General features: G+C 31.9%; 1 protein-coding gene across 1 annotated transcript; it reads right to left on the reverse strand.

Annotated features, from left to right (window-relative positions):
- Positions 1–217: 217 nt before the first annotated feature.
- Positions 218–48,060, reverse strand: LOC143042457 (adhesion G protein-coupled receptor L4-like). The gene is made up of 25 exons (XM_076214753.1): positions 47,996–48,060; positions 39,683–39,939; positions 37,713–37,874; positions 34,866–34,906; positions 34,465–34,629; positions 30,068–30,238; positions 24,302–24,501; positions 23,189–23,377; positions 21,633–21,704; positions 21,073–21,181; positions 19,432–19,551; positions 18,485–18,557; positions 18,093–18,207; positions 17,635–17,681; positions 11,402–11,525; positions 9,663–9,766; positions 9,078–9,180; positions 7,784–7,934; positions 6,949–7,018; positions 6,051–6,117; positions 5,553–5,638; positions 2,726–2,852; positions 2,135–2,176; positions 1,348–1,431; positions 218–588 (listed from the first exon to the last, which is right to left on the reverse strand). The coding sequence occupies exons 2-25, from the start codon at positions 39,934–39,936 to the stop codon at positions 517–519; spliced, it is 2,748 nt and encodes a 915-aa protein (XP_076070868.1). The 5' UTR covers positions 39,937–39,939; positions 47,996–48,060; the 3' UTR covers positions 218–516.
- Positions 48,061–72,089: the final 24,029 nt, after the last annotated feature.

Genomic DNA, 72,089 nt, shown 5'->3' on the forward strand with positions numbered 1-72,089 from the left:
AATCATTTAATAAATACCAGATGTATGGGAGTCAGTCAGCTCCTTCACTGGTAGACGCATGTATGTCATGCATTCCATTATATTTTTATAAAATTCATATTAAAATAAGATAAAAATGCAATAAAGATTTAAAGGATAAATACAAGTAAAACTTTACAAATATGTGGTAAATATTTATAACGGAGGATATAACCCTTTGCGTACAAAAAAATGTATATAACGTACAGTTAATTAATATATTTTTAATACAAACATATGATCTCTGTCACTAGTCTATCTCTCTCTCTATATTTATATATCGGTATAGATGATATTACTACTACGCTAAATGAAAAGAAATGAAAATATTGAAAAATATAAAACAAACAACTAATAATGCTAGTTATGACAAACATGTGTCATGCATTCAATCGGTTATTTTCTAAGACCATCTGATTATCAACACATGGATCAGCTGAATTTGTGTACCAAGAATAAAAATATTTGATTGTACATTTAAGCTTTCTGGATGTATTGTTAAATTCCTTTGTTTCTTTCCTCTGTGTCGAGGTATTTTCTTTGGTGCGCTGTGATCTTTTTATTATTGTCCTATATAACACAAATAGAAGTAGAAGACGAATTATCAACTTATCCACTTATGATCAGACAAATACATAGCTATTGATTATAGAAAGACAGTTCAATACATGTAACTAAAATACTAAAGAAAACATACACGTAGTTTTGCATATAAAAAATGTCGGACCACTATTTCATATTAAATGCCCTCTGTATCTGATTGTGTACTTCAGCAAATATTTTAGCAATGCAATTTGATTCAAACAGTTATACTGATTTCTGTTAAGTGTCTTTGTTTTTTTTTTTCTATCTCTTATCCTATTTTGTAAATAGCATATTTCTACAAACAAATAGGGAGGCTGGATTACACTGGATTGGGTGGCTTACCATCAATATATAAAACCAATTTGAAATCAACAAAAGGTCGACATTCCATTGGTAACTGCATATATACATGCACATTATTATATCAAACTCTCAACTTTCCCCTAGCCATGACGAGTCCAATTCATTACATCGCAACGTCATGCATTAAAACACACATTCCAAATACTTTATCATATATGTTAAACGATGATGGAAGAAAATTGAATTTTCTTAATGTGCTAATGTTAAAATTTTTACTGCATATATAACTGACACTCCAATGATATTATGTAGATATCAAGCTGTTGTGTCATTAATGTATAATTCAACACGATAAATTTGAAATGTGTAGCCTTGTGGTATGAAAAAATTTCTTTTAACCTTTATTTTTGGCAATTATGATACATATGTATATGAACTCACATAATTGGTTAAATCGGAGGATAGTTTTGTATCCATGCGATTGGCTTTCCGACGTCTCTGAAAATGATGGTAGCCTTCCTTGACCTATACTCAATACGACATATAATATTATATATTAAATATGAATACAATGTACAAAATATTTCAATGAATCAATTTTAAAATGTCCAAATGTGAAAAATAAAATATAAAATACAGACAATTGACCTTAATAAACAAAAGATATATTTGGCATAAGTGCCATATTCTAAATACATGTTTCGTGAATGACATTCGCACATGTCGTGTTCAATGTCAAAAGGCAAGGAAATACGTCTATCATGATTAAACTGCAATGCAGCTCTTCTACTACATTAACCATAAAGCACTATATATTATATCAAATATAAAATGTTTGTTTTTGTAATTTTCAGCATTAGCTATGTAAATAATAGTTCCTTGGACATGCTCTGAAGTAATATTCAAATAGTGTTAGAATAAAAAGGATATGCCATTACAAAAAAAAATCCAACACTAAACATTGCTAGGAATAAGACAGTTTTCATAAACGGGTGTGTCAACATGGTCAATGGGACTTGAACAACGACATACGATAAACTAAGAATAGGATACAATTGTAATGCTAGTAAATTAACATGTTTTTTTTTGGCTGATGTGACACTCATGTTTTGTGTATTTTTGTAATATTAAAGAACATGAAGGGAGATTACCATAAAATGTTAAAAAATAGTCGATCATTTTTTTCTTCTATCGTATAATTGATTTCAATTGTTAAGATATAACTCACCTTCTTATTCAAGAAACAGTGAAACAAACAGATAAAAAGACCCTGTTTTAAGCATAAAAACATAGACTATTTAATCACTGTCAAAAATATTTACTTTGAACAATTAATTTTTCAGTTCGTTGAAAATGCAATATTTGCAAATGCAGAAACAGTTTTGAACAAAGAAGATTAAAACATACAGTTTAAAATTTAAATTTTGATTTAGAAAGAACAAGAGTGACATATCAATAACGGCATTCATTTACCAAATATTCTGTTTGAATATAAGACACTTTGATTAACATAAAACTTGCATGAAGTTTAACTTTGTCGTGTATACCTCATGCAGCATAGTGATACGTGCAATTTACGTTATTCACTGATTCATTGAACGTTTTGCTTAAACAATTTAGTATTGCATTATTCAAATGATGTTGATGTAACATTGAGATGTTTCCATTTTATACATGAATATAAACTGCTTTTAAAATCATTGTTTGACTGCAAAAACAGCCATATAAAAATTCTTTTCAAATAATAACACACATTTACGTTCTCATCCTTGTTGAACCTGCACTTGACTACATAGTACAGGTAAAAATATTGCAATACCTGTAGAGAGTTGAATATTGAAAATAAGTATTGGAAGATGACCAGATCCTCGTTCAAAGAAAATGCTCCTAGTACCCATGTTACTCCAAACAGCGGTAACATGACACAGATACTTGTTGAACCAATCCTATGGATAGACGACCAGAATATTTTTTTTTGATATAAGAAAATTGCAAACGAGTTAATGTGTTTGATTTTAACATGCATGTCTGTTACTTCATGTATGTTTCAGTAACACGTAAATTACACATGCATTTTTAACTAATCACTCAGAAATGTAATACGACAACCCACTAAATTAAAGCGTAAAGATGTTACAAAGAAAACACTAAGTGGAGATGTTCAATTGAATGTACATTCTAACGCAAACCGTATTACGACTTTTGTCCTTAGCAAAAACAAACAGTTCATACAAGTGCCGTAGCATTATCTACTCGACATTTTAAAGTTCAATCAAGATTTCGAGGTTGAGCTATCGACGAAACAAGCTTTAATCCACAATTTTCCAAATAAGAAAATGCCTGTACCAATTCAGAATGTGACAGTTGTTATAGATTCATTTGATGTGTTTGAGCTTTTGATTTTGCCATTTGATTCGGAATATTCTGTAATGAGATTTCCTTAGAGTTCGGTATTTTTGTGATTATACTGACTTGGTACAGGCATTTTTTTGTGATTATACTGACTTGGTACAGGCATTTTTTTGTGATTATACTGACTTGGTACAGGCATTTTCATATTTATATAGACAAAGCACATTAGCAAACATGAAAGACAAGAATACAAACATTTACCGTTACACATTAAAACAACGACTGGGTGTATCAGAACAGAGCCACGTCAAATGATATTGACCATATGTGGATTCTTAAAAATTCTAAAGAACTTCTAGACAATTTTAAATCTCGGTCTATATCGGAAATTAATTCCAACATAACCTTTTTTCAAACCTGTATACCACCATTTACAAAGTGAAATTCTAATTGTTTTGAATAAACATTGAACGACAAAATGTCTTTCTTTGTGACGTTTACATTTTCTGACGTCAGACACGCAAAGCAATGAATGGTTTTTTTTATTTGATAGATGCTTTTGTGTTTTTTGCAAATTAAATTTTGTTTTTAAGATTGTAACACAGTGATGACTGTTGTACCCATATTTTGACTTTTGTTCATACATTGTTGTAAATATAACGGTTTTTGATGCGATTGTCATATAAGTGAGACGTTTAGCGCTCTATAACCAGGTTCAATCAACAATTTTCTACATTTGAAAATGCCTCTACCAAGTCAGGAATATGACAGTTGTTGTCCATTCGATTGATGTGTTTTGTCATTTGATTTTGCCATTTGATTAGGGACTTTAAGATTGAATTTTCCTCGGAGTTCAGCATTTTTGTGATTTTACTTTTTGATATAACAAAAAATGGATTAAACTGTAAAATAAATATTCAAAAAGGCAAATAACACGTTATAAGGATAATAAACAACGTTGGTACACATAATCTTTACTTCAAGACCATCGTCTAGTTGTTATGGAATATTTATCAACATGTCTTAGTATCTCCCGATGATTTTTTTTTTAGAAAAAGGACGAAACGTTCTTTGACTTAAACCTGCTATTATCAATTTTCTGCTCAGAAACTGGTGACGTTTTACAAAGCTTAAGTAGTAACTGCCAACCCTTTATTACCAAAATTTCTTTAATTTATATTGTGAATAATGAATAAGTCAATCGACATATAAGTAATTACAACCTGTCTGTTTTATTGTATTTTAGTCAAATAAAGTTGTCAAATTGCCGAAGTAAATATACATTTCCAAGAGACTGTAACTGTGTGTTGACACGTTAATGATAACATTGTCTTTTTTTTCTTTCTTTATTTAAAATATTCCGATATTTCATATGTTTTCTGTGAGTAAAGAAACACTATGCATCATCATACTTTCTTATAGTTGTATTATTGAGAATGGAAATGGGGAATGTGTCAAAGAGACAACAACCCGACCATAGAACAGACAACAGCAGAAGGTTTCCAATGGGTCTTCAATGTAGCGAGAAACTACCGCACCCGGAGTCGTCCTTAAGCTGGCCCCTAAAGAAATATCGACACCAGCTCAGTGATAATGGACGTCATACTAAACTCCGAATTATACACAAGAAACTAAAATTAAAAGGCATACAAGACTAACAAAGGCAAGAGGCTCCTGACTTTGGACAGGCGCAAAAATGCGGCGGGGTCAAACATGTTTTTGAGATCTCAACCCTCCACCTATACCTCTAGCCAATGTTGAAAAACGCATATTAATACGCACAGTAGAACTCGATCAAGAGAAGTCCAAATCCGATGTAGGAAGAGGTAACAAAAGGAATGAAACAAAATGACAATAATAAATATATAACAACCAGACTACTAGCAGTTACTGACATGCCAGTTCCAGATCTCAATTTAACTGATTAAAAGATTGTCTTATTCATATGAAAATCAGGCACAGTCCCTCCCGTTAGGTGTTTAGTATTATACCATCATACAAAATATGAGAAGAACATAACCCGTGTCATGCCAACAACTGGTTTTAAAATAAATGTGTTTAATTCCGATGCAAAGACCATATACATTATATAAGTGAAGCAATATTAAAGCCAAAATAAGCAATCTTTAATGACCTGACAACAGTATCGTAACTATATCCCTTCTTAATAAGTCTGTTTAAAGGTTATGTTTGCTTCTGTGCACGTTTCTTTTCATTAATGTTTAATGAACTAAACTATTTTCAATTTTGTATTCATAACGGATAGAACTAAATAACCTTAATGACAAACTTACTTTGATTTCTCTTTTATTGTTTTCTTTGCTAACCCTTTACTGGTCATAATTTTAGATACCGTTATAATTATAATTACAAAATTAATCTGAAATAAAAAGTTCGAAAAATAATTCACAAATTTATAAAATGATATTATTCCCATTTTAATAACGAACAAATCAATAACGGTCTTAGGTGTTCCTAATGCTTACATAGACAATGTATCGTCCTTATGCAAAATATAAGGTAGAACTATTAGATATTGTTCCTCACTTTATCTATATTTCATACATTTTTCACGACACTATACAATTAGTAATTCTAGAAAAATATTGATCTCTAATTTTTTGTCACAGAAGTAACTAATAATTAAAATAAAAGACATTCAAATGGCACTTGTCAAGCATAATACATATTACGTGTCTACTCGTAGAGTCGAATTAACATTTACAAATAAGTATTTCATTATATTCTTCAGTTGAAAATAATATTGACCTTTCTCTGATATCAATACTTACCAAAATGACAAGTAATGCTGGCCCTATGAAGCCCCAGATGAGGTTTGATTCCAGAGTCAACCAACAACTGAAAATGAACAAAGCCTCCCTTTCTTTAGTGTTATTAAGTGCCTGTCGTTTGTTGTTATATATTTTCATTTGGATGTAAATCTTACATTTGGTTTTCTCAGTTGAATTGTTTTAAACTTTTTCATGCTTTCTGTGTTTTGAGTATTTTATAATTGCTATTTGGCATAAATTTTGCCAATTTTTGAAGGCGTTACGGTGATCCATAGTTTCTTACTTCTACATTATATTTCATCGGGGAAATTCGTATCATTGGTAATCATACTGACTGTTCTCATATGTTGATAATCTTTTAAAAAGTACATGTATACGGCAGCATATTTATTTGGCTTTCTATATTGAATATAGTCATATATATAAACCGGGCATTAATAAACTTGCATCTAACAGTCCCCTACTTTTATATTCCGGTCGGTGAAACACAATCATAAAAATAAAATTATTTGATTTCGGTTAAATTTTATAAAAAAGGTTTATATTTTGGGTTAAACATGTTGCATTATCACATTTCATATTGTGGAAAATCGAGCGTGTTCGTCTTTTTTTAGTTTTTTCTTTTATTAGTGTACCCCACATTTCGTTTAAGTTATATCTTAAGTACTAGTTTTCGGAACAATAACAAATTTCTACTATCTAACTTTTGTTCGGTGTCTTATGTTAATAACTCGTTATAAATACAAAGGTTTAACATTTGTTCGCCAGATGCGTGACATGTTTAGTCTATAAAAGATTGATCAGTGACCCTCAATTAAAAGATTTGACGAGTATTGAAGACCATAATTCCCAAAGGTTTTGCCAAACACAGCTAATGTAATACATGGTTAATACATACATCTTTTGGTTACCATAGCCTTTAAGTTTGGTCACACTTGCTGCAATTCCAACAATACCACCAGGAAGAACTAGGAATTAATAAAGAAGAAATTTTAAAACAAAATCGATATAAAAAATTATTATATTGATAACATATCCATTCAGCCACCTTACACTGCAAGTGATTGGAATCTCTAAATATTTCTAAATAATTTGAAATAAACACGCAAAAGTTATGGTAATAATTCCGGGCCTTGCAGAGTATTGTTTCTTACAACAAATGTAATAGTCTGACTCAAGTTCATGTATTCAAGCAATACAAAACTAAACAAAAAATCAATAAATCTTATGCATGATGAGGAATTTGAGTATTTTCAATGATGTCAGAATGCAGGTAAATCGATGCGTTTTTTAAGATGACTGATTTGTCATACTGGAATTGCCCACGAGTATCTCCTAAAAACGGAGTTGTTCTACCACAATTTATTATGTACCAAGCATTTGCATAACTATTTGAACACGAAAAATAGTAAATAGTTAAAGTAGACACTACTTTCTCTTTTATTCAAAACATTTTTTTATTACTTAAAGTGTACGTAGTCTTATTTTATCTGAAAATAAGTCATTTGTCCTTAAACAAGTTTTATTATATTAAAAGTCCGTTATTCTGATCTGATAAAAAAAGATTACTGTAAAATACTTTTATAAGAAAATGTTTTCATAACGTCATGACTATCAGAAACTATCATTTAAACAATTAATATCTTCGTTGGCTAATATGTTTCTCCGAATAAGAATTACAATTATTTTTTTATATCTGAAATTGATTGTTGTACAAGTGGTAATATACTTACCCCAACATGCAGGTAATAGCCACTGAATTATAGATTTTGACGGGAAAATAATAACAACCATCCTCACTAAATGAATTCCTTCAGCTAGCATCAGAGCAAAGTCTGTTAGGAATATGTAATGTAAAGCAACTGCGATTGCCGTACAGACTTCCTTTTAAAAAGCATCACAATAGATGATTATTTGGCAAAAAATCTAACATTACTATAAATATATTGACATTTGCTATCAAAACTGTACATACATCACTATTCCCTCCTCGATGATTTGTATAGTCAAATACAATATGCTGGAATTTTGATATGTTTTTACAAAAGAGATAATTTCAACTCCCCATTTCTATGTAGCAACATTCCAGCAGCGACAACATACGGAGTATATATCACCCAGTTGATATGATATTCCAGGGCTTCTATTTTATATCATGTTTTTAATGTCGTAATTACAATCCCGTCTCCTTTTCCCGAATATGACCTACCGAATTACACTTATTCCCGGGTTCGTACTAACATGAGAAACACGACGGTTGCTACTTGTGGAGCAGGATCTGCTTACGATTCCGGAGCACCTGCGATTAACTCCAGTTTTGGTAGGGTTTGTATTGGTCAGTATTTAGTTTTTTTATGTTGTTGTATGTGTACCATTGTTTGCCTGTTGGTCTTTTTTCTTTTTAAGCCATGGCTTTGTCAATTTATTTTCAACTTATGAGATTAAATGTCTCTTAGTATCTTTCGCATTTACTTTAATGAATTGAGAAGATACGTTAAACAATCGCTTTATGTTTATTTTTTATGTTTTAATTAAAAGGCAGTAATTCATTGATATATTCGTTACCTTAACATTCATGTATGAAGTTAATGCGCAGATATTTATTTTAAACATCAAGAACTGTATATTATCAAGCTTTCCTGCTTATTGGTACACAGTTATTCTGCTTCATCGTTTGGTATACATATGTTTAATATTTGTAATTCATAGATATAGGAAGGTGTGGTACGAGTGCCAATGAGACACTTCTCCATCCAAATAACAATTTATAAACGTTAACCATTATAGGTCAAGGTACGGCCCTCAACACGGAGCCTTGGCTCACAGCAAACAGCAAGCTATAAAATTTAGTAATGTAAAATCATTCAAACGGGAAAACCAACGGTATAATCTATATAAAAACGACAAGCATTGAATCTAAAATAAAATTACCTGTCGTATCAAACTCAATGATACAACATTTCCGATTAAAATCAGCAAATAACAAACATTTCATGCTTTTTTTTTATATATTTGTATGTATCTAACCTTATTATCTGTTCGTGTGATACCAGCTAGGAATATGACATACGACAGAATCAAAGCCACGCATAAGTTCATCAATATTTTTGTTCTATCATTTTTGACATACCTACAACAAACATCAATAGCAAAACATATTCCACAATCAAACTGTTGCGTGTCTGTTTATTGATTTAAAGTATTTCACCGTTTAAACAAAAAGTTTATGAGATGAGAAAGACGATGCCAAGGGTACGTTGTTAATGTAGACGTGTATTAATGCTTTCATATTCTTATGTTTGTGTTCATTTAGTTTAGTTCGGGTAATAAGGTATACTTGTTTGTGCATGCATTATATATATCTATATAATTAAATAATTTTTCATCGACTGTTTGCAGTAAGATTGGAAAAGGTCAATATTATAAATTAAAGTGAAAGTAGTGTAAAGAACTTGAAATTTAGTGAATCGGTGTGAAAGAGACCTGTTAAGAAAGCACAGTAATACTTAGAGATTTGAATGAACCCAAACCTTTGTCACAGTATTTATATCTTAAACGTTATAATAATGATAACAACAATGCGCACACTTTATGAAGAATATTTTAACTTACTTCCACAGTACACAATGCACGATAAGTGTAATGACGAGAAACACAATTGATATTCCACATCCTATGGCTGAAATCATGCTAAGTGGAAGGTGATGAGACATTGGCTTAAAAAAATGTTTATATAAATGTTATTTGTTTTCCATCTATACATATTCATACATCATCATTGAAACTAGCTACTTGTTTGCCGATGTTTTAATGTCAATCATCAACTTAGAGTATTAATTTAATGTTCTAGCGATCTATTCATTACCCTTGTAACTAATGTTGTATGGTAACACGATTTGATTACAAAATGTTTAATGAAGTAAGAGGTGTAGTGACCAGCCAGAATGAGTACTCCGCCAAGTTTATGATGGTTAAAGACATTTCGCATATTAATGTAAAATAGTATGAAATTGCTTTATCATTTGAGTGTCTTTCCAAAAAGAAAATAATCATATATCTCACTTTTCAAAACTGTCATTCAAAGCATTCACAAATATTCATAACAGTCATGTGCTAGAAAGTACATAATTATAAGTGATAATTATATTTTCTATAAAAGATATATATTGATGGAATTATTATTAACCTAGTTTATTGGGTTCCAGTCAAGAGAATATTAATAGAGAACGGAACGAATGATCATCAAAAACGACAGGTTGACACAATATGTATTTGAACACATGTTGGTCTTTTTAGTAAAACAGCAAATAAATATAGGAATAAATATATATATATGAATGATAAAGACTTAAAGAAAAGTTATGTGCCAGTTGCTGGGAAATGTCAATGAAAATGCAATCAGGAATAAAGTAGAACCTAATTATAAAAAGGTAGTTAAATAAGTCCTAATAAATCTCATCTACATAGTGATTATACATGTGGACATATATTTAGTGACCTTTTTAATGGTTGCATGCATATGCTTGCAAAAATACAAAAACTACAATTTGAACGTGAATGCAAATAAAGTTCAGGAGGAAAATATTTTCAACTTATCTTTTCTTTTTCATATCATGCATATAAGAATAAATATATGAGATGGCGAATAAAACAGCAAGCCTGTAAAATGTAGAGCTGCCAATACTTACAGCATTACTATCAGACATTGAATTATTTCTTTGTAAATTTGTCGCTAACTTTCTATAGTATGACTAGATGTATTCAATTGAGTTTAGAAAAATAAAACATGGACGCCTTTTTTAATAATAATTATGGATCGATTTCATGTTTTATTTATTTTATAATTCTGAAATATACAACACACATCAACGCTGTTAATTTCAGCCCTAACGTAGATTATATTTTCCCCATAATGCTGTGGGAACGTATTCGGTAATAATAGATACAACGGTTCTTGATATCTAGTATTCATTGTACACTTGTGTATTAGAGAGAGATACACTTAAAACTGATCTGACTCAGATCTAAATCATACAATGTATATCCGAGCTATTAACAATGATCTAACAATGTTTCGTTCTAGTTTCTTTGATAAAAACATTTAGAAGTCTTCTTGTTTTGTTTATATGATTCACAGTTTTATAGTTGAACTGTTATTAGCTCATATAATAATTACAACAACAGAAATTTATAAAAGCAGAGTCACATAGTCTGTATAGGAATAAGAATAACAAGCATGTAAATATACTTATATATATTTTCTATTAGCATAACATTTAAAAGATTTGTAAATAGAAAAGAGGAAATATTTTGAAACTTGTGCTAGATTGCATGTATCAAAATAAACATACTGTTAATCCTGGGCTCATAAGTACAGCAAAATTCGTTGTGTGATTATATTCACAGATGGTATAAGAATCTGTTGAATTCATAACTTGTGACCCAAAAGACGACCATGCTCCATTCACAGTATTGCTATAATATAATTTATATTAATTTGAAATAATTGTATTACGTAAAGACTATTTTGTTTGCAATAGACAAGAGCAAAATCATCGTTTTCGATAGCTATCAATAGTTTTATAATTTACAAAATAAATGAATACTCATTGTTGTACTTGCACTTAAGATACATATATATCATTTGTATTCAATATATTTTCAATACTCACTAAATGTATATGCGAGGAGATCTGTGTAGAATGATTAGCAGTGAGACAAATATCCATCAAAATTAAAATGAATTCCATATAATCAAGTTTAGACACTGTCGGGAATTTAGCGCGAATATATACATGTTAACGTTGCTACTTGACTTATGTATATTATGACGTTACTTATAGCAATGGCTAGACGTTAGAATAAACACGATCTATACACAACGCATTTTATCTACTTTACACAACATTTATGGTGCCGTGACTGTCGGAAACAATGGAATCGAAGTTAAAAGCAGACCAAATGAAGAGAGGGTTCATAGAGAAGGTAAACGACGAGAACGACGATGGTAAAAGCACTCACTATATACCACATCATGCCGTAAAAAAAGATTCGACAACAACACCAATTCGTATAGTGTACGACTGTAGCTGTAAAAAGTCTCCAGATCACGCAAGTTTGAATGACTGCCTAATGTCAACCCCGCCAAATTTGAACGACTTGACAAAAATATTAATGGGATTTAGAACCAAGAAGTACGCAATAAGCACGGACATTGAAAAGGCTTTCCTACATATTGGATTAGATGAGAAAGATCGAGATTTTACACGCTTTTTTTGGTTGAGCAACACAGATAATCCCAGCAGTACTCTTACAACATATCGATTTAAATCTATTTTGTTTGGTGCAACAAGTTCACCGTTCATCCTAAATGCAACACTGCTTAAACACTTGGATGCATGCAACACAAATATCTCAGCGATGATGAAGAATGACCTTTACGTGGATAACATTTTGTCCAGTTTGGAAAATGAAGATGACGCCGAAAAGTATTTTGTACAAGCCAGATCATTGATGTCGGAGGCTGGATTCAACCTTCGTTCATGGAGTTCAAATTGCACAAAACTTACAGATTTAGCCAAAAAACATAACGTATGTGAAAAAGAAACTTTTGTCAAAATACTTGGACTGAAATGGGACACAGTTAAAGATACGATAACTTTTCAAAAAGTCGACTTATTTGATATTGAACTACCTAATATTACGAAACGTGAGATTCTTAAACAATCTTCACGTATTTACGATCCCCTAGGATTACTTAGCCCTGTATCCGTACGAGCAAAAATCTTAATGCAGACATTGTGGGAACAGAAGTATGGATGGGATGAGCCACTACCATTAGAAATACAGACAACATGGGAAAATTTAGCCAAAGATTTGGAGAAAACGACTTACACAGAATTGAAAAGACCGTATTTTCCCAATTTACCAGATCAGAAAACCCAACTTCACGTTTTTGTAGACGCTAGTACAACTGCATACGGAGCAACTGTTTACATATGTAACCATCATGAGTCATCATTAGTTATTGCAAAGAATAGAGTAGCACCGCTTAAGCAATTGACACTACCACAGCTGGAATTAATGGCCGCATTGATTGGAACACGACTAGCCGATCACGTAAAATCAGTTCTACACATAGAAGACATAACTTTTTGGTCAGACAGTCAGATAGTGCTACAGTGGTTATCAACTTCAAAGCAATTGAAAAGGTTCATACGAAATAGAGTAACGGAAATACGCAAATTGACCAATACACAAGAATGGAGATATTGCCCAACGAAAGAGAATCCAGCTGACCTTCTTACTAGAGGACTCAGCGCGTCACAGTTTGAAAAGAACACACTATGGTTCAACGGACCCGAATGGATCACTGATGCATCAAAATGGCCGTCATGGAAGCCAAATGACACAACAGTACTACTAACCAGTACAGATATAGAAGACTCAAGTACAGCGGACAATGAAATAGATAATCAACAAGGAATACACCAAATTGTGCAAATTACTAGATATAGCACATTATCAAAATTACTACGAATTACAGCTTATCTATTACGATTTATACGAAATTGCCGTTCGCCAATATTACAGAGAAATAAGGAAAAGTACGTTACAAGAGAGGAATTACAGGATGCAACAGAGTGTTGGATACTAAATTGCCAAAGAACTTCATTTAAGGACGAAATGATACACTTGAAATTAAAGGATACTAAACCTACTGTTTTAGTTAGACAACTTAGATTGTACCTGAGTGACAAAGACGCAATTTGCTGTGGAGGGAGAATTCATAACGCACCTGTTTGTGAAAATACGAAATTTCCTTATTTGTTACCCAGAAGTCATCATTTTACGAAATTAGTTGTTCTTGATATACACAAGTACATGAAACACTCAGGAGTTTTATCAACAGTGACTCAGATACGACAAACTTACTGGATACCCCGAATTCGCCAATACGTAAGAGGAATTTTGCGAAATTGCGTAATTTGTCGAAAAATCAACAGTAAACCATATACAGCACCTGATCCGCCGCCACTCCCAAAAGTTCGATTACTGGAAGCGCCGCCTTTTACAATTACCGGCGTCGACTTTACTGGAGCGCTGTACGTTCGTGATACACATGATACTGAAAACAAGGTTTTTATATGTCTGTTTACTTGTGCTTCAACGAGAGCCGTACACCTGGAGGTTGTACCGGACTTATCAGAAAAATCCTTTTTACAAGCCTTTAGAAGATTCGCTAGTCGTAAATCTAGACCACATACCATGATTTCGGATAACGCCTCGACATATTTAGCCGCCTCGGAAACATTAAAGAAATTAACCGATTCACCATCGCTAAACAATACGTTATCAACATATGGAACAACTTGGAGATTCATACCGAAAAGAGCGCCCTGGTATGGTGGATGGTGGGAACGCTTTATAGGAATAACAAAAACTTGTTTGAAGAAAACATTAGGCAGATCTTACGTTACCATGGATACACTTCAAACAATTCTGACAGAAATAGAAGCGATTATTAATGATAGACCATTGACCTACATGTACGTATCACCGGATATTGAGGACGAGGAGCCGTTAACTCCGTCACACTTGCTGTACGGAAGAAGAATAACTTTAACGCCGTATCCACAACCGAATATTGAATACATTGCCGTGAATAGTGGAAAACAAGAACTGCATAAACATTTGAATAAACAGTCGAGTTTAATGGAGCATTTTTGGAACCGGTGGAAATCCGAGTACATAACGACCCTGAGAGAGTTTCATCGCCAAACAGGAAACAATTTACAAACTATTCAAGTTGGAGATGTAGTGCAAGTCCAAGATGATAAATTACCGAAAAACCGATGGAACATTGCCGTTGTTGATGAATTGATCACCGGAAACGATGGTTTTACACGAGCAGCTATAATACGAACTAGTGCAGGACGTACTTCACGCCCTATAGTAAAACTGTACCCGCTCGAAATTCGAACAAACATAAACAATTTAGATGACAAAAAAGATGATACTTCAACAGAGGGATTGACAAGAATTCTACCAAAACGAGAGGCATCTGTCCGAGCTCGAGAGAACATAAAGAAATGGACTACCCAAAAGTGAACTACTAGCTGACAATTTTATTTGAATAGACTTCGTTAAAAGTGAAAAATCAATAAGTGAATTATTTGAATTTGTTTTAGAAAGACAATTAATTATTTAATTTTCAGTAATACCTATTCGATTGACTTTTAAAGTAATTAATAATTTCATATTTTAACTTTTGCCGGCCCCGAGAATGTCGGGAATTTAGCGCGAATATATACATGTTAACGTTGCTACTTGACTTATGTATATTATGACGTTACTTATAGCAATGGCTAGACGTTAGAATAAACACGATCTATACACAACGCATTTTATCTACTTTACACAACAGACACCCTGAGTTAGTGGTGTAACAGTACAACATAAAAACAAACCATACAAAACAATCAAAGAAATACATATATGATAATCAGTAATAAACGATTTGCAATAAATTTCGGATCACCTGAGATCACCCCAAGATTTGGTGGGTTTCGTGTTGTATAGTCTTAAGTTTTATATGTTGTGTTTTTTTTTAACTATTATTTGTGTGTTTGTGTATTTGTTTTTAGCCATGGCGTTGGCAGTTTATTCTCCATCTATGACTTTCCTTCCGGTATCTTTCGTCCCTCTTTAAACTGAGACATGCCCATATATAATGTTTCTGTGTCAGCCATTTGGAACCTAGGGCAGTAGTGTAACAGTTCAGCATACGCACAAAGAGTACTCTTCAGTTGAAAAAAGGATTTTACTTATCAGATCAAAAACATCTTTCAAAAACACAAATCCAATGTATTTATTCATAGTCTGGAAAATACATAACCTTGTGCAATGCCAAAACAATATTTATCGACAGATTATAGTGTCGTAAATATGCATTTTTGTTAATCAATAATATTAAAATAGTTTAAATGAATGGACAACAAAATCAACACTTTTACCTACAAAAACAATATTTAAAGATCTAATTACAGTGTGAAATCGATAACTGTTTTTTTAGAACAAGTCTTTTTTTTTATGAATTGATAAGATCTTACCCAAAGTTTCGTAATCGGTAAAAAAACATCACCGTTAAAGATTTGGAACACATTTAGAGCCAAACTTGCAAACCAAATTAATAGCTAGGAAATAAAAGTTATTGTTAATATTTGATTGATTTAAACATGTTAAAGTAAACTCTTAATTTAAACTTTGACAGTACATTAAAAGAACTCTTGATTATTTTACGAAAAGATCATCAATATTATGGTAAATGTTGTTAAGTGTATCAAGTAATTAAATAAAGACGGGTCTTTACTGAATTTTACCAATGTTGTGTTTCATAACAGTACAGGAACAAATGATCTTTTTCAACAGGCACAAATGATGTCCAAACGATTACATACAACATGTCAATAAATGTTATTGCAGATACATTTACACCAATTTTTACAACATTTCTGTAACGACTTCATGAAAACGTATTTGACAGTGGACGATCCTTTTTCAGAGAGTTTATAACTTATAGCTCTTGAACGATGTAGAGGTCCCATGTCGTTCTATGGTCATAGGAATCAAATCTAAACTAAGAAGTTCGATTCCACAGTCGCATTAAAAAAGCATTTGTATTATACTGACGTCTGATGTACGTGAGTTTATATTTAAAATAGCTTAATTTCAACCGAGTTTTTTTCTATACGAATACGAAATTATAGGTGGCTCTTCGTTATCATATAATGGTAGTCATTTAAAAACTGACAAATAATACAATCAATACCTCTATTGATGCATTTTATTATTAAAAAATACATTTCATGATCCTCAGGTTAGTCAATTTGAGGGAACTAATCGAGAAAATGCTCATGTTATCTAATATATATATATGCTTTTAATGTTTAATTGTGTATTTATTTGGCCGTAATGTTCTTGTTTTTATTTGTACAGTAGTCCTGTTATCATTTTAGTGTTATATTTAACAATGCCTTAAAAGCAGGATATTTGGCTCAACCCACCAATATTTTTTATTAGAATGTGCTGTACTAAGTCAGGAAAATGGCAGTTGTTATCTCATAGTACTAGTTCGTTTCTGGGTGTGTTGCATTGTCGTTTTGGTTTTTTGGTTGCAGTCAAGGGTTTCTGTTGTTTCGTTATTTCCCTCATATAGTTGATGTGTTCACCTCAGTTTAAGTTTGAAACCCGGATTTGTTTTCTCTCGATCGATTTATGACTTTCGCACACCGATATGCTACTGTTGCTTTTATTTGAAGCAGGTGTTTGGCATACATATGAATAAAATGACAACCTCAAATAAAAGGAGATCATAATTAAATCCTTCTAAAGGTCAATGCAGGGTCTCCAAGAGTAGATCCATACCTTACATTAAGCTTAATGCCGAAACTTTATTTTTTTTTCTTCGCCAGCCATAATGCATAACTACTTTCTTTAATGTTCAGTAATGCGTATAAAAAAGAGTAACACAAAACATATTTTGAACATATTTAGATAAAGATATATAAACGTTTATACTTACAAAGCAGTAAAATTCCAAAATCCACAAAACGGTCTTGAGAAGTTTCCCTTTCAATAATGAAATTGTCAGGATAAACAAGTGACATTGTTTAAATTTATGCAATGCTAGCATTTTGTCATTGTATATGTTGTCAAGTGTTTAGCTTATGCTAGTGTTCACATCTGATCACAAATTTTAATTGCAATAACAAAATTAGGTTAAATGTAACATGTTTTATAGATGGTTTGTTCGTCATTTTGATATAATTGCGAACGGAACAGTAGTCAAATAGACGAAAGGAAAAGGTTTGATGTTTTTAACTGAAAATATACATTGATTTATTCTAATTATATATTTTTTATTGCTTATAAAAGTATTAAGGACAGAATGCATTTTCCTGGCAATTATTTTTAAAACGTCTCATCAAAAGTACATGAATTTAGACTTGTTAATAATTGTAATAATACAGTTTTACTTACGAAAAGGTGTTCGAATGTTACTACCAAGGAAAAATCTGAACAAGATTTTCCTGTAACTGTAAAATCAGCTATAATAGAATTTACATCGTACCATCCGTCAAATGACCGTATTTCCCTGTAAATTGAAGACTACAGTTGTCATCATTGAATTGCAAATTTATTTATATATCTTTGTACAGCGAATATACAAGTATGCTACGCACAAACAAACTATGCATATATAGTGGTCATCATACAGTCTTCAACACGTCACTATTATAAAACAGTATATCACAATGACTTGAATGCGGGAACAGTTTTACTTTTTCATATTTTTTTTAAATGACAGTTTTAATGTACAATGTAGTTAGTGAAATTGTCTTTGAGCAAACGATCTGCAATTACATACGTACCCATTATGTATGAAGAATTTCGGGAAAAACCTTGAAATATTTCTATAGAAAGTGCTACTATATCCTGTTAAACCTGCAAAGAAGGAATGCATGTTTTTAATGTTCTTAACAATATTTACAAAGACATATGAATGCAATTATATGTATACTTTTGTTTTTTCATCATGAAATCCTCAGTACGCAAATATGTTGAATGATTTTGGTTGCTTAATTCTAGTGGCTTATATGTCATGCATGTTCAGGACGATAACACATAAACATGAAAAAGAATAGTTAGGTCATGTTATGGATGTTGTCAAGAATATAAAAGGGCGGGGGAATTTAGACTGCCACTTGAAAAAGAGGTTATATTGAATTGGGACTGAATTTGTGTCTTGAAACAAATCACCTAAGGACCCCTCAAAGAGCATGGCAATCTCTCGACAAGAGGCATCGGAATTAACGTACCCAATTACGGCCGAACGTGGCTGTGTACATGTACATCCCGCACAGCCAAACGGACGCCCCACTTTGCAAGATTTTTACTGCCGGGAGAACGAAGACATATAGTGACCCTATTTCTTTTCCCCATTCATCAGTGAGGGGCATTAGAAAATATATAGTTTTTTATGAAATCAATCAAAATTATCACCCATACAGTAAGTATGTTTTCTGTTCTGCCTACAATAAAATACTTAAACTATGCATTCACATTATAAATCCAACGTGTCAGCTTGGCCTGACTGTACCTTGTTTGGCTGTTTTATTTTCATTTCTTTTTTCTCAGTTTTTCAATCATTATAAAGTTTGAAAAATGTATGGCCTTTGTAAACGGTTGCCGCTGTTCTGTTTCAGACCTACTGGTCTTCAACACGAGAACCTTTATGTAATTTGGTTTCAAAAAGGTTTGGTTTTGAATTATCACAGATATTTGCATTCTTACAGTAAACTTTTCATTTATGTTTTACCGCTGCATATGTTCTTTTTCAGCTTTATCTCAGTCGCAGAATCTGCTATCCATGATTCTGACGTTTTCAAACGATCGGGAACAGTTATATCGTCGAAACTATTTCGCCCTACTTCCATTACTGAAATAATTGATACAACTTGAAACAATAAACTACTTTATTAATCTAAAAAAAACACGTGCAAAATATGACATTTGTTAACATAAATGAAACTATTCGTTATTTGATTTGTGTTGTCATGTTCTTTTTATTTGTATCAAAATGTTCAATCTGACGTTTATTTTAATTTTAAAATAATTCTGACACCAGGGAGTAAAGCTTGAGGTCTGTATTGAGTTTATGTGACTTAGACTGCTTGTTAAATATGTATATATAATGTTTAATAAATTTAACTAATACATATGCTTTGATTTAAGGTAGCACAATACAAAGATTTGTTCACTCCCAATCAGACAACTTTAAACTAATGTAGTTCACTTCATCATTCTTTATATTTTATAAAAGAAAGAAGAAAGATTAATCTTTCAAATTGTGATAATTTCATTATGCCATAATTATTACATAATCAATTGTTCTGTAATTAGTTGCTATATTGTGATGTCCACACTTGAATGAATTTAGCTTCTTTGTTCTTCATAGCATCCTAAAATATTTTATAGATTCTTGTACAGCACAGCTTGACCCCCAAAACTGTGTCTCAGATTTCCAAAAATATCAATAGAACAAATTTTATACCACATTAAATTTAGTGATCTCTTATGAATTGATGTTGAAAACTTCATTGAAGATTTATGAGAGAATGAAATACAATAGGAAAAATCTGAGACACAGTTTTGGAGGTCAAACTGTGTTGTGCAAGAAATATTTTAGGATGCTATGAATAACAAAGAAGCTAAATTCATTTAAGTATGGACATCACAATATAGCAACTAATTACATAACAATTAATTTTGTAATTATTATGTCATAATGAAATTATCAAAATTAGAAAGATGAATCTTTCTTCTTTCTTTTGGTACCTCACATATAAAATCTAAAGAAGGATTAGCGGAATAACATCAGTTTAAAGATGTCTGATTGGGAATGAAAAATCTTTGTATTGTGCTACCTTAAAGGGTTAACATTTTTCTAATTAAATCAGGATGAATAATATTTTTTTCGTTTCAGAAATGTATACAAATGAACATGTTTACTTCGTCAATTTCTGTCGTGCTAAATGTTGCCTGTCGTCATGACTTTAAAAACGCTATGTGGACCTCGAGAGATCGTTACAACTAGTGTCCGTACTGTTTCGGCAGATCATTGTTGACACAAGTAATCTTTTGTTGGCAAAACTGTGCTACTCCTTTTACATTATCTAAATACTGCAATGTTAGATTTTTAAGATATTATTAATATTGAATTGTGACTTTAAAGATAGCAAGACACAAAAGACTTTTTAAAGAAAAAGATTTTCAATGTGAACGATATTTGGTATTTGGATATGAAATAACTTTTATGTTCAAGTGGATATGACCATCCTATTTGTTTCGCTCTTTACGCGTACATTAAACCAGGAGATGTTTCACCTTTAACAAGCCAAGCGCCTTACAGTTTGAATCAATACGTTTACACATAAAGCAAACTGATTAATCAACGTACCAATATTATCTTTTACAACAACAACGGAAAATTCACCGTCTATGACCTGATTGAATGCATCATTGTAATCCGTTACTGCGTTTACAAGTGAAGTTACACCAGTTAAACCCTAGTGGAAAAATAAAATCAAGTATACATAGAATATATGATAAATGTCTGATATATATGTTTGCATTCTTTACGATCGATGCCGCTCTTGGAACAGGCAAAGGTTAACCGGACACTTTGATTTTAAATAAATTTATTTGCATTAAAGGATAGCAACAAGAACAAGCTTAGATTTGAATTTATTCTGTTTTCCCGAACTCAAATACGATCGCAAATTATGACAATAAGGAAAAGTTAAAATTTTGAATGTTTCCTTTTCCCCAAGACTCAAATACGATCGAAAATGCAAAAATCTCTATTATTGCGAGATATTATAATACTTTAGAAATATGCAGCTAACGCATTAACAATTATAGTAAATAAAAGTTACAATAATAAAACATAACATCAAAAACAAAGAGTTCATGTATTCCTAAAATCAAAATATTTATTATATTATTTGAAATGGTTACCTCATCCGTTAGTTCGTCCCATGTCTGATGATTTTTTTCCTGTAGCAAATTGTCGCATAAAGAACCAAAAATCTGAAAGGCATACACCATTTTGCAGATTATTGAAATGTGTTTATACTTGCAGGCAAAAGAAAACATTACACAGATATTCAAAATATGTGTTCAAATTAAATTGCCTTTTCAAATAAGCAATAGAGACAATGTGTTTGACCTTGAAGATAACTGTATTGTATTTGACGTTTTGCGGTAGATTTACTGTCGCAACTTGAGTTAACCTCATTGTATAAAGAATGACAGCTACGTTTTTAAGAAAGATGGGAGGGTTATGATTTTTAATCATGAATCTATTTAAAACATAATACTGCTAGACAAAAGAGAGAACGCAACCATTCTGAAAAATTGTTAAAAAATATAAAATCTGCCTCTCCGTGATAAACATGTCTTAGAAAAAAGAGAGAACAACATAGCACACACCCATTAAGATGTAATTTCTACAATAACGAGCTCAAAACATTCACATTTTGCCCCTATAAATCTTCTTTTCAACAAATTGCATTAAGCGATCTAGAAGCCAGACAACGCACGCTTGGTTTTTTTAATTTGATAAATGCTTTTTGTGTTTGTTGTATATGTTTGTTAGTCTTGAGATTATAACAAAGTGATGACTGCTATAATCATATTTTGACTATTTTACTGATAATGTCTGTTTTGTTCACGCATCGTTGAAAAAATAACGGACTGACATAAAGTGAGAGGTTTAGCGCTTTATAACCAGGTATAATCAAATATTTTCTACATTTGAAAATGTCCGTACCAAGTCAGGAATATGACAGTTGTTGTCCATTCGTTTGATATGTTTATGCTTTGATTTTGCCATTTGATTAGGGACTTTCCGTTTTGAATTTTCCTCGGAGTTCAGTATTTTTGTGATTTTACCTTTTGGTAACGTTTGACACCGGAAGCATACACATGATATCACCTTGTTTAGTGGTCAAAGAAGATAACATCATATCGTGGAATAGTTTTTAGTGAAAATTTTACACTGAAATAATGATTAAAATTGAATTATGTATTTATTCTGCATTATAATATAGATCACTGTATTGTATTTGAACATTTCAGACGTTTATCGGTATTTAACTGTCGCAAATACCCGTTTAATCAATTTAATCAGGGAGAAATAATAACTTTACATGGGTCATTAGTGTATGTCTTTAAGCAAATTGCATTGAAACTTGGAATCGTCCGGGTTGATTCTTCAGTTGAAAGACCAATCGTTCTAAAATGAGAATAAATCCATATAGGCATTTACATGTAGCCTTTGGTATATATGAACCAAGTATAACTCCTATTGTATATAATATCTTTGCTGTTATAGTTGCAATTTGAAATTTTTCGTAGAAAAGATCCAAAGAAGGGGTCACTAACCTTAACATTTTATATACAAGATTTTTTCTACAGAATGCTGTATCCTCGCATTTTTTTAACATTAAATTTACAGATCTCAACATCATCATTCCCCAAAAAATGTATGAATATTGTATAAAATAAATCACCTCTAGTTGATTAACTGCAAGTTTTTCTTTGTGATCTGTAACATATTTAGCAATATCATTCAGTATAGCTGATGATGCCAGCAGATCACCAGACCTTAATCCAGTATGGACCCTAGTTATATTTTCTAGATCTTCTAGAATAATGGTCACAATATTATTTTCACTGCCGCCAGATACAAGTCTAGCTGTCTAAAAGTAAACAAAGTAGTATTCATATTATCTAACCTAAAATGTGTGTATTTTTTTCTAAAGTACTTTTTCCAAATTTAGATGTTTGTCATAACATTGTGGTAATAATATGTATTCAGAGTGCTAAAATCACAAGACAAAAATGCATTCAAACAAATTCGAATAATATTTACATGATGTACATGATTAAACTAGAAGCTAGTAATAAAAACTATAACCACCAAAAATCCCCAACAAATTTTTCTGAAATTTAAAAAACTAATATCACTTTAATCATATCTTAATATTTATGCTCTCAAAATATATTTGATTTTTATATTAGATATTTTATTGTCACTTTCAATTTTTTTTAATCTGTTGAACGTTTGTAACAATCTTGATACATGCATATTAAAAACAAACTGTTCAGAGATACCAGGCGTGTGGAAGCCAGACACACATTTGTCTGCAAAATACTCAACATAACAAGTATGATGCAAAGAGCATTAAACCGACGATTCCGACAGGTTTTACCAAATCTAACCAAGGTTATCTATTCCTTGGAGTAGAAAATCTTATTTTTTTAACCAATCAAATTATTGTAGATCATATCAATGATACTTTATATCAACACAAAAGTGCTGACTAATAGGATGCTGATACCCCATTGGCAGTTTCAACGAACCCGAAATTATAATACCACACTTGTCTAATGATTTTCTACCTTAGATGCGCGTTGCGGCTACAAAAGACTCATTAGTGACGCACGAATTAAAAACGATCAAAGGCATAAGCAAGTATGAAGTAATAAACTTTTTTACATTATAGAAAATGTTCTATTGACCTACCTAATATGTGATTTAAAAGATATGCATACAAAAGACACTACCATAACTGTTTAATGCAAGAAAACAAACTGTTAGTCATCACTGTAATATTGTTTACCTGTTCAATCAGAAGTTGAATTGATTTACTTATGCACTGGCTATAGTTAGGGTCATCCCAAATTCCAACACCATTGCAGTTTCTTGAAACATTACCCACGTAATCCCCGGTGCAGAATAAGGTAACCTGTGATTTTGGTTTTGTTAAACTCCAAATAGTATTAAATCTATCCACATTTGCTCCACAATAATATGTTGTACCTATAATATAAAAAGTATTACTTGCCAAATAAGCGTGGGTAAAATAGCATATGTTGGTGCAAACATTTCTTGCATTGCCATTTGTACATATTGTTTAATTTATATTGAATATATGAAATCGATTTAACAACAGTAAGTTGTCCATTAATGTTAATGAAAAATGAAGTAAATTTATTGAAACACATATTTCATGTATTTCATTTAACATTATCACACTCAAGACTCATTTCTGTGGATAAAACTTATTTTGATTTAGATACATTGTAGTGAAACAATTATAAAATATAAAAGTAAAAATGAGTGAGGTTCTTTGTATTAGAAGCAAAAAAAAATGTATACATTTGTTTACGATATCTTACGCTAACTAGTACTAGTCATTAAGTTAATGCTTATTCTTTGGATGTAAACACATTGACAAGAAAGTGCAATGAATTTTCTCAACATAAGATCTTTACATTTGCATGACTGTGTAGATTTTTAGTATCTATCACTATCAATATATTTTTGGAACTGTTGAGGTGCAGCGTTTATTTGATAGTATTTAACAGGTTTTTCTTGAGTTAAATTCTTATCGGTCACCATCTGGGTCAGTTGTCATCTTCCCACTTGTAAAATTGCCATTTCTATATAGAAGGATTCCAGCAGCGTCTGTATATGGTCTGGGTATGTCCTTGATGACACGATATTCTAGATACTGTGTTTTCTGTCATGATTTCGTTAAAAAAAAAGGTTGCTGCTTACATGTATAAGTAAGCTTTTACACATGGGTTTGAAGTCCTAAAGATCCATCAAATCTGTTATGTACGCCGCAATGAGTTGGCTAACCGCTACTTATTATCTGTGTTAGATATGATCAAAAATATATTCGTACTGTCACAACTACAATTCCTTTACCTTAGGAATTAAAACGTATGAAAGACCAACCGTTTCAATAAATAGTTCTAGTTTAAATTGATCAAAAATTCTAGGAAAGAACTGTTTAAACCTCTAGGAGGTTAGAATTTTCCGAATCCGGCGACTGATATCTACAACTATATATCTGCTGAATGTATTCATAGTATACTAATTTAATTTAGAAAGGAGAATATGTCAAAGAGACTTTAACGCGGCAAAAAACAAGAAAATATCACACCCAGCCGCTGGCCTCAGTTGGTCCCTTGACAATAATGAATACTAGTTCAGCAAAATGGAAGCCATACTAAAAGAGAAATATATTAATAACGTTGGTTTTGATTATCTGGTTTCTCTGATTAGACTTCACATACGATATATTATGTTTATAATCCTTCTTGGAAGTCCAAATGATGTCCCCTTCAAGCAGTTTCTCTAAATATTTATGTTCTTTAGTTTCATTGGGTTAACCCTAGAATGTCCATTTATCATACCGAAAAAGAATTTGCAAATGGAGAAAAAAAATATTATAGGTTTGAAATTTACAAAATTATGGAAAGACAAACACAGGAAGATATACACAGCTTCAAAAAGCCTCAAAACATTTAAACTTTGAATTACCAACATTTACCAAAAAAGCAAACATAGTTGAATTTTACGAATTTACGAAACGCCATCCATTAACTGACATGGATTGAACGACTTTAAACAGCATATTTACTTAGTTTAAGGTCAAGTAACAGTAAATGAACGCCGTCTAGCGGATTCCGCGAAAAATTGTGACGTCTTGTACGAATTACGTCCCTTTGACCAGAATTTGCAATGTTAAAATTGCACCCGGCGACTTTTCGATGGGACAACGTCAACGGTAAATTTGACGGAAAGTATGTTACTTCTAGGAGAATGAACTTGTTTTTCTTAAATTAAATATTGCAAATGAATATACAGTCCTGAACACGATCTTCAAAATGAAAATTAAGACGTAGGGTGGTAGAGTGTAAAACAAGTGTGAAAACTGTTGCTCACTACTATTTCTACATATTTGTGATGAGAAAAAACAGTGTGGTCTCGGAAGTATTCTGTATGAAGTATGTCAAAACTGTCCTTTCAAAAACCCTATATTCACTTGCAAAAGACATCGTCTAGCAGAAAATAAGCAGAAGGGGTCACGCGGCAAGTTTAAATGGGACATTAATACTAAAGTTAAAACTTAGTATTGTACGGTAATACTATATCTCCCATATTTTGAAAATAATCACACCAGTCGAAACAAGTAAAAGTATTTTCAAATTAGAGAAAAGGAAATGAACCACATAAACTAATACTGTCATAAATTCGCCGCTGCTGTAAGTCAGTCAAAGATGACACTATAAACTATAATACAGTTCACGGTTGGAACAAAAATAATAGTTTAATATTCATACACAGTTTTTAAACTATAACAAATTAAAAATAAGCAAAAATGATGTTTCACGATCATTAATCCATCGCTACATTTTGTAATCTAACGTTGTGTTTTTTTTTTAATGGTGCTTTCTTTCACGTCCGCAATTTCGATGTTAAAAATAGAACACAAATCTTTTAATAGATACATGTATAAATAGTATATGGTTTGAAAATTTATACAGGGCTTAGTATCCTAATAGTATTGATTCGTATGGTTGTCTCCTCAAAGGAAATTGTTAATATATATATGGGGAAAAATTAACCGAATAAAAAAATGTACCCTAGCTGAAAGTAGCATCTCAAATATACAATAGAGCTTTCTCAATTCTATTTTACTCATAAAACTTGAAGGTTGAGAACGAGATTATATCGATCACCTCTATATTAAAGTACTATTATATATACCGACTGAAAAATATGCACAGTGTCACAGACTTTCAGTACCTAAAGTTAAATGTAAATCCCGTAAGTAGTCAGATCAGTACTTCAATAAGACAGCAACCAGACAACAACACAAGACCAAAAGAAAATTAAAAAGGAAAAGACATCTTATGATACGCATTTGACGGGGTGGGGTTGCAGGGGACTGATCCCGAAATCCCGGACTTAAAAACATGAAATTCCGAGGACCCGAATTTGTAGAAATTTCAATCCCGACTTACCGAAATTCGAAAAAAGAATAGCCGGATCCATAAAGGATCAATCCCGAAATCCCGTGCTTAAAAACACCCGATCCAGGAGTCCCGTTTAAGGTCCCCCTCATTTGTGTAGATGGACTAAATAACAAAACACAATATTACCAGTCAAGTTTCAGCCTGTGTGCGATTGTTTTTTTCTTGGTTTTTTTTCGGGGGGGGGGGGGGGTTGTAGGCATATTAAACATAAATATGTACATCTGTTTTTATGTCATATCTCAACCTCCGTATATTTGGTTTCCTCGGAAATGTTATTACATAATGTATTTTCCTGAAAATACACTGTACTACAAAGACCGTGCAACGTCTTGAGAGAAAGCGAAATTCAGAGAGAGAAACACATTAATTTATTATCACATATAATTAGATCTCAAAGGGAGTTGCAGAATAACAAATACTGGCGAATGTCAAAATTGAACAAAAAAGTTTGCAAAATTATAAAGAATAACAACGGAAAATAAAATAATTATTTAATATAATAGTGTAGACCATGTACAGAATTAAGAAATCACGTAATGATAGAAGAATTTTACAAAATCGTTAATTGAAGATTTTACAGAATAAGCGTTATATTTAAAGGTAAAGAATATTTAGGTCCACACTTCATATGGACCCTTAAAAATCGTTGGATTATCTCGGTCTTGCTGGTCAGTAATGAATAAAAAATCACTGGTCAATTTAAAGGTTGTTGTAACTGATGCAATATATTCTTATTTTTCTGTTCCCCTTATGTAACTTCCAGTTTTATTAAAGTTTACATTCATCAAATTAAATTAGTTAGTTTAATTTAGTTTCCTGTCATTACTACCTCCCCCTTTATTTGTCGCATGTTGTGTATCATGTACTGATTCTATATATATTTCTAGCATACATATGTACACTTATGGAACAATAACCATTTAGTAAACTTTTTAAAACGGTTTTGTAGACTTGTATACAATAACGTTTATACAGAACAAAAAAGATATTAACAAAGATGTCAGTTTGTCTGCGTGTTTTACTTATTAACTTGAAGATGTATAAATAACCACACGACACTCTTTCAAGAATTTGTAGAATCATTGATATAATGTTTGTTTATATGTGCGATGTTAAGCAGCAGTATATGGACAGAACACGTTCTGTCGTGATATAGTACCAAAACACAAGCTATTACATGTTCCGCTGCTAAAAAAAACGTTTTTTTTTCTTCAAAAGTGGCCAAATCATATATCGGAACGGAGAAAAAGTGTAAACAGATGACTTACAAGAAAGTCTAAGAGATTTATGAATTGGTTACCCAAAAATGACAAAGTTCAACTATCTCTAATTAGAGCAAATATTAATAAAGATCAAAACCCTGACCACATGCAAACAGACAGCAAAGTACGTTCTCGGATTCAAACTGTAGATGTTTTGCGGAAAAACTATAAATTACTATAAAGGTGGACGGACGGACGGACGGAAGGTCGGGCGGCCAGACGGAATGACGGACGGACAGACGTACAGGGTAGTTGAGGGGGGCATAAAAAATATAGCTTCAATTACATCTTTTATTGCGTCAACTTGTAGACAGTAACCCTGATGATTTCTATTTTTAAGTTTTTATATTTTGCGTTCATGTATACTTACAACGTATTTTTGTCTGAATTAGTAATTGTTTTAGATATGTATATTGATAATGAACATACATGTATCACATTTTTTACAACGTATAATTTCTTTTTTAAAATGTTCCATAAAAGAGGGTCTGATTGAATTGGGGTTTACGGAATACAGAATAATGGGCAAAAAACTGCAGAATAAAATGCAAAAAAGAAATAGTGTATAATGGGGTGCTAAAATATAAAGAATAAAGAATATTGGTAATACTAAATAAAAATTTATGATAATTATCCAGACTCTTATGATAAAAAGAATCTATTACATGTAATACGAAACACATAATCATCGTGCATAATCAACACGAAGAACGTTGGAAATTATTAGCAAGCATGATAACTTGACGTTATATATGTAATGAAAATTACGACGTCACGAATTTTGATGTTGTTTTTTTTTTTTTGCCAAAATGTTGGAATTGCGTCGCTTCTACAGGGAAAACGAAGTCGGTGACCATATATTTTTTTTAATATCATCTAATTCGTAAGACAAAGAGTAAAAAAATATTAATTTAAAAAAAAAAATTCTATGGAGCGGTTCTCGTGATTTATACCAAAAACCAAAAATTGTAGAAGAAAAATATAGATTTACCCTATATATTCAATGTAATTTAGTACCCTCTCGGACCATTTTGAAATTGGATTTTTCTTGAAAACGAAGTCGGTGACACATACTTTTTTTTACATTTTCTGATGTATATTTTCAATATCTAATTGTATTCTAAATTTTTAAAAAATCTATGGACTAGTTTATTTACTGATCCTTGACCTTAAAGAAACTAACTTTGAATAAGGGATATCTTAACTCTAGGTATTACGAATTTTGTTGATACAATACATCATTATAATTTTTAGATAAACGTCAATATAAATAAAAATATTGTATTAATTTACTAATACACTGGCTGTAGTCAGGTTCTTCCCATATTCCTCCACCGGTACAATTTCTTGACACATTACCAACGTATTCACCAGTGCATAATACGTTAACATGTGTGTTTATAACTGTTGTGTTCCATTTAGTATTAAATCTATCCACATTTTCTACACAATAATGGGTAGAACCTACAATTATTAAATAACTTTCAACCATTTTATACATTTGTAAATATCATGAAAATTATATTGATAGAAGACATAAATGTATTTTTATCTTTATGATGAAGTGAAGAATAGAAAGTACTGACTACTGAACAGGTGATACCCTAGATTAAATCTTCGACGGCAGTGGTTTCGGAAATTGTTTTTTTTTCAATTTAATTTAAAAACAAAATAAAATAATCTTAAACCAAATTGATACATTCAAGAAAAATCCAACAAATTCAGTCTGTAATGCTATTTTAACATTAACACTCAGTTTGTTTTAGGAACATTACAGATATATTTTATATCAATATATGTTTGTTTAGCCCTTACTAACATTTGCATTATTTCGGTAAACATTTGTAGTAATTAGATAACTAACAGTTTTTTTGTTTTGTTTGAATATGTTTCTTGTGAAATGTACCCCGAAGGTCTTATCATAACTGCTAACTTTTCACCTTATCCCTTATAGCCTAATGTGTATTCGTTAGAAAATTGCTTGCTTTGCCATATCGATATTTTATTATGACAGGTATATTATGACAATGAGGGTCGGTTGAAGACAAAACTTTACGACAAAAGAGATGATTTCAGCTTTCCAATTGTGAACTTTCCATTTCTAAGTAGCAACATTCCAGCAGCACCTGCATACGGGGTATATATCTCTCAATTGATACGATATTCCCGTGCTTGCATTTCCTATCATGATTTTCTTGATAGAGGGTTACTGCTCACAAGGAAGCTATTAAATCAAGAGTTCCAAATGGTGAAGTTGAAATCATCCCTTCGTAAATTTTACGGACGCCATCACGAGTTGGTTGACCGTTATGGAATAACCATTTCACAAATGATATCGGATATGTTCCTCACGTCGTAACTACAATCCCCTTCCCTTTCATGAATTTGACCTACCGAATTAGACTATTTACCGGATTTGTAATCACATAAGCAACACGACGGGTGCCGCATGTGGAGCAGGATCTGCTTACCCTTCCGGAGCACCTGAGATCACCCCTGGTTTTTGGTGGGGTTCGTGTTGTTTATTCTTTGGTTTTCTATGTTGTGTCATGTGTACTGTTGTTTTTCTGTTTGTCTTTTTCATTTTTAGCCATGGCGTTGTCAGTTTGTTTTAGATTTATGAGTTTGACTGTCCCTTTGGTATCTTTCGTCCCTCTTGTATAATAAACCTATAGCTTTCATTTTTTTTTTAAGTATTCTGAATCGAATGCTACATTTTGTTTCTATTTCTTTAATACAGTGGATCTTGAATTTAGAAATATTGGATCTTGTTTTACAAATAGAAGTCGGGGTTTTGTCAGTTTAAAACTACCGTTTTTTCTTACAAAAGGGATACATTCGTTATGGTGACGTAAAACTGATGTAGCATATACATGAGGCGTTTGTTTTTTCTTTAAACACTTTTGGAGCAGTGTTCGTAGTTATTTTGCAATATGCAGAACCAATCAATCAATCAACAGAGAGAAGAAAGATACTGAAGGTATATTCAAAATCATAAATCTAAAACAAACTGAATAACACACAACAATATACGATGAAAAGACAAACAACTGTACACTAAACACAATCCCCAGGGTTAATATGCACGACTATAAATCATCAATTAAAGATATTAACGCGCCAAACGAAGGTGTAGATGGTATATTACTAGTGAGAAATGGGAAGCTGACGATTAAAAAGTTGAATTCATCAAAGGAGTAGGTCCGGTACGAACGATTTTGGCCTCAAATTTCAGGTTTATCTGACGAAAGATTTCGACCACTTTTTAAAAACTTAGGTGTCTATTTCATTTGATTCTTTTTGCTCATGCGAAAGACTTTAACTAATTTAGTCATTAAAAACGATCCGATTCAAGCTCATATATGAAACATATGCCGAAAAATGTTAATTTTCAGATGGTTTTGTCAAAATTAAAGTGGCCGCATCCATGTTCATCCTCAACCTTTATATATGTTATGTATTATCATCAAATACAACTCACGTTTCAATATTAAGGATGAACACGAATGCGGCCACTTTCGTTTTACATGGAAACCGTCTAAAATCTAACTGAAATGCTAGAATTGTGAAGATTTCAGTAATTTAGCATGAGTTAATGATGCTAGTACCCAATATATGTCCATGTTTTGTCAAAAACAGCCCATATTTATATAGCAGAAGCATTCTGCTTTCCAATAAATAACTCAATGTTTACATTTTAACAATTTTGTAAAACTGCTATATTTTGAAGCCACAAAGGGGTCTTACTGGACCTTCTCCTTTGTCAAATATTTAGGTTTTAAGTAGAAGATCCGTGTCAATATAAAGTTAGCATCAAGATATAAAACAGCATTTCTACTTTCGTTAGTTACAAGGAAATATCAGATGCAAGCGCTTGCTGAAATTTTCGGTATAGCGTGACTTAACATCATCAAAATACATGTTCATATCTTAAAATGAAATGTAAGGAATTTGCAAAACGTGCTCTTTTTTTTTTGCTTTTATAAAGTATTGCATGAACTATGCTTCATATGAATGCAAAATTGTGTTCGCAAGTTGGGCTGCATAATGAGTACACATTGGAATACCACCTTTCTGTTGAAATATTAATCGACCATTTTCCAAAAATATGTGTCAATCAAGAAGTCCAGCATTTTCACGAAATCATCATTGGTGCATTTGTTTAACATAATGGGACAGAGACGTTAATTTTTCAATGAAGGTTAAAACATAACATTCTGCAAACACACAATCAACAGCCTTCATTCAATAGAACTTCGCTTTCTCATTTCATATATTTCCACAAATGTGTCAAATGAAGCAATGCATCTGCAGCCAGATTATTTAACCATAATCGCACATAGGTACATTTTGTACATGTATCCACACATATAATAATGCAATGCTGCAGATTAGTTTTAAATTGTACTGTTCTGTCATTTGTGACCGGAATATTTTTTATGCTCTTTATGGTATTGTGTTTCATTCAGATTGTACATGTCTCATACACTGTTATAGATGTCTGAACGTTATGTTCCTAATTTTTGCCTATATTACACATGTTACATATATGACAAAAAGGACTGTTCGCTGTTTTCCAGGAGAATAGCAGTTGTTTGAATGGTAATATGCAATATAGAAACGTCCACCTTAGCATTTTGGACGATTTTTTGTGTAAATGATAGAATCATCTTGAGCCCACCTGCACAATAATTTTAACTTAATACTGTTCTTTTTGCTTTTTCAGTTTTACATTTTCATATAAAACTATAAATTAGTTTATTTTTTTTTATTTTTGTAGGTACTCTTTATCAATGTTTGTAACTGATGCAATTAGTTATCAAAGGTATCAGGATTATAATTTAGTACGCCAGATGCGCGTTTCGTCTACATAAGACACATCAGTGACGCTCATATCAAAATATTTATCAAGCCAAACACGTACGAAGTTGAAGAGCATTGAGGATCCAAAATTCCAAAAAATTGTGCCAATTACGGCTAAGGTAATCTATTTCTGGGATAAGAAAATCCTTAGTTTTTCGAAAAAATTAAAGTTTTGTAAACAGGAAATTTATAAAAATGACCACATAATTGATATTCATGTCAACACCGAAGTGCTGATTACTGGGCTGGTGATATCCTCGGGGACAAAACGCCCACCAGCAGTGGCATCGACACAATTGATAATTGGTAGGGTGATTGATTTGACAGGTCTTATCTTTCCTACCATTGTTAAGTTTCTTTTATTCAAATCATTAATTATCTTGTCTCAATCGTAAGCTTCAAAAGTAATGACAAAAATGAAAGTGCTAGCGGGGCAAACTTTTGCTGAATGCCGAAGGCTCATGATATCCATGATTATTTAATAAACACCCCTTGATATCTGTAAAAAGAGTATAGAGACTTTTTAGCAAAGACTCTCGAAAGGCAAATTGCTTTAAAGAATAAAATACTCTGTTAATTACAAACCTTTTTGATCAATGTGAATTTGTTTTTTGTAATACTAGTTTTAACCCTTGTGTTTGTGAATATGCAATGATGTTGGTATCAATACGTATACTTCCAAGAGTAATTGATTTGTAATTTTCTAAGTTAAACGGGTCATTTTTTATGTGAATTCTTGTTTTTAAGAATGTGTCAATTCGTGTTTATTATACATGTAAGAAATATTAAAAACATCAACTGTGATTTATCAACATGTAGGTACATACATTGGATGTAGTTTGGTTCTTCCCAAATTCCAGCACCATTGCAGTTTCTTGAAACACTATCCATGTATTCATTTGTGCAAGGTAGATTAACTTGTGTGTTTTCTGCTGTTATATTCCATTTGGTACGAAAGCTGTCAACATTTTCCATACAGTAGTTTATGGAACCTTCAATAATTAGATAATAGTCATTCAATTTATACATGTGTAAAAGGATATTTTCTCAAAAATTGACGTTTTCTGTGTAACAAAAGATTGTTTGAAAGACAAATTTTGAAGTACAAAACACTACATTTATCCGTCGTATAACAAAAAATATCCGACTTTGTATGGTTTTAGATGAGTACTGTTCAATGAAATCAGTTAAGTCCTTTAGTAGTATAGATACGTGTACATGTACTCACTTGTCACGTTTACAGTTGTGCAGATGTTGTCGGAGGCTTGACTGAAATATAAAAGTATATTTGAAAACAAAATAGAGAGTTATATGACATAGATAACGAGCGTATTGATTCTATAGCTGGTTTTGTAATCTTTTATTTATGAAGTTATGATATACGATTTTTGAAAATGAATGGTAAAAGGAATTATACATTATAAATATACCTTAGCAAGTATTTTCTGTATGAAATTATAGACAAACAAGTTACTTATTTTTACGATATTGTCTAAAATAGACTACTTACTGGTTAATAGTAATTGTTCGGGAAATTTCACTATACTTTATGTATAGTTTGAATTGACTCGTCTCCCGAAACTTTCGAATGAATGTTTATACTGCAACTCGGCTATTTGCGCAAACATATTATTATGACGTCAATACAGTATGGAATTTCTCGAAATGTTTTACGAAGTGCGTTTCAAATTAGAAATAAATATGAGAAATCCCCCAAAATATATAACAGTTCGGAGGATTACAGTAATAATAGAATAACTATACATTGTCTAGAAATGTATAACAGGTTCTTTCTGTATGATAAAACACTTACTTACTGGTTATGGGGACACTAGCAAGTTTATTGTTTATTTCCTTTGCGAAGCAGAATTATGTACTAGTATATGTGTTTTATATCCTCAACATATTTTATTGATAATCTTTCTTATTGTTCTGAGTTCGACATATACAAATCCATTCGTTAAAAGAAAGTAGAACAAGTACATCATGTAAACTCACAATTATTTGAGAGTCAAGAAACACATGTACATTGAGGCTAGAATTTAATGCATGGACATGATTAAAACATATAATATACACAAAAAAAAAACAGTTTACGCTATTCTCCAAATTTAAGATATTTCAACTAAAGTCTACTTCTGAGTTAAAACAGAATGTAAAAGTTAACAAAATCATGCTTAGTTGTAGAAACTTAATAAACATCAAACTTCTTCTGAATCATACTTATGTCAGTTAAACAAACAACATAGCAAAAACAATAATGCAGTGTCCTTCCATACATTTAACAACAATTTCGATCTGTAAGGTAACACTACATTAGCTAAACGTGAAAATTTTATTGTCATCATTGCTATGAATTAACAACTTTATATTAATTTTGTTCATTCATACTTTTTATTATTCTTTTTTTTGTCATTCATTAAAATGATCAGTATTGTACTTTAAAATAATGTAAACATATACTTCTATGAATAAAAAGAATCAATACACGAATAAAGGAATCTACAGAAAGAATACATTAAGAGATGTGTGAACCATAATAAACATAGTCTGGTTGTTTTCTGGAAATAACTGTTGTTCCTCATTGCAAATACTGCAGTTCTAAAGTTGATTATACATATACATGTTAATAAGTAGTTTTCGACAAAAAATCCTTTGACTGCATTTTGGTGTCATTTTCAATAAGTAGACCTATTTTTTGTCATATGTGAAGCTGGTTCGTTTTCGTTTTTTCGTTTTTCGTTTTCCGATATTCAATATCCAACCGGGTGCAAGCAGTCGGTTCGATTTTCAATTTATTAGTTGAAAATGATTAAAATCTAGATATTCGATAGCACTAAAGGATAATAGTCGTAATTGAAAAAATTAAAACAGATATGTACAAACGGCTCAAAGTGCTATTTTGATATTAAAAAAGTACAGTTAAAATCACCTCAGACCGCTGATAAACGACGAGAAAAAGAATTTCCACATCTCATTTTACTCCTTTTTACGATTACAATTATGCTTTTAATTGTATTAGAATTGAAAAAGGAAATGGGAATGTTTCAAAGCGACACCAACCAAACCATAGAGCAGACAACAGCCGAATGGGTCTTCAATGTAGCGAGAAACTCCCGCACCCAAAGGCGTCCTTCAGCTGGCCCCTTAAAAAATATGTATACTAGTACAGTGATAATGGACGTCATACTAAACTCCGAATTATACAAAAGAACCTAAAATTAAAAATCATACAAGACTAACAAAGGCCAGAGGCTCCTGACTAGGGACATGCACAACATTGCGGCGGGGTTAAACATGTTTATGAGATATCAACCCTCCCCCTATACATCTAGCCTATGTAGAAAAGTAAACGCATAACAAAACTGGAAATGAAAATTTAGTTCAAAAGAAGTCCGAGTCCGATGTCAGAAGATGTAACAAAAGAAAATAAATAAAATGACAATAATACATAAATAACAACAGGCTACTAGCAGTTTACTGACATGCCAGCTCCAGACCTCAATTAAACTGATTGAAAGAGTATGTCGTCATGATATGAATATCAGGCACAATCCCTCCCGTTAGGGGTTTAGTATCATACTTTCATACAATATATGAGAAGGACATAACCCGTGTCATGCCAACAACGTTTTTTTTTTTAAAATAAATGTGTTTAGTTTCGACGCAAAGACCCTATAAGTGAATCAATATTAAAGTCAAAACATGCAATCTTTAATGACCAGACAACATTATTGAAACTATATCCCTTCTTAATAAGTCTGTTTAAAGTTGAATGTTTTATTATATTCAACTAAGAACATTTGCATATTGAAACGACTGCTAGCAGCTGCTTGTATTGAATATCGAGTAACGAATGACAACTTCACATTCATCCATTTTCTAGTTTTATGCTTTAAGTTAATTAAGTCACGCAACTATATATTTCAGTGAGATAATTAGATATATTTATGAACCAAGAGTAATAGGACAGTTTTCAATATTTGGTAAATTAAAGCGACATTTTTACGATAAGAGTGATGCAATAACTGTATTTTTTTTTATCAAATTGAAGATAGAAGACATGATGTTATACCTGATAATATCAAAAGCTTTATAACAGATCGAATGATTCCCAATAAAAATTGGCGAAGGTATCCATGTCACATTTATATACCATCGTTCGAATGTTGTCCCATACATCAGCAACTCCGATATGGTTAGTTGAATTTGAGATATAACGTCTATTTCAGAAATTCTAAAAAAAAAAAAATAAGATATAGTATTTTAAAAATCACATCGACATGTTAAAATCAAGTCCCCAATTAAATAATAGACTTGCACTTTCGCTAAAAACATTAAAGAAAGAAATTAAAAACACATTATACAAATTGATAAATGACTTATTTGTCCATATCACCTAGGCTACCATTAAAAGAGGGGCAACAGATACCAGGGAGACAGTTAAACTCGTAGATCGAAAATAAATTGACAACGCCATTGCTAAAAATGAAAAAGAAAAACAGAAAATTGAAAGTACACATGACATAACATAGAAAACTAAAGAATAATCAACACGAACCCCAACACAAACTGGATCCTGCTCCACATGTGGCACCCGTCGTGTTGCTCATGTTATTACAAACCCAGTATATAGTCTAATTCGGTAGGTCAATTTCACCATTTGGAACTTTTGGTTTAAGCAACAACCCTCTATCAAGAAAATCATGATAGGAAAAACAAGCACGAGCATTTCATTAACTGGATGTGAAAGGCATGCTTAATCAGTAAAATATAATTCACCATCTATCAAAAAGTAAAAGATAAAATTGATAACGCATACTCTCCAAACAAAACATAGACAATTTTTTAGTAATAATATCATTGTTCTTTTGTAAATTTACAATATTTTCAACTTTCTCAATCTGCCTAATTTGGATACATTAATTTCAAATTCCTATATCCTCGTTTTCAAGTTTTTGCTTTGAAAACATCAGCTAAACATTAGGCTCGGAGGTTTCGTACTTTATTTGGCATTTTGTACTTTTTTTATTTGATCGTTGCTGTAGAAAAACGAGCATTTTGCGTACAACACTTTGTATCCTGTTATTTATGATGAGTTTATTTAGTTTAGTAAAAAACTTATTCTAAATATCCAGCTAATTATAATCCAGACAAGAATCAGAAAAAAAACAAATTTCAAACATCAGACAAACAATGGGAAAAAGAGTAATGTGGATGATTCTGACTTGGCATAGGCATATGGATATGTTGTGTGGTGAATTGAGACTTTTTGTTTTACATATTTTTAGTTATCGGCATGTTGCTTAATAACGAACATGCCAATGAGTTCTAGCCTCTCAAATATTCTAGGCAAAGTGGAGCTAAGGATTCTTTTTAGTCTGTATCATAATATTTATCCTTTCCTTGATGTTGACAGAGTTGGGATCTTTAACAAGTTTGAAGATATAATCCCTCCATTTGTCATTTTCTCATATTTCAGCAGTTACATACTCTTGGTCAATTGTATACCTTTCGTCACTGGTACGATGCACATATGCATGGTAACGTTTTTCGGGCTTTATTTGCAGAAGTACGCTCCTATGAAAAAAAAACTTGATTACGAGGACGAAAGACTAGTCAGTCTGGAAATATCTGCAATACATCTTGTACTGTCACCATGATCATGGATTGGTTGACCGATACGCATTGTCTGTTTCTTTTCCCACAAGCAACATCTTATCACAGTTTTTAATGTTAAAATACCATAATCTTGTTACTATTTGTATCTTATAATTTACTGAAGACTCATATTCGAATTCGCTATTGTCACATTACTTAATCATGTTTATGAAACATGAATATTAAACATACAGTAATGATATCTCAATCATACCTAATTGCAAATAATGTAAATCAATCTGCACATAAAGTGTTGTTGTTCAACAACTGTAACGAGTATACAAGCATACACAAATTGAATCATATACAGGCCTCGTATACCAAACAATGCCGATGACTGTACAATGGTTAACATTTATATACTGTAACAGAAATCTTACTCACTTAAAGCCTTTTGCTATGATAGTCTGATGGTATGCAGTGTATACAGGAATTTCGATGATAGAATTCATATCATGCAAAGTTTCAAATACTGGTTTTATTTCACATGAATCAGATGAATTCTGAACCTCGATTAGAAACTGAAGTGGAATACTGCTCAATTCATTTACTGCTTCGCTTGAGGCAAAATCTTCAATTTGTAGTGCAACGACGTAAAATCCAGTATCTACGGTTGAGTTATATGTGATGACACACATGTCCTAAAATAAAACAAGAATAGCTGTTACATTTTATTTTGACGCTGAGAAAGAAATGTGGAGAATTGTTTTATTAATTGCGATTGCATAACGTGAGTCTACACACACAGAAGTCTTAGACTGTATTTATGATTATGAACTGACTGTGTAAAATAAAACGTGGAAATGCAGCAATGCCTGCTATTTTTTTATACGCTGATTAGGTTCCTATGGTTATTAATATCCATCAGAAAAGTTATTGTAATTGCATCCACCTAGAATGTAGCACACCGGTAAATTAAATACAATTCGAAGATATATCATCTGTTTATTTCTTTGCAAGGTCGCCAGATATTTGTATGGTGGAATTTGTGTCAAATTAAAATCAAAGGTCCAGGGCGGACATTTTCTTACTTGTCAAGATGTCAGTTGTTTTACCTTTTCTGTCTGTTCTATGATAAATACATGATTGAAATCGAAGAAAACTTTAAAAACGTGGTCTTAAAGCTTACAACCTAGAAACAAGTATCTTGACTTAGGGAGGGATAAATCCTACTTTGTAAAGGATCACTCTGATTCAAACAAAAAATTCTCTGAAACTGATATTATCAGGATGCTTGATTTCTTGATTGACAACATATTTGTTACGTTCGGAGGGGGTGTTTTTCAACAGACTGTCGGCAATCCAATGGGAACAAATTGTGCCCCTCTACTTGCTAATTTGTTTCTTTATTATTATGAGGCTGACTTCATGCAGGAACTTCTTAGGAAGAAAGATAAGAAGTTAGTGATACCCTTTAACTCTACTTTCCGCTATTTAGATGATGTTCTTTCACTAAATAATTCAAAATTTTGTGACTACGTGGAACGCATCTATCCCATCGAACTAGAGATAAAGGATACTACAGATACAGTCGGCCTCATATCTTGACTTACATCTATAATTGACAATGAGTGTCGGTTGAAAACAAAACTTTACGACAAAAGAGATGATTTCAGCTTTCCAATTGTGAACTTTCCATTTCTAAGTAGCAACATTCCAGCAGCACCTGCATACAGGGTATATATCTCCTAATTGATATGATACGATATTCCCGTGCTTGCATTTCCTATCATGATTTTCTTGATATAGGATTGCTGCTCACAAGGAAGTTATTAAACCAAGAGTTCCAAATGGTGAAGTTGAAATCATTCCTTCGTAAATTTTACGGACGCCATCACGAGTTTGTTGACCGTTATGGAATAACCGTTTCACAAATGATATCGGAATAACCTTGCGTCGTACCTACAACCCCCTTCCCTTTCATGAATGTTACCTACCGAACTAGACTATTTACCGGATTTGTTATCACATAAGCAACACGGCGGGTGCCACATGTGGAGCAGGATCTGCTTACCCTTCCGGAGCACCTGAGATCACCCCTATGTTTTGGTGGGGTTCGTGTTGTTTATTCTTTAGTTTTCTATGTTGTGTCATGTGTATTATTATTTGTCTGTTTGTCTTTTTAATTTTTAGCCATGGCGTTGTCAGTTTATTTTCGATTTATGAGTTTTACTGTCCCTTTGGTATCTTTCGTCCCTCTTTTACATGCAACCCTTTATCAAGAAATTCGAATAATGAACACACGCTTGAATTATTGTTTCAGTTTGGAGAATTTACGTTAAATGCAGGCGCTTCTCGAGTTTTGATATATGAAAATGACAAATTACCGATCGGAAAGCTGGAAAACATCCATGTAAAGAGTTGTTCCCAACCAACCATTATTGTAAATACTAGGTGGAAGTCAAAACACGATTTAGACTTAACTAAGGTTTTTATGTTCGATAAAAAAAAGACCTCATTGAAATACCAGGCGTATAATTTTGTACAACTGACGCAAGTTTCGTGTTGACAAAACGGATAAGTGTTGCTCAAATAAAAACAAAGGTTAAAATGTCAAATATGATGATAATGCTTGGGTATTTTAATTCTTCCACATGGGCTAAATTGTTTGATTTCTGTCTCATATCAAGTACGGATTAAGTCGCTTGGAAGAGGAATAGCTTTCCCATATGTATGCCGATTGTTTGTTGAAAAAGGCGTTATTAAAACTTAACAATTGCAAACATTTTAAAGGAAACAAATGAGAAGAATCTTTTTAGATTACAACGTATACACTTAAATGCAGTCAAGTTTAGCTATTGATAGTTCGAATTCATTGATAACATTCAGGCGTATCACAAACAAACAACTTGTAACGTCTCATTTCATTGGCTGAAAGATTCCAATACAACAAAAATCGTAGTGTGCACGTGAATTGACACAGGTGACTGACAATGGAATGTCCTATGTTACTGCGAAAGTAAAAAAAAACAATTTGTATAGTTTACAAATCTTTGGTCAAAAGAATAAGATAAATGATTTGTGAATTTCAAATAAATGTTTCGAAATGTTATACTACAGCAACATAATCATCTTGTACCGCATTATGAAAAATATAAGGATAAAATAAAATAAAATACATGTGCCGCTTTTATACGGATGATTTAGGAACCACTTTTAATTTCTTTCAATGTCGTAGTTACTTATAATAATGATCTCATAATACTGATCAATTACACTAATTACAATAATTTATGATGGGTTGCACATTCCTCCTTTAGTGTTTTCATGCTAAAAATCGAACACACAGAACGTTTCACAGTAGCTTAGCGTTTGGCCATTCATAAATTACGTATCATAAACGGAGCTAATGGTCCCCGAAACAAAAAAAACAATAATCATATCATTTGTGCACGTGAATGAAGACGTTGTATCCAATGTACTATCATGATCACCATGGAATTCAAATGAATTCATTGAAGGCATGTTGGTGTAAAACAAATTGAAATGTTACATCGACGAAGATTTTTTTTTCTTTTGCATATGGGGAACTAGAAAAATAAATAAATACTTGTGAGAAATATAGTAGTTTATAAGGAACAATATGAATGTCCTGTTTTAGATTTTATTTGGATGAAAAACTAATCTTTTAATTTCATACCGTGAGAATAGTGATTTGCATAACATTGTTGAACTATCCGCCAAAGTGACGTTAAGTATGCATGCGTAATTAAAATGAAATAGAAAATCATACATGTAAGATAAACTGATAAACGAATTATTAAGAAATTATTAGTAAGGATGACGGAACGCATGTACAAGAAGGGACACACCTTTTTATCAATACATGTAAATGAATAAACACGCTTTTAAAAACTGATTGTTTTCTATGTAACTATCTAAATATTTACGGTATATAATTTACGTTAGCTTTTCAATTACGAATAGCAAAACAGTTAATAATAAAATTCATGAAGTATATCGCTGGAGTTTGTAAAGTACATTAATGTTCCTTCCACTATGCCATGGTGTATAATCCTAGTACTTTTGATAAATATTTGCCATCTCAATTTTTCTCTATACAACAATGTACAAAGTATGGTTGGTTACATGTTATGAATTTACTTAAAATTTATGGATATTTTTTTACAAAACCAATATAACTGAAAAAAATAACCCTATCCTTAGTCGAATACATAAAACATGCGAAAGAAATAAAAAGGCAGGATGAGCAACTTGTAAAAAAAAAGCAGGATGACGATTTATGTAAAAAAAAAATCCGGACAAACTAATAAAAAAAGGCAGAACCAGTCTGAAAAATGAAGACAAGACAGAGATTACAACTAAAAATATATTAAAAAATCAGCCAAGTCTCTAAATTAAAAATGGTAGATCTCTTAATTCAGAACCAACTGAGAGGAGACAGTTGACTTAAATATTTCAACGTAAAAACTGTTAAAATTTTGAAATTTGAAATTATGAAATCAATGAATTTTACATGCACTTGTATTAAAGCTGGAAATACTATGGGATAATCAAAAACACAATCATGTGCGTAAAGAAAAAAAAAGACATGACACCGGCACTAAATTATATAAAAAAATACTTTTGATGCTTTATCTGACCCAACAAAACGGCTAGAGTATAAAACCTGCCACTGATGTACACATTTATATGTTAGTTTTTTATGGAGGAATTGAAAAAATACAGCTTACATCATATTTTGAGATTAAGCGCATCAAATCATAGTCCGGCATTCTTACGAGCCTACTCCCCCTTGCTCATCTACAAATACAAATGTCGCTCTATGACATGTAATGTATATAAACTGATGTCTTGCGAACTGACAAGACAACACTTTAGTTTGCTCATTTTTAGCTTTAGATTGTAACTCAAACGTAAACGTATTATTGCAAGGGTGAACCAACAAGATTTTGAAAACCAATTAGAAGATTTCAAATCATAATACAACAACGTTTGTAACGTTCATTTTGATTGGACAATATCACTTATTTTCTTGGCATCAATGGTCAGTTGATGCTATGTAATGTACGCGCAAGCGCAGACGATATATTTCAGATGTTAAATACATGTTATAACGTAGTTTTCTATCATTTGCATTACAATGGAGATAACAATAATGTAGTAAAAGCTCCAACGGCATCAATTTGAGATTTGATGGTCGCAAATTAGGTGTACTTGTGACGCGTTAAAATTCAAAACGAAAAGTCTTTTATCAAATGGCAAAAATCAAATGAAAAACACATCAAATTTTCACTAGTATAGTCTAAATTAAAGGATGGATTTTAATAATTTAGGAGTGGGTCTTTCACTAACTTTATCTAACTTTATGGTAACGCAAGATGTCCCAGTACAATTACATACATCGCTGTGATTGTATAAATCAATGAAAGTAAATAATTAACAACATTAATTATTTAAAAAGTCTTTCTGTTAAATAAATGTTGTAAAAAGAGCATTTGAATAATAATTATATGAATCCGTTCCCTATATAACAAATACATATACACAGCTACTTTTGAATAGGTACTATTTCTATACCAAAAATCTGTAGTACTGGAAATTTACTTTTAATGTTTAGTACTATTTTGTTACTTTTAAATTATTGTAATATTTAGGTACCTGTGTTTTACAGTACTTGATTTGTTCTTGAAATTAAAGTACTACAGACTTGTGGTTGCACGGCTACATTTTCAGCATTTTGATAGCTTGTCTTTTTCAAATCTCATAAAGTTCTGATGATCAAACAGGGAAAACTGCGATCAATGTTGGTTCTAATTTTGTACCAATATTATAAGTACAAATCAAGTACTTGAAAATACAAGTAGTACTACCTAAATATTACCTATTAATATTAAAAGTAAATTCCCAGTACTTAAGATTTTAAGTACAGAAATAGTACCTATGCAAAAGTAGCTGTGTATAGTGTTTACTGGTACTGTCTATTTACCTGATTGCAGCATACGCAAAGGTATAAAATTATATCATCTGATTGTCTATTTGTTGCCATTTTTTTGCCCCCCCCTTTTTACTTATAATGTCCGATCTTTAGAAACGAAATTAGCCCAGTCTTTTAATTTCACCTTTCGAAATATATTGATGATGAACTGTCTCTTAATAATAATAGATTCAGTGATCACTTACATTTAATATATCCAAGTGAACTTGAAATTAAAGATACTATCGACACAGATAAATCTGTTTCATATTAAGAGCTTTTTGTCGAAATGACTACTGATGTTAGGTTATATACCAAAATTTATGACAAACACGATAATTTAAATTTTCCTAAAGTCAACTTTCCATTTCTGTGTAGCAACATCCCAGGGGCACCAGCATATGGATTAAGTGTGTCTCAATTGATACGTGACTCTAGAGCCAGCTCAAAGTACGTTGATTTTGTTGAACGAGGAATACTGATTTCTCAAAAGTTGCTAGGACAGGGCTATAAATCAATCAAATTAAGGTCGCCATCATAAGCTAATTGGCCATTATGACAAACGTGTGTCAGAAATCATATCTGAATTCTTCCCCAGTCATAATAACTTTCCATCATTACCGAACTGAACAAAGAAATAACACGACGGGTGCCGTAATATCTCCTTTTTATAAGTATGCTCTAAATTTGTGTAACAATTATTTGGAAATCAATCATTTGTATTTGTATATAATGTTCAGGATTTAAAACAAAAAGGCTGATATATTGTACAATACATTTATCTAATTTAGACAAATGAATCGGTAATTTGTTAATAAAAAATGGCACAGTTAATGTTCAAGTGTATTCAAACCATACATCATTTTTTTTAAAAGGCGTCTTTGTACTTGTTTTCAAATAGAATTTAAGATCAATCGAAAAATGCATCTTTTCGCAATATATCAGTTTGTAATCGTAAATTAATAACCTTTAACGTTATCAACGTCATTATCTCCCTTGTAACGTTATTCACTAAAGGAAACGCAAATTCTGAAATATAGTATCATTTTACAGACATATATTCAATATCCAGGCGATGCTCAAATATCGCTCCATACAAATTGAAAGTTTACATTTGGGAGATTGCAATAATCTCTTTTTCGTTAAGTTTTGTTCTCAACCGAATCTTGATGTAAATTTAAAGTATGACAGCAAAACCCCCGAAGAAAATTCAAAACGGAAAGTCCTTTATCAAATGGAAAAATCCAAAGCTCAAACACACTAAACAAGTGGAAAACAACTGTCATATTCATGGCTTTGCACAGATATTTCCTTATGTAGAATATGGTACCACCGTATTCGTGATATCCTTTTTATCAAAAGTTCGATGACATAGATGAGTTCAACATTGACACTAAAGTTTTAATTATCTAGTGAGATGATGTCATCAATATAATGGAACGGGAATTAATATGAAATTGCTTCTTTAAAGGGCGACAACAGATACCAGCGGGACAGTCAAACTCATAGATCAAAATAAAATAACAAAGCCATGTCTAACAAAGAAAAGACAAACAGACAATTATTAGTTCACAAGACACAATATAGCAAACAAAAGACTAAAAAACTACAATTCTTCCTTAACAGCATATACAGTTGGTGTACTTAACACCAAGCGTAGTCAACGAAGAATATGTTAGTGTCAGTTTGTAATGATGTTATGTTGGGTTTGAGTGTTTCAGTTTTATTGATTGTCTCTTTCCCTAAGGGAGCTTAAAATCTCATTGGTTGTGTTGAGCAAATGAAAAGCTATGATTTTTTAAAATTTTTATCTAATGTTGATTATATGGGAATAACAATTTCAAAATTTGAGACAATTAAAACCGAATGAGAACTAGTCGTTTTGCATTGCATTTCCAAAAATAATAAAATATATTACTATTGATCTGCCCTTGCTCAAAGTGAACCGATATATTTTGGTCCTCTTAATGAATGGGTCAATAGAAACTGGTATGTGATAATTTTTGCAGCATAGGAAGTTTACATACAATTTAAAAATAAATTGTTGTAAAATGAGCATTGGCGCAATAAATTAAAACGGACTAAAAATCCAACTTTTATAAATACAGCCTGTGAATAGAGTAAAACTTAAAAGACAACATTAGAAATGAAACTTAATATTCAATTGTGTTTTAAATTTTAAGTTCATGTTCAGAAACTGTCTTTAACGAAAACAGAACAATCAAAACTCCTGAGCGATTTGTAATGCTCTCTCCCTGAGCCGGGTTTGTTACAAACACAATGACCTCAAATCATAATTTTTGGTCTGAATACGCCTGAGAGTGACTTCTCACGTCTTAATATGACACTAGAACAATGGTCGAATTAAAAAATCTGGCTTATAATAATTGATATTTCTTTATGTATATAATACATATTTGTAAAAGACAATATTTGACTATATTGTTTATTTTGGTAAGTTTGTTTTTCACGGCTAAAAAAGAGTGAAAAGACTATATTTTGAGTTAATGGGATTTTCATTCCCTAAAATTTAGTATATAACTAATTGCTAGAAGACATACATGTCGCCAAATTAACAAAGCCTTTTTTGTGTACATCATTGGTTATTCAAGGTCATTTCTCCGTTTTTGTATTATAACAAAACAGAGAAAAAAACCACATTGCATTCAGTCTATAGACCAATCCAACAATATTGTCTTTTCATAATATAATGTTGTATAATATAGTCCAATGGTTAATGTGCTACGTTATAAGATTACCTTATTCAAAATCAAATTACTCGGCGTTTGACATACGATGTCACTACATTCCGACCTCCAATAGTTTCCAAACTGTATCTTTGGTCTCTGAAGGGCCCATCTACATTTTATTTTATCACCATCTTCATCTTTGACTGCAAAATGAAAGTTTAAAGTAATTCATTTGAATCTTATGTACATATATCATTTTTTTCATTCGTGTTATTTCATGACATAGGTATAACCAGTCTTTTTTTTAAATTTGAGTGTGAAAGGTTGCTAAAGAAATCAGCAGGATCTGCTTACCTTTCCGACGCAACTGAAATAGTTTAAAGGGGTTAATTTTGCTCACTTTGGAGGTTTCTATGTTGTGTTTTGTATACTGTTGTTCTTTTTAATCTATGTATGCAATGGCGAGGTCTCCTAACCATCGATTTATGCGGTAAAATATTCCTTTGTTATCTTTTGTCTTGCTTAAACATAATCCAATATATTAATGAGATGGTTTGCAACGCCAGATTAGAAATGTTAATTTAGAAGTTTTATCGAAGCACGATGTTTAGTAATAATCATGTCCGCGCGTCTAACAACCTTATAAAATTAAGATTAAATACAATACGTATACTTATAAGTAAATTCTTCTATTGTCTGATAAATATGACAGAATCTTCATTAGAAAAATGACGAAAGATACTACAGGGACAGTCGAATTCATACCTCGAAAATAAACTGACAACGCCTGGCTAAAAAGGAAAACAACAAACAGACAAACAATAGAGCACATGCCACAACATAGAAAACTAGAGAATAAGCAACACGGACCCCACCAAAAACTAGGGATGATCTCAGGTGATCCGGACCGAGCCAATTTCAGAAAGAGTTACCCCGCACGTCTATAACTGTAATAGAAGCGTCCAGAAAGGATCGTTAATAATATCAAAATGTAAAGTACAATTAGTGGTCTTAAAGCGGTTCCGTTTAGTAAAGTTTGAGTTTTGAATTCTTGTAGATCTGATGTACTGTCTTGCAATTGTTACTTTTAATAAATGCTAGCTTTTCTTTATGTATGCTTAAATTTGATAGACTACGCCTACCCCGCCATATCATATAAGATATAACACTATGGTGAATCAAAATTCATATTAATTTATAGATTCATTTAGATTTGATGCTTTTTTTTATTATTTTTCGCTGTTTGACTGTTTCCTTTGCAAATAGTTTGTGGGCTATTTTGAAAATTACACAATCATGTTCACATCTGCACATAATTGTTCTCTTTATTGTCATGATTGCTTTCTGAGAAAGTGGGCCGATGATTCCAATTATACTTATCTTTATGATATCTATAATCATAACAGAGAAACTGATCACTTTAGATATATACCCCGACTTTTGTTTTTTAGTTAACAGTACAATTATAATGATAAATAAAAAGAGAAGATATTCAAACTAATTTCGGTAAGAACAATAATCAATTGCAATCATCGCATATAGAAACTTTACATTGCAATACATTATGAAAAGACGTATTTTCAAATTAAACAATTATAAATTATTTGAAAACAATCTAAGGCGTTTTAATTTCACTGTTTTGGAGTCAATATTCGATTGTAACAAGTTATGTATATGGTAGGTCAAATACATAATAGCTACATGTACTTAATAATACCTGGAATTGACAAAGAATACAAACATCCATATCTTAATCGAAGAACTGGTGGTAAAAAAGTTATTGGTGGAGAGTTGACCCTACCGATATCCTCACGTATGGTTAAATCTACAGTTACTTTCAATATCCATGCAGGAGAACCAGCAACTAACGGTATCCAGGAGTTTCCACTGTAACTAGTAAGTGTTGTTAACACATCAATGTCAAAGTATACGGCAGTATAAAAAAAAGATTACACGATAGACGTTATAATAAATGCATTAATCATCTAACTAAAAAGCAATATATAACAGTATTACATATAGTTTAGCGCAATTCATTTTTGTAGAACCAGTAAAGGATACCATAATTTATCTTTGAGGGGGAAGGGGTATGTTTTTTCTCAATATGAAATTGTGTATATACCTCGCCAGCATTAAGTTATTAATATTTTTAGACTTAATATTTTAAAAAGATAAATTTCTCAATCAGAATTGGTTTTTTTTCTTCAGTTTGATCAAAATTATAATTATCTGTTTCCAATTTGGGAATAAGAATATGTTTCTAGAGAAAACAAAATGATATTTTTCATTGATCATGCCCTAAAGATGTATTATGTAAGAAAAGCCAAGCTCGTTTAGCAGACTGTGTGTTTATAGATAAAATGTCTGTCTCAAAAGATGCACTAGGCCTTATGCGCGTATTTGGTATTTCCAGCTTACATATGTCTGTTTAACTATGCAAGCAACTGTATTCATATTATACATACGATCGTTTGATCACATTCATTATTGTTCAAGAATGAAGTAGTTCATAATTCGTAATTAAAGATAGATTTTGAATTCATCCAACCACTACGTATAATTCAATCTTTACACTCAGCTAATCGATTTACGATAAACTATACAAAGAATTGATTGTTATATAATGATTAAATCTTTCAAATTGAGGTAAAAAACTTAAACTGTGAAATAATTATGAGCCTTTAATTCTTGTCTTCTTGTTACACAGGAATAGATAACCTAAACTGTTTTTGGAAAATCTTTAGGAATTTTGAGTCCGTAATGCTCTTCGGCATTGTACCTCTATATTAGAATAAAGAAATGGGACAACTGAGTCCTGTTTCTGCCAAGAGATTAATTTAGCATATGCCTTTGATATAGCACATCGTCAGTCACTCCTTAGTAGATAAATTTGTCACAGCAAATGCCAAAAAATGCGCACATTTAATTTATTTTTTAACGTAAAAAGTCGTTCATTTGTAAACAGCATACACGATACAAACATATCAAATTAAGAAGGATCTGTGTAAATGTATTTATACATACAACTGAAGAAAGTGAAAACAAAAAATCAAAAGAAACAATCTAGAATACGGGACGAAAATTCAAACACGGATCGTATACTTTTAGTTTGAAAGTATTCAAAGAGTTGGTCGAATTTTAGACAAATTATTAAAAAGATGAACTTTATTAAAGTCAAATATAAGGAAGCAGGATTTTGACAAACCACCAATTTTGAACGCGCGTCTGGCGTATTAAAATATTATCCTGGTACCTTTGAGAACTATTTGACATTTAGACTTTAGATAACCTGATAGCCATTTTCATTAAAGTAAACGCATTGTACATGTTGTATTTTAAACAGGGTTTCCCCTGGGTCAATTTTCTTTTTCGCAACTTCTTTCGCCAAAACAATTTATGTTTTGCTACTTTGAATTAAACTACCGCCAATTTACTATAAGATTTTTCGTATACAATTTTCTTCTTGCTAACAAAAAAATTCAGTTTGCAAAATTGTTTTCTTGTCTATTATAATTCTACATATATATTTATTAATTTACATTGTAATAATTAAACACTCACTTATAACAAAAGTTTCTAATCTACTTTAATATATACTGTAAAATCGAAATACAAATCATGAAATTATTATATTTGACGTCTTGGAACCAAGATTCATCTTGAAATAATTTATCTGATACTTCATTTTTATTTTCCGGACAATTGTTAACATAAAAATTTGAGACGTAAAACTATGCTTTAAACGTGATAGTACTAAGACAGTTTTCTTAGTTCAAACACGTGCGTCTCTTAAACAATCTTGAAGAATTTCCTTTTTTTAACAACCATTTCTATCAAAGTTGTAAAAACAATCCTTTGGGTGACAATTTCACGCCCAGTAACATCAATATTCTTTAATCACATTACAACCAACACCTTAATTAACTAGTCCTTTGTTACCTCTAGCTATACAATGAAATCAGCTGATTATAAATTTTCTGTCAAAATCGTAACGCATAACGAGTTCAAGGTGATATCCAAGTGAGTTAAGCTTGGCCTTAGTAAAACTTAATTTTAATGTCGCAATTATCCATTTTCCTAACTCCGCTATGCATCGTTAAAGAAAACTCAAGTTGTGACAGTAAAATCTACGTTTTACGAAGGCCAAGCTTAAAATACAATACAGTCACCTTCTATGAATCAACCGAAAATATCATAGTTTAAAGAGGAAGGAAAACAACCGAAAAGAACTAGGAAATATTTTTGCTAAATGTTCGTTCAAACAATGGTTCTTCCTTCGTTTTATATTACCGTGTATTTGTTTAATTGTATCAACTGAACTGCAGAAAAAGTACAGTTAAAAATGCAATACACGCTTAATAAAATTGATATGAAAGATAAGTAATTTATATCATTGGTAATCATATAATACAACGATAATGTCCTTACGTGGAGGACTCGCAGATCGACTATAAAGGACGTGAACTGTGTCGTATAAATCGTTAAAATCTAGTCATGCTTTAATGCCTGTTTTTTTCTTCTCCTTATTAGACATCTTTATTCAATAAAAAACATGATAGGACATCTTTACAATGGAATATCTATTTGTATTAGCAAAATGTTGATACTTTGGCATATTATTACGCACATTGTGACTACAAAAAGGCACATTGATTGTACTTACCGCAACACGCGAGCCTGGTTTGTTGAATCGGAAGGCAGAGTAACAAGTACCCTGTTTTGACCATAGGTCCAATTTTCTTCCTCACTGAATCCAGTGCATAAGTAAGACATTTGGTTAATAAGTGATCGAGAATGCCACCAATACCAATTATCATCATCATCATCAAAGACAAAGGTCTCCAAATAACCTTCTCCGTGAATCAGAACATTACTGTCTAGCTTGTTGCAAAAATGGTCTTGTATGTCTCGGAAAGATAGTTGATATGTGATATATATTCGCTGTAAAAGAATTCCACCAATAACATCATAATCAGCTACCATAACACTGTTTTCGTATTAAAGTGACTTTTTAAATATTTTTGGAACATATTTTTGTTTCCATTGCGAAAGGTTTTAGGGGACTTTTAAGTTATAACTCAATTGTGTAGTGACTGCTTCGCAGACTCAAAAGACACAGTTGCAAACTACATGTGTCTTTTTTCAAAGGCATTACGTACTATGCAATACATATACGCTTTCTTACAGCGCTCACGACACTATAAATGAAAATGGTGGTATACAATTTATAATTAGCTTAAGGACTGTTATCAACATAATTAAGTAAGTACTAAATCAACACTACACAGATAACCGGACAAGTGGTTAGAAAAATAAGAAATACAAATCACTTCAACAAAAAACAAAAAAAACGTAACACAGTCGGATGCATTGGGAAGGTAAACAGTACTGTTCAAATTACGAAAAGGAACATGAGTTATGTTTTACGATTTATACAAGCGTGAGATATCAATAAAACTGAATAATGTATCTTTTATATAAATATAGCATAGACACTTTTTGTAAACAGAAATGTCTAAAAACTTGCTAAGTTTTATTCATTGAATAGTTGTATCTTAATTGTATTGCACTTTTTTTTATGTGCGTAAGCCTTAAATAGTAAGTCCCGTATATTGGTTAATCCGACCATATAGTGAAGAAAGACTTAGAGGTTAGAGAATGACAATTTTCCATTTCAGAAAGTCTATGTTCTATGTACATTTTACATCGTATATGTTGTTACAAACTTTATGTTCTTCTCATTTATGTTATGATGGTATGATACTAAATCCCTAACGGGAAGGATTGTGCCTGATGTTCATATGATGAAATCATAATCTTTCAGTCAGTTTAATTGAAGTCTGGAGCTGGCATGTCAGTTAACTGATAGTAGTCTGTTGTTATTTATGTATTATTGTCATTTTGTTTATTTTCTTTGGTTACATCTTCTGACATCAGACTCGGACTTCTCTTGAACTGAATTTTAATGTGCGTATTGTTATGCGTTTACTTTTCTACATTGGCTAGATGTATAGGGGGAGGGTTGAGATTTTAGTTTCTTGTGTACAATTTGGAAATTAGTATGGCGTTCATTATCACTGAACTAGTATATATTTGTTTAGGGGCCAGCTGAAGGACGCCTCCGGGTGCGGGAATTTTTCGCTATATTGAAGACCTGTTGGTGACCTTCTGCTGTTGTTTTTTTCTATGGTCGGGTTGTTGTCTCTTTGGCACATTCCCCATTTCTATTCTCAATTTTATCATTCTGTGAAAATATTTCACCGAATGAAGCACGTGATTTAATAGGAAAGTTATGATTCACATATAAAAATGAATTGATCACATTGTGTTATTACTTTTTAGCAATAGTTGTATATTAGAACTGCATAACATTCCGGAACGCGAATGCAACCCTTCTTTTTTTCTTTTCTGTTTAGTGTTTTGTGAAGTCGTTTTTCATTTCACCATAGTATTGTCTTTTAATCGATTTATGGTTTCATATCACCCATTTAATATCGAAATGAAAATACTTAAACGTCAACTTGTTTATTTCTAACCGAATATTTCAGAACAATCAAATAAATCGTGGTGCCAATACATCTAATAATTACCTGATTGCTTTTGTACCTCCATGTTATCGTTCCACCACGAAAGTGAGATAAACAAAACCTCAAAGGGTTAACTATTATCAACACTGTTACTACTAGGTTTATATACATATTATTGTCCAATATCAAAGTAATGTGCACTTATGACTAATTATTCAACTCTCGATAATAAGCATTATGTTTACTTTTGAATTTAAAGTTTCGTTCTATTTATCTTAAACGACTTCCTTGCGAATCACATTACGTGTTTTTCTTGTGCTCATTTAATATGTACCCTTTTATATGTCTGTACATATGTTTCTATATTTCATGTATAGTTACCATTTTTTTTTTATGTTGGAAGTTGTTTTTTCATAATATTCGATTGACTGTGTTATTTTAAAATTACATGAATTAGATATAATTTGAGGTATTACCGATTAATCCAAAACTGTAACTTTATCTTTTCAGGTGGAAACATATTTAAAAACCATAAGTTTATCTATGTTGGGTTTTTAATTTCAGAGAGGTGTATTGATTAAAAAAAAATATGAAATTCACACCATTTAATATCTGTTCTATTGCAAATTAATTTATTTTTACAATTAAGGTACTAAAAAGGATTTTTTTAATAACTTTGCAATAAGAACGATCCTACGTTACACAGAATTACAATATTTGTGATATACCATCCTTATAATTTTAGTATGATCCTTTGAAACTTATATCATTTGTGCGATATCAATTATTACATTAATATGTTTGATATGGACAATTGTCCGATTCAATTTTTTGTTTTAATGCGTCAGAAAAACACTCACGTATATTTTATATTAAGATCGTAGCACTGGTCGATTCTGATACTGTATTTCTCTACTCGAGACAGTAAATGTTTCAAATTTAAAAAGCTAGACTAACTGAACTTTTAATATATTTTATATTTAACTCTCAAAAGTGGAGAGATACGGTTTTGGAATTAGTATTTTTAAAATTTTTTAGACAATATGTAAGCATATTTTGCATTTTTTTAATGACCATAAAAGATGGCTTCCATTTAGGTGACGTCATATGGCTAATTCGGTTGTTCGTTACGTCAAAATTACAAACTCCGAGGAAAGCAAGAGCATTTTACAGCACAATTATACTTTGACCAATGCTAAACAGAAATTAAATGATTTATACGCATAGATATTTAAAATGAAATATAATGCAGTTAGAATTTATTCTGACGAATATATTTTTATAATTAATCTCTTTTAAAACATAATGTTAATACCTTAAAAATACTAAAAGACTGACTCGCCTACATACGGGAGAAAGTGAAACAGAATATTAAATGTTGATTATCAATGGATATTGCTTTTAATTTGCTCAATATTCATTTGTATAAATATTATGTCTTCAATATCAGTTAAATGTTCTTGAGTTTCTTTTTTGTAACGATTTGATTTTGTTAATACATACAAAATGAAAAAAAAAGGTACATGTATATTTCATTATCTTTTTCTATATATCAATTATTGCTATTTTAACAAATTCAGCTGGACGTTCTAATATAAATTATACACTTTTTAAAACTAGTCTTATATTAAGATGTAATTGAGAACGTTTATATGTAATATAACAAAATTTCTTAAACACTGCCGATTTTAACCCTTTGGTCGTGTTTATTTTGAGGCTCTTTTGTGTAGATTAGTTTTACTTTTACAATATTTGATGTCGAGCGTAACTTAATAATGTTTTTCAACAAATTAAGAACAAAGGAATTACACGCATGGTAAATATTTATGGCGTTATGTGCAGATACATTTCTATTGTGCTTGACAATCGTTTTAAAAATCCTTTATCATTCAAACTTTAATCTCAATAATGTGCGTTGTTATTATTTACTTGATTATTTACTAGATATGCATAAAACGTTCAATATATGCGAATAATTTATTTTTACAAAAAATTGAGCTATATTTACACAGTTATTTTGACAACCATTTGTAAACATCCTTGAAATACAAACTCGTTGACATAATTTACAAAAAGTCTTACAAACTTTGAAGTCACATCGAAAAAAGACGATTTCGTAACTGGAACACGTGAGCTTTCATAATGAATAGGGTTGGTAAAAATTTCACATCAAGTTTAAACCGAAAGAATAACATTAAAGGAACACATTCGATCCATTAGTTGATATAGTAAGAAATGTGATTTTGGCAGGTTTTTCAATTTACGTTTGAGTTTATATTTTTTGTTATAACTAATGGTTAAGAGCTCTTATATCGCCTGTATCTTAACATTCAGAATCGAAAACTAAGTTATTTGAACTCCTAATCACTTCCACTTGCATTGAAAGATGTCATGACGACAGACATCGTAGTTACAGTATATCATTACTATTGATAGTCATTACTACAATGTACGGTTTGTACTTGTGCTTCTAACGCTTTTTAAACATGTTATAGATTGTGACTGCTTGTATCTTGAATTGATGCAAATTCAATATAAAAGTTAACGATTTTGATTGTTTTACGCTACACAAACAGTAAAATTAGTATATAACCATACATGTTGCTTTTCAAATAGCTTTAATTGAAACAATAATTTCAACTAAAATCAAGTTTAGCAGTATGTAGCAACGAAATTATCTGAGAATATATAGAAATAATAAGAAGCTGTTGAATGATTGCCAACTAGAGAACTCTCCACCAGAGACCTCATGACATTGAAGTTTACAATTATAGGTCACCGTACGGATTATAACAATAAGCAAAACCCATAACCCATAGCTAATTCGTGCTCTTTAGCATTATTCTGAATACACATTTTGTAACTGTTTATTTGTTTTTTTCTACTTTAGATATTAGGCGAAGTCGGTTCAGATCTTTTCTTTTAGTGAACTTTGAAATGATACCGTGTTATGCTTGGGTCGATTCAAATTACTGTAAACCAACTTCTGTTCGCGAGCAATTAATTGTTGCGACTTTTGCGAGAAGAAAATGAACGAAAATTTAAATAGTCGCGAATATGTATGACTTGAACCTTTTCTTATTTAACTACATCAAGTAAATTAACTAATCGCGTAATTTAATCGCCGCGAAGTTGACTAGAAGGTACAAAATGCAAAATAAAGTATTCACGAAAATAAGTTGGTTTACAGTATTAAGGTAGGTCCTTTCCTCTAAGTCGCAAATGTAATTGTATAGATTCCTAAAAAAATAAAATGTATATATCATATAGAAATAAGGTGATGTGGTATGATAGCCAATGAGACAATTACCAACCAAATTTATACAAAAAATTGATGTAAGCAATTATAGACAACCGTATGGCCTTCAATAATGAAAAATAATCATACCGTATTGGTGACTTTAAATGACAAAAGGCCCCAAAATACAATTATGAAATAATTCAACCGAGAAAACTAACGGCATAATTTATAAAGAAGCAATTTACGAAGACAAAATATTTATCAAAGGTACCAGGATTATAATTTAGTACGCCAGACGCGTGTTTCGTCTACATAAGACTCTTCAGTGACGCTCATATCAAAATATTTATAAAGCCAAATAAGTAAAAAGTTGAAGAGCATTGAGGATCCAAAATTCCAAATAGTTGTGCCAAATACGTCTTATGTAATCTATACCTTGGATAAGAAAATCCTTAGTTTTTCGAAAAATTCAAAGTTTTGTACACAGAAAAGTTAGAAAAATGACCACATTATTGATATTCATGTATGACACTCATGAACCAATGACATCCACTGGTCTACAAGCTCCTTACTTAGGACATGCACACATAGAACATGTAGAATGTGGCGGGGTTGAATTGGGGTTGAATTTTTTTGATGCTGCAATCCTCCTCCATACCTAAGACAGTGGTGTAAGAGCACAACACGAGAACAAAATTGCAAAACAATAAACGAAAAACAAATATGAAGAACTGAAAAAAAACAACAATTACAGGCTCCTGGCCTGGGACAGGCAAATATACATGTATGGTTATGTAAAAATGTGTCAGTCCCAGCCAAGATTCACCGAATAACCACAAAATATTTACAGATGATAAAATATTTACACAAAAAGTCATGAATCTGTATGAACGTTATGTACGATGAAGTTAATTAAGTGTCTACAAGAAAATAAGTATGACTGTACATTTTATTTAAATTATTTATATACATATACTTTAACCGTGAGAAAAAATATAAGCTTTGGTGAGCTCTATAACCGACTATCATATAAAAACCGCAATGTATGAACGTTACACAATTAGAGATGAACGTTTCACAAATGCCCGTTATCTGATCTACACAATTATACACGATTGACGAACGCACGATACACGGTTCTAAGAATGAATGATTGATGAACGCACGATACACGCACGATACACGGTTAAGAATGAATTATTGATGAGCGCACGATACACGCACGATACACGATTAAGAATACACGATGCACGCACGTTACACGGAAAATACACGGAACGATGAATGATGAACGCACGATTGGTACACGCACGATGCACGCACGATGCACGCACGCAACACGCACGATACACGATGAACGCACGGAATAATGGTCAGTTTGAATTTTAGAAGGTCTGTAGTAGTTTATCGCAATGAAATGTTAATGTGCGTACAAACATTTAAACAGATAAATCATATTACAATACTTTCTGTAAGACTAGATTTCATTTGAAAGTGAGTTATGCAATCATTTATCTTAAGAATAAAACTTCCGTAATTTTGTACGATTATTATATATTACTGTTTTGTCGAGTCATCGTGTGTTATAACATAAGCGACGGACATTTTGTGTCAATCAAACAACAGAAGCATTTTTGTTAACAAAAGGCATAGATATATCTATGTCGAATTTTATTCGGTCCTTTGCTTGTACCTGGACATGCTGAAGGAATCAAAACTTCTTTGTTAGTAAGCTTTTTATTTGGTTACAATCAACAAAAAATGTATTTCAAGATAGGCTCCATATGCTTGTTTTAAAGTTTGTTCAACACTGGCTTTGTTGTTTCAGAAAAAAAAAATAGTGATATAGCTTAGCCAATATTTTGCCAAAATAATAACGACGGACAAAAAAAACTCTGTATGAATTAAAATGCATTTTCATATTGATACTAGTTCAATACCAGTTTCAGTACCGATCTGTGTGAGTTACAATGAGGAATTTACAGTTTATCTCAAATTTTGTTCCTATGAATTTTTTTCTTTTTCTGATTTACTAGCAGTATATATACATACAGTAAAGTTAAATTTATTGTATGTAAGATTATCCAGATTATAGTTTTAGCTAACTATGAAACCATCTTTATTTTGCATAAGATAATGCCCGTACCAAGTGTGCAATATGATAGTTGTTGTTATTATATTGTTTGATGTGTTTGAGTTTTTGATTATACTATTTGGGAATTTTCCTGGGAGTTCTTTTTTGTTATTTTACTTTTTATTTACTGGAGTCCCCCCGTACCCACCACAACCACCACCACCAACATCCCCACCACTACAAAGCAAATTAATGGCCATTATTCATAATCGTTGGTGATATAAGTATTACGAGGATGTTCTTTGCTCTATGGTCGGGTGGTTGTCGCTTTGACATATTCACCATTTCCTTTCTCAATTTTATCTCTTTCACAAAAAAAAGCCGTGTGTGACTGAGTACACTATCAATGCAAGACAATATTTAATTTGCTTTTTTTTTTTATATCTGTTTAAACTGAATATGAAATCTTACTTTTCAATTAAAACGTCGACCTTCTTATTTCAGATTTAGGGTAAGATAAGAGTAAATAAATAATCTGCTATTGTTTGATGCCAAATCACTTTGTACTCTGTATAACTTATAGACGTATTTCATAGCAATAACAAGACGGGTGTCTCTTTTGAAGCTGGATCTTATGTCACTTCTGTGATCAGACACAGATTAAAGATTTTTTTAGTATATTTGTCTTGTTCTAAATTGTAACAGAGACACACAAACTTAACGAGTTCGTTTACATCTTTTATTATAATTTTTTATTATTTACTTTGCTTCAAAATACTTTTTTTCCATGCTTTTAGAGCTATTATAATTAATGAATATAATAAATGTAAGGGCGCTGTTTATTCATGTATCAGTCAATTAGTTCAATGTTAAATGTACATACATTAAAATACTAGTACTAATTATTAACATTTCATCCACTAACAGTAATTGCTGCTATTTTCGAACAATGCATAACATAAGCTTTCATTTCTAGGCAATATTCATGATCAACTTTTTATATGCAGCTGTTCACACAAAAGATATGACCACCACGTACTGTTTATTATGCCCCATTTATGAGCATTATGTTTTCTGGTCTGTGCGTCCGACCGTTCGTTCGCCCGTTCGTCCGTCCATCTGTCCCGCTTCAGGTTAGAGATTTTGGTCGAGATAGCCTTTAATGAAGTTGAAGTCCAATCAACTTGACACTTAGTAAACATGTTCCATATGATATGATCTTTCTAATGTTAATGCCAAATTAGAGATTTTATCCCATTTTCACGGTCCACTGAACGTAGAAAATGATAGTGCGGATTGGGCATTCGTGTACTTGGGACACATTCTTGTTAAAATATGATTAACTTTTGCAAAATTTTTATAATACATATTACTATTAGCCTTGCACGAATTGTCAAATTTTTATTAAACGTGCCTGAATGTTCAGACATAGTCCATAGAACAGAGACATATCATAATCAAATTCACTGCTCTATTTTAATATGAATAAATGTCTAGTTAAATACATGTAGATTGAAAATATAATATGTTGATAAAAAGATAATTGGGAGTCAATTTCTTTATATTTGATGTGTATACAAGTAATTACTATATATTACATTATTTATTGTTATTACAATATTTAATTGATTACAAAAGTGATATTAATAGGGTATCATATTTATTGTATTGTCAATAATTGATAGAGTAGGAATGCTTTCTGTCAAAAATCCTACTTATTGTGATTTATTTATTTTTATTTTTCAAATATTTGTATTAAGATCTCATTAATTATAATTGAATGAAAAATACCAAAAATATGATTACTTTGCTGAATAACCCCACCTTGAGTATTGAAATCTAACCTTTTACATTAACCGATATATTTTGAAATAGATTTTGACTTAAACTAAATGTGCAAATAGATAGTACAATAACAAGGGCCCAGTTTAACATGTACTAACAGAATTAAGGTAGAAAAGAGTATACTTTTTATAACAGTGATCATATGATACTTTAACAAATTTAATCAATGATTCAAAGTATTGATTGACTTTTATTTGTGTGACCAAATGCAGGAATGTGAAATACATTTATTGTAATATTTGTCAACTAAATGAATGGTCACATGAATCCAAGTTAACATTTTTTACAGAGGTTCCTTATATGAAATGTTTAGCCGTAAGCTTGTAGCATTTCACCTCTTCTTATAATGCATCAAACAGCACACATAAGTTCTTTTTTAAGTATTCTACTATATATATTAGACTTTATAAAGTCAACAAAAACTGAAAAAAAATAATATCCGGAAGACAGATACTGTTTAGAGGATCAACCAATGTTGCTACCATTGTTTTTTTTTTTTTGTAGTGGTAAAATAGTATTTCTTCACATTTGCTTTAGAGTAGTTTTTATTTTTTATATAGGGCGCTTTATAAATTTTCATTATTATTTGATTAGAATTTCAGGTCATTATAAAGCATGTACTACAATGCACATATCAACATTACTCTGATCTAGGATTCAACATTGGTTGTGTACAAAACTAAGGTCACGGATAGTTCATATCATCTGATTGCTCAAATATACTATTCAATCAAAAATAGTTTGTGTTGCATTCATCTTACGACATTGTAAAGTTTCCCAGATGTTTATCGCCTGTTCATTTCTTGTTAAGGATTGACATCAGTTGAAGTAAATTATTTAACGTAGGCGTTCAAAATTAAGACGATCATTCTATAAAACGTTTTTTACAATATGGATGGTGTCTACCCTATCGTATAAAGCATTCACATCACTTGCATATAGTTTTTACAAACATTAGGGATATAGATTTATTATTGGCAGTGCTGCCTCGGTGACTAAAACTAACATAGTTGGATATCATTAAGTTTGGACACATCTAAATGTTCAAACTTTTTGAATTAGTCAGTTTATATGTTGTTGGTATATTAGTATAGTATGATGTACTACAATGTAGTTAATAATGCTATTTCTGTTTGTCTACTATTTCAAAGTATTTGACACACTGGTTAGTTAACCCAGTGTACAATTCTTGAATGGTTTAAACATGTTAAACTAAATACAAACTTTTACCTTACATTTCTTAAGTATTCAATAAGACATAATCATTTAAAGATTGAACATGTTTCATTGACACAAACAAACCAGATAGAAATTTTTGTCAACCCCTCCGAGGTTTCGAATGCATGAAAAAAGCTTTATTAACATTAAGATATTTGCTAAACGTTTGTAGTTGCATGCTATATACGATTACTGGTAACACTATCTTTTGAAAAATACTGTTACATCAACATTCAGAACAGTTTACTAAGAACGGTGTAAACAGACTTGTGTTTATTGGTATTAATATTGTTTTTGTTATTATTAAGTCTTCTTATTCTTATTGCTCGCCTTTACACTTAAATACCAGTCCCTTCCACAAATATTGTGCTATTCTGTAGGTTTCATATGGCTTTTCCTATAGTGATGTTTTTGAGTGCCATATCTGATCTCCCAGAGCCTGTGGGTCGTGCATGACTGTCAGAGGTGTGCAGTATCCTGCTAGGCACAATGATACATTGGCGATGGAACAACTTTTCTGACTTTGTATAGATGATGGTTGAGTCTGTTGTGGCCTGTCCTCGTTATAAAGATGATGGTTTGTTCAGACCTTTTTAGCTAATCGTAACCGTCTTGCCGTTGAAGGGTGTTGAACAGAGATTTGACCATAGTCTTCATCTCTGCCTGTATGTGCCTGTCCCATGTCAGGAACGTGTATTTCAGTGGTCATCGCTTGTTGCTGTGTTACATATTTGTTTTTGTACATGTTTATGTACATTAATTTGGTGGTTTTTTTTACCGTTTCAATTGTTTTACATTTGAGATTTCGGGTCTGTTTTTAGCTGACTATTTTGTATGGGCTTACCTCATATTTGAAGACCGATATGCTTGATGTGTGACTGGCTGTACATATATATGTATTAATTTAGTTTTGGTACAGATTTATATACGTCTGAGTATGTTGGAGAGCATTCGGTACCACTTGCTGTATACGATTGGCTACAAGCTCCACGTATAAGAGTAAGAAAATAAAGAGATACTTGATATACACAATATATTATATAAATAACAACAACAAATTCTCAAATTACAGAAAAAAACACCAAAAGGTCAACAAACAATCTTCAACAATAATTGTCTTTGTACTGAATCAAAATGTAAATCTTTGAGTATTGTAATCTCATGATTATTTTTCATTTTGTTTTCTTTTTAAGAGGAAGGATATGATGTATCTATTTTTGATAAACTAACACACATTTCAAAGCAAATGATCGAACTTGTGCCTCTCACGTTTTTGTCATAAATCACTTATTTAATTGCTATTGGATTTTATTTCTATAGTTTTAATATTAAAACAATTTAAACAAACATGATAATCGTTTGCAGAGATGAGTTAATGTATCGTATATTGAATTGAAAATAAAAGGATATGGAGAAGATGAACATGGGACAAAATCGCACAAAATACAAATTATCAATTAACAGGGTTTTTATTCCTGTTCTTCATCTTGCCAGTCGATGTAGAGTCTATATCAATGAACGAATCATTCATATCCTAGAACGTGGTCAAGACCGCCCAAAGCGTCGAATCACATTTAGTGACAAAAATGTTAAAATGAAATTAAAATGGACAGTTCTGTCTCAAAGTTAGTTATTCCAAACTTCGCGCACCTTTCGTTAAATCCATTATTCAACCTTAAGGTTTTCAGGAATGACGCGAAATCATTTTCCGCCGATATTTCCAGATAAATGAAATGATCATCCAAGGCCTTTCCTTGAATCTGTCCACAGTGGCGTAGCTAGGCTATTTTTAAGTGTACGCCCAACCTTTGGCGAGGGGTTGGAGAGCCCCAATCGGATCAAGGTTATAAAAGTCTACTAGAAGTGGCCTCGAGGGGAGGCCCCATTCTGTCATTAAAAAATAATTAGCAAGTTGAAAAAAATCGTTGATTTCTAATCTAAGGGACATTATATAGCATTATAGAAAATATCTTAACCAGTCACTTTAAAATATGTTTAAAAGAAACGGTGGAGTAAAGCAATTACTCGATTAAAACCCCTTTTTGGATATAAAATGATTAATTTGCATAGATGTTTAGGTGCATTATAAAGATTCGTAAAGGGTTCCGTGGAACCGTGGTTATTGCCTGTGATTATCGCTTCCCTCGAAAATTGAATCCATTTATTAGTCCATTACCAGGATTTTAAATAATCAAACATTTTCTTTCGATATTTTTTTCTTGATGTGGAATATTAACTTCTGCTTAAATTTCATGACAAGATCTGAATTTTTCAAAATCGTCATTTTGAAAAATAATAATCATTGACCGTCTGTTAATTGCTAAAAGATAAGTCAATTAAAAAATGAAGAAAAAGGTACTTTCAAAATTTTATTTAGTTTTATAATAAATATTTCATTTTTTATTTTTATTTTTTGGTTTAAGATAAAAACAAGAGTATCTGTTTATTTCAGATAAGTGTAAGTATTAGGGAACACAAAATGAGTGAGTGCACTCTTGACGTTTTCTGTAGGAGTGTTTTATAGAGGATAATTTGTTCCAGTCTTTGATGGTTTGACAGGAAAAAGAAATATATAGCTGTTATTTTTTTTTATTGAATTTGTCTGTAAGATTTTTTATTGGTGGATCTCATGGCAGACTGACTCTGTTATAATACATTATGCGATGGGATGGCTATATTTTCATGTTCAATTTTGTGGAACACTATAAGTCTTGTTCGTAGTCGGCGTTCGTGTAATGTTTGCTATTTCATGGTGTCTAGTATTTCTGACACACTGCTGGTGTTGTGATGTCTGTTGCACACATACATGTTGTACTTTGCCGCCCGTCTCTGTACTTTTTCTAGTGCTTTTGTATTTTCGTTTGTAAATGGATCCCATACAGTACAACAGTAATCTAACTTTGCTCTTATAAGTGTTTGGTACGTTCTTTCTTTAATTGTTTTTGATTGGACTTTAAGTTTTTTTCTGAAAAAACAAGGAATTGTTTGCTTTTGCGGCGGTTTGTTGGATGTAGGTGTTCCATTTAAGGTCTGCTGAGATGGTGATACCTAAGTATTTAAGCATATGTTACCGATTCTAAAATGTGTCCATATATGTTGTTATAAAAGTGGATAGGATTTTTTGTTGTTGTTATATTCATGATGTTACACTTGTCTGGATGGAAAGATATGTCAATCTTGTTCCTATTGTATGGCAGCTTCTATGTCTTCTTGAAGCTAAAGGCAGTCGTTTTGAGTTTTAATTTGTCGGTAGATTATACTGTCATCTGCGTAAAGTCTGATTTTTCTCTGTTGGATGTACTCTCGGAGGTCATTTATGCCGTATATTAGGAATAGAATTACAAGCTATTGAGGAAAGATTTACAAGACTCGGATTTTTTTTAATTATTGAGATTATTATTTTTTTTATCATAATTCAAGTGTACGCCCGGGTGTTTTGACGTAAACGTAGCTACGCGCGTGGTCCAAATATATGGACCCCAGCACTAATTGTTTCCATTATAGAAAACCGGAAATGATAACGTTCAACGTAAAATTGTAAATAACGAGTTAAAATCCGGATTTAATCTAATGGAACGTCTAATTCATACTAGATTGATCATTTATGATTTAAGCTATCGGTATCACTTTTAAATTGAAATTCGATTAAATGATAATGTTTTGATATTTTTTCTTGAAATATAAGATCATTTCTTAAAAGGAGAGATATTTTATTTTTTCTCCTTTCTCCAACTTTTTCTCCTTTCTCCCAGCCTTCCTCTCCTTTCTCCTTCCCCCTTTCTCCTTTCTCCCACCCCTTTCGCCTTTCTCCTACCCCTTTTCTCCCTGTCTCCCTTACCCCTGTCCCCCCCTCATAACTGGTTTTAGATTATTATGTTGAATCCTCTGAGGACTGACTTTCAGTCCAACCAAGGAAATCCAAGCTTTCCAACTACCGTTAAGGTTAGTGCATTAGCTACATGCCTCCATAACCAAGGTAATTTGAAGTCAGTGAATGCTCCATTTCTACATAAATTTGGCTCTACATGATTAAATTGTACTTTGCTGATTAAATTATATATTGTTTTCCCTTTTTTTTGTTTTCATTTACTTGGATATATTTTAGCGCATCACATTTGGCATCAGTCTTTCTGTTCAATTCAGTTCACAAACCAGATCAAGCTGTGGTCCGCATCCCCGAATCTTCAGCAGAATTGTTCCTGCTACATGTGGTAGTGCGGGTGGGGTGCGGAGTTATAAAGCAACTGTTTCTGGTTTGTAACTGAACAAAATTATATATAAGAAATGGAGCCGACATTTGAGTCAATGTTTGGTGCCACTGGATATGACAGTCCTAATCAGAGCAGTTTTGAATAGTTGTTCCTGGGGTATTTTATTTTCATAGTTTGGTTTATTTTGTAAATGTTTATTCAGTTATGATTAGGTTTGAAGAAAAACCTTGTTTGTTTGATGGTATCAGCATTGATATTACTGATTATTTTGTTCATTTTGAGACTGTTTCTCTGTGGAATCAGTGGAATGAATTTGAAATGGCATGCCAGTTAATAATGAATTTGAGAGGTGAAGCTCAAACTATTTTACGGTTCTTAAAAAGGCAACAGTTGTATGATTATGACTGCTTGAAACATGTTCTCATTCAGAGGTTCAATCCTAAGGAGAGGGTGGCATATGTTTAAATTTCAACTGCGAGTTTGCAGTTTGAAGGAAAATGAAACAATTTCTGAGTTTGTTCAGCGTTTTAAGATACTAGCTCATAAGGCTTATCCTGATAATTTTTCAGATTTAGATGTGTATTTTACTGACTTACTTATATCATGTTTGAATATTGAGATAGTTAAATTTGTCACTTTTAAGCACCCTCATAGTTTAGATGAGGCTTTATCCTAGCTATAGAATATGAAGCTGTTCATTTTTCTGGTGATCCTGAGACTACTGATAAGTCAGAAAGTTCAGTTTGTTGTAATACTGTTCATAAGAGCTTTGAAACTTTAATTAGTATACTGAGGAGGCGATTGAGGTCACAAAGGAAACGTAAACTTAAAAGATGTTTTAAATGCCGTCAGTCAGGTCATGTCAGGTCTAAGTGTCCAAATATGTCTTTTCGAGTTCATGCTAGAGATGAAAGGTCTGCAGATATTCAAGTAAAGCTCTCAGAAATAGGCGGGATGTCGAAGAACGATTTAAATCACAATTTTTGCAGTTCAGATTGTGTAACCTTGGTTTAATGTTTGTTTTTACATTGTGTTGTATATTTATAGTTTTACTTTATATTCATTTCAATATACTCAGAGGTGTCACACGCCTCAATTTTGGCTGTTTGGTTTTTCCTTTTCCAAGGGAGGGATGTTGCACATCCCAACTGGTTTTATTTTTCATTTGTATTACTGGCTTGAATTATGGCTGATCTTCTGTGTTGTTTGAAGTGTAGACTGTTAGCTAGTTGTAGTTGGAATTGGCTTGTTTATGAGTTATTGCTAGTTTGTCTGGATTGTAATCTCTAGCTAAATATCACTTCTAGTTCATACAGATGGATCTAATCCATTATTAAGTACCTTGCACCAAATATGGGCACCGTACATTTTATTTAGAACCTTGCACAAAAGATGGACATCGTACAACTTCATTTTTAAGAACCTTGCATAAGATGGACCCGATCCATCTCCGATGGCACAACGCCTGTTCAACAAACGTTGGAGTGCAGTAATAGAACCCGGTGGTACACGTCAAATGTGCCACTGTGAGATCAACATTGGCGGAGATTGCCTGGTACAACTTTTCATGTTGGATTTCAACCGTTAGCAGTGCCGTTACCCTATATGACGTACTACTGATTCTGAAGCCTACATAGATTACCAAGAAGACCTCAAGTCGCGTCCGTTATCCTTTGAACATGATGCCGATGTGTGTTTGTGTATGCGTTAAACAGTGACATTTATTTAAAAGGGATATTATTACATGTGTTTGAAAGACATTTAATCCGGCGGACGTTGATATACTTTTATTGAATCAAAATTATCAAATGTTATTTCATTTACATTTGTTTTCGAGGGAGGAGGAGGGTTGCAGATTGGTGAAGTGGTCTCCATTGAACAAATTGAACTGTCTTGTTATTTAAATTTTACTGATATATATATTTGATTCAATGTTTACATGACATTTGGATTTTGCGTGTTCAGTGTGGCAGATACATCCATTTGATAGACATTTTAGTGTGCAGACTTTATTTATGAAATTTATCGTTTGTCTTAGGGGGAGGAATGTGACCGTTAGGATTATTATGTCATTATTATTTCCCTTGTTTAAAACTATAAATTTCAAATTTGGATGAAGATTATTCAGTATATATTTGTTAAATTGCATAGCTTTTGCTATTTGAATTCATTGGTTAAAGATATTTATTTATATTGTAAAGTTTAATATTTGCATCGTCGCCAAACCTTTGATTACCTTCTGCGAGAAACTTATATATTTTATATAACTGGTTTTAGATTATTATGTTGAATCCTCTGAGGACTGACTTTCAGTCCAACCAAGGAAAGCCAAGCTTTCCAACTACCGTTAAGGTTAGTGCATTAGCTACATGCCTCCATAACCAAGGTAATTTGAAGTCAGTGAATGCTCCATTTCTACATACATTTGGCTCTACATGATTAAATTGTACTTTGCTGATTAAATTATATATTGTTTTCATTTTTTTTTGTTTTCATTTACTTAGATATATTTTAGCGCATCACATTTGGCATCAGTCGTTTCCGTTCACATCAGTTTACGAATCAGATCAAGCTGTGGTCCGCATCCCCGAATCTTCTGCAGAATTGTTCCTGCTACAGATGTATAAAGAGGCATGGACGTTGGAAATCTGATTTAAGTAAGGATAGGTACATTGCAGATTCGTTTGATAATAGAATTTCAGTTTCTAAGAATTTAGGTTTATAGATATATATTTTTTTTCTTTGAGTTCTCTAGTCTTGTGGGCGATCGGCCATTATAAATTGTGTTTGATATATTTATTGTTATATATAATAGTATAGTGTGTACTTATAATTTTCCGCGTTTCTTAGTATAGAGGAAAATTATTGTACTAACGGTTCTTTCTATATATATATATGGACACGTGATATTAATTGTAGTATCACGTGAATGGTCATTTTTTCGCGGGTTAATTTCCCTATCAGACCATTCTCTCGCCAACTTCGAACTGGTCAAGTTCAGATTTAATGTTGGTTCATTATTGTTTGACTTTTTTCTTGTTTTTGTACTTTATATTGGTATTTTTGTTTGCTGTTACACATTTTGATGATATTTTGTTTATGTAAACATAGCTAACTTTCAGTATTGTCCAAGTACAACTCTCGAGACGATCTTCCGAGCATTAGGATTTTGACACAGGTTTTCATATCGACTAAGGTAACTTGGTTGTTGGTTTTTCCTGGCCGGCGGGTTCGTTTATGACGGAGCTGGGAACAGTATATATCTATTAATATATATGTTCCTGGGTATAGTGAGCAAAATGATAACCGTTCGGAAAAGAGAAAAATGAGCAGCCAAAAAAATATGGATGAGGGCCTGGACAGGGTATTGGAAGCATGGGAGAGAGGGGAGGAAGAAGGGAGAGGATGGGCGCTTGAAGGGAGAGAAGGGTGGGAGAAAGGAGAGAAGGGGCAGGAGAAAGGAGAAAAGGGGGGGGGGTAAAAAGGAGACAAATATGTATATATTAGAATTATTGAAATTTAGCAGGAAAACAATTATCTATAATAAATGAGTAATCAAAAGATTCAAGAAAGTGCTAATAAAAAGTAAAATGAAGAAAAAAAAAAAAAACGACTCAGAGGAAATCTAAAAACGGAAAGTGCTAAATCTAACTGCAAAATGATTTTTGTATAATATGATAAAGTAACAACTACTAAAGGTAATAAATAAAATTTGTAATGAAAAATAAATGTTTAATTTTTTTCCGAAAATCTTATACCCGCGAAACAGGTAAAACAGTATGCTCGCAGCATTTTGTCGAGTGACCAAACTATATAATAAGCGTTTATGATTGTGTTCTATCTTACAAAGCATTTAGATTAGGTGACAACATTTATTTTTGAATAAGCAGCTCAAAGTGGAATGTAGTTGGGAAATCTCAACTGTACATTATGTCTAACTCAAAAACATAACACACCCACCCCTGTACACCAAAGTGTAAATTGATATGAACCAAAATGATATAAAAATGTAAAAAATACGATTCATTTATTGTTGGACACTGACATCTGACCGGGTTTTATTTAATGAATCGTGTGATTGTAAATTTCAAGAATTTTTTTTTGAAAAGGGAATTGAAATAAAAATATGTATCGGGGTCTGAATTTATTTTTATTTCAACCCAACGGGTGCACATTTAAAACTGTTTACAAGCTTCCGGAACCATATTTCCAAAAATATTCCAAAACTGGTTAGTCTTGTATATATGATGTTTAATTTAAGTTTCTTGTTTATAATTTGGAGTTTAGTATGACGTCCATTATCACTGAACTAATATATATATGTTCAGGGGCTAGCTGAAGGAAGCCTCCGGGTGCGGGGATTTTGGCTGCATTGAAGACCTACATATAGGTGACCTTCTGCTGTTGTCTGTTCTATGGTTGGGTTGTTGTCTCTTTGACACATTCCTCATTTCTATTTTCAATTTTACACTTGGAACATATAGGGAAAGTTGTGCGCCAAAATAACCAAGTTCAAGGACAATTTTATTATTCTTGTTTGTTAATTCCATTTTGCACTAATAGTGTCACAAAAGTTCCCCGTATTCTTCACACATTATCCTGCCTGTGTTTCTATAGTTTGGATTTATACTTTAAAAAAAAATCGTCGGGAAACGGTGTGCATCAGTTAAGGGGTCACACATTCACGATTTTTACTGCCGTCCTTGAAAGGACTATTCCCGATTAAAATTTGTCAAAAATCGAAAATATGGGAGGTTGCTTTGGAATGTCCCTCCTACAAGTAGATGGGATTTGTATGCGTCTGGTCACGTTTCAGGCATATATCACAGTGGCGGATCCAGGGGGGGGGGGGGTTCCGGGGGTTGGAACCCCCCTTTTTTTGGCCGATCAATGCATTTGAATGGGAGCTAATAGTTAGAACCCCCCCTTTACTCTGTGTTGGGAACCCCCCTTTTTAAAATGGCTGGATCCGCCACTGTATCACCCTATCTGTCTATCAATGTATCTCTTTTAAGCGCATCTCCTCCTGAACAACTGGATGGATATT

Source organism: Mytilus galloprovincialis, chromosome 8 (assembly GCF_965363235.1).
Source record: "Mytilus galloprovincialis chromosome 8, xbMytGall1.hap1.1, whole genome shotgun sequence".
In the NCBI taxonomy this organism is placed as follows: domain Eukaryota; kingdom Metazoa; phylum Mollusca; class Bivalvia; order Mytilida; family Mytilidae; genus Mytilus; species Mytilus galloprovincialis.

What these genes read in the sequence shown, in the direction of transcription:
- LOC143042457 (XM_076214753.1), bottom strand. Translation starts at nt 39,936, where the DNA reads ATGTGTGTCATCACATATAACTCAACCGTAGATACTGGATTTTACGTC. An exon ending in AAAGCTTTTGATATTATCAG is followed by an intron (nt 34,907 to 37,712) that starts GTATAACATCAT and finishes TTTATATTTCAG; the next exon opens with TCAAGCCTCCGACAACATCT. An exon ending in GGCTATGGTAACCAAAAGAT is followed by an intron (nt 6,118 to 6,948) that starts GTATGTATTAAC and finishes GTTCATTTTCAG; the next exon opens with TTGTTGGTTGACTCTGGAAT.